Source organism: Leiobunum rupestre, chromosome 10, assembly GCF_980474605.1.
Source record: "Leiobunum rupestre chromosome 10, qqLeiRupe1.1.hap1, whole genome shotgun sequence".
In the NCBI taxonomy this organism is placed as follows: domain Eukaryota; kingdom Metazoa; phylum Arthropoda; class Arachnida; order Opiliones; family Sclerosomatidae; genus Leiobunum; species Leiobunum rupestre.
Window position 1 is genome coordinate 6,895,790 of NC_143393.1, and position 58,829 is coordinate 6,954,618.

Genomic DNA, 58,829 nt, shown 5'->3' on the forward strand with positions numbered 1-58,829 from the left:
TCGACTTCGACAATTTGCATTGATTTATGCTTATTCGAAATCTTTACCGAATACCATTCGTCGAGATCTCGAAGTTCGAAATCTAGTTTTCGATCGAAAATTGGATTTCGAATATTTAAAGAATAGACCCCTAGGTGGCGTAACGGCTCTAGCTTCTCGGAGGTAGCGCCTATGATCGGGTGTCTGCTACATACAAATTAAAAAATCATAAGAACGTTTCTTCTTCTTATCAAAATATAAGCAAACGATTCAAAATTATATTAAAATTCAAGTATCATTATTTATAAAGTCACATTTACGAATAACGATGAGAAAAAAAAAAATAGCGTTTTCCATTTGACTGCTCTCGAGTGCTCTAGATCGCTCTGATCAACATTTTATGTTCCATTTGCGTGCTCGGATCTGCTCCGATCAAGTTTCGCGTGTTCCATTTCCAGCTCTTGTGTGCTCCGAGATCGCCTAAAACCGATCTGCCGATTTCGACAGATCAACGGATCGAGCTCGAGATCGGAGCAAATTTTTGCGTGTTCCTTTTAGATTTTTTGGCAAAATGGCAGACCAAGAAAATTCAAATTACTAGCAGACGAAAAACAACAAAGCGCGGGAATATGATAATGTAATGTTCCATTTGCGGTTTTACTCTAGTCGATTAGGGCGAGATCTATGACATCAGAGACAGATTCGGAGCGAATCTTGAGCAATCAAATGGAAAACGCTATAATAGATCGTCTGCTTTAACCGCTACTTATCTAGCTTTCAATGGCGAACCAAAGAGGGCGTAGCGATAGTTTTCGGTCGCAATTAGACTTATGACTTAACGAGTTAAAGATCAAGTTCTTTCAGCACAAAACTAATTTTTCTAATATTAAGATAGTTTTCCTTTTGCATTCTCGGGGTACTATTAAAAGATATTTCTGATTACGTGTTCTGAGAAAAGCGTTGTCAGGTAGGGACACTCAAATTATAGTACCAAGGCGATAAAATTATCGATTTCAGAAAATAATTATCATACTTTTGAAGATGTACATATGGTAAATTAAAAATGTCTAAATTAAGTTGACCTTTTTTTAAAAACCAAGTAACAAAACACAAAATTAATATTATAAGTTATCGAAACAATTGTACTATGTAGTAAGTCGTTAAATTATAGTACAAACAAAATAGACAAAAAATTATCGATTTCTACGATAATTATCGTGCGTTTGGCAACTCTGTCTGAAAGCAATAAAAATCGACCTAAAATTAGAACTAAACGCCGGGAGTAGTGGCGTACCTAGGAGGATTCCAAGTGTACCTGGAGAAGAATTCGGGGGCCACGGGAGAGGCTACTCAAAGCCTCAAACCTTTGAACATCAATCTACAACGGAGCCATCTAGTGAACTACATGTATGACCACATGTTGAGGTTTTTTTTTTCTATTTCTAGTTTGAATTATAGCGGTTAGTTTTTGCCATTTCTGCCCGGTATAGGAACCGGATAAAAAATTATGTTTTTATGGCACCTAGAATCGCTACGACAGTTGTCGAAGCAACAATATTTCCCCATAATTAAATTTAAAACTCAACATTCTTTCTTTGAAATTATATAGTTTTCTGGCAACTTTCTTCGACTTGGCCTAAACTAAAAACCGTTAAAGTTCGAAATACTGTCTAGCAGACGAATTTTTTGTTAACTCCTAGGTTACTCCGAAGCTTTGTAGGTGGTGCTAAAAACGTTATGTCCAAGTGTTTGACTCCCCCAGCGACAGCCGTAGACGAACCGCGAGGTATTGGTTGGGGGAATACAAATTTCTTCTCCAGGTACACTTGAATCCTTCTAGTTTGTACTCCTGTAATCCCAAGCGTCTGGGAGGCATAGTTTGTGGATGGCCGTGTGAGGACGACCACCAATCCCCCAACGGGTGGTCGGAATCCATCCGCCACGGGTGTCCCCACCCCTGTCCCCACGTATCGGCCCACGAGGGGTCGGAGTGTGCAATAACTGGTGGCTTTACCGGGGACTCGGGGTCCGGCTCTTGTAACCCACCACGGGCGGTGGCGCACTGGGAGATGTTAGCTCCGTCCAAATGGTCCTATCTCCACCTCCTACTTCGGTTCGGTGTGGGCTGGTAACTGGGCTTCGGCCCAGGCTAACGGAGAGGGGCAGGGCAAACTGGCCGTCTCGGCGGATTGAGTTGCCTGCTGTGGGGCTGCGGGCCTCCGTATGAGGGCACGGCGGACCCATCTCCCGGCCTTTTGGGGTTCCAGCTGTGCCGGGTTATGCGGACTACTGTGTGCCCGCCGTTCCCCTTTAGGCGCTCTCTCCAAAGGGCTTGGCTCCCTACCTTTCTAGGTGGGGTGTTGGCTGGCGTTGCCAGAGCATCCGCTCTCATTCCCACTGCTGTGTGCGAAGTGGCGCGTTGGTCGGCCCATTGCTACACCTTCTGCTGGGTTGAGCGGCTTGCGTCGAGGGTGCGACCATCAGTAGTAGGGTTCTGCTACCCATGCTGGTTTTGTCACCTGTCCGGGCGTGTGAACGCTGGCGTAGGGCATTTGATGATGGACCTCCGGTGGTGTGGTTTCAATCTTACTGGTACACCGGGCTATAAATCTGATGGATGTCCCCACGTATACCCCCGTTGGCGTGGCCGTTACACATATCTCGCCCTGATTAATCCGGTGGATGGGCGGACCGAATTTGTCCCCCCCGTCCCACTCACGCCTCAAATTCTTCGCCGAGCTCGCGGTCTTCTCAGACCCAATCAGCCCTTGTTTCTTTTTTCCTTGAAAAAAAAATTAGAACTAAAGAAACACTCCGTTCAAGTCTGTTGACGTTGCGACTATAGGCTTCGAGCTTAGGAAATATAGCGCAATCTGCTTTAATATACGTAACATAAATATGTGAAGAAATAGCAGACACCTTTGGAATTTCTAGGTTTTCCGGTTGAACTTTCAGCTGTTATGCAGAGATAATTTTGAACGAGCAGACAGCTTTCATATATTTAATTTAAAACTCGGTCGGTAGGCGGCGATACTTATGACCATAACTTAAACTACACGCGAAGCCTATAGTACGAATATCGAATAAAATTATGTTTTAATGAATCGCATTCTTTACGCAAAACCCCAACAATTGAGGGATTGCCTCTGCAATCTAAGAAGATGAAGACTACGCATCCTGGAATAGACAATTAGCCTTTTCAGTTTACATAGAGCCACGTAGTGGCAAATGCGAGAAGCTCATGAACTGCTGGATTTTCATCTGCTAAAAAGACGATTTTCAATAAAGCGTCTGCTTAGCAGACGAAAATCCAGCAGTTTATGAGCTTCTCGCATTTGCCACTACGTGGATCTATGTAAACTGAAAAAGCTAATTGTATTCCCCCAATGCGGGCTCCCCTATTTCTCTAAGGCGACTCAAACCTTTGAACACACGATTTTTAGCGCCATCCCATGGCAGCCAGAGCAACTACTTTTTTTTGGAATATCGTCTGCCAGTTGTTCTAAACTTTGGAATATTGAATTTCTCAAAAAGTAAATTATTTTAGTCTCGATATAACTCCGAACGGATTTTAATTAAACTATCCTTACGGTGTTATTATTTACAACTGGGGAGTCCAAATTTCCTTTTTTTAAAAACGCCATATTGAAGTTCGTGATCATTATTTTCAAGATGTATTGTATTTTCGATTTAAACATTTCGAAGATCTAGATAACCATTCTGAAGGTCTAGATCATTTATGGAAGCTTGCTAAATTGAGCCACCTGATTTACAGGTATAATAAATAATAATAAACAGCTAAGCTAATACCTAAGTCACTTTTGAAGGCAATTACGGGTGATCGGGTGAAACTAATTTTTTAGAGCTTAATTTTTGTTCAAACGGGAGGGATATTTATATTTTATCGTTATTATCATTTCGTATTTGCCTTCTAAAGAGTTTCCAGCGGAAAACAAAAAATACTTTTGGGGCGAGGCCTGCACAATGCGCAACAAGAACGAATTTGGAATTAAATTCATACGACACGCAAAAAAGTTTTCGTTTTTATCATTGGATAGGTTTTTAATGATAAAAAGTTGGTACCATGCTCGGTATTGAACTAACAGTGGAATACCACTGGGAATACAATATAAAATGATACTATACTCGCACGCATTTTACAATTACGCAAAAAAATGCGTCTTTCACCATTAAACTAAACCTGAATAAACAGTTTCATCATGATTATATCGAAATCCAAAGACAATTAGCGTCCCACCGATGTATTTAAGCCCGTGGAAAGAACGTCCTTCTTCCCTATTGCCTTTTGGTTGTCGACCCAAACGACAGTTCAGCCATCATGAAGTTCCAGATCATAGCCACGTTGTCCACTTTCCTTATGCTCCTTACGTTCGTCCTTTGCGAGGAAGAGAAAGGCGAGGGACCTGGCAAGGGACCAAGAAAGGGAAGGAAAGGAGGACACGGAGGGAGAGGCGGCATGATGATGATGCACCATTACACCAGGGCAGTCGTTTGCGGTTTGTACTTTTATTCTGAATTTCTGGTAGTTATTTCTCCTAATGAGAGTGTCAATTTTAGGAGACGAAGAAATAACCAAATGCGTTTCATCCATTGCTTCGGTATAGTATTTCTTATTTTCCTTTAAACGGATTTTAATGAAGTCAAGGTGTCTAGAAAGGGCTTAAACTTATTCCGTAGTTCAATGAAATCAAAGAAGCTATGAGCAAAGTTGAGGTGCCAGCCGATGTTAAGGCCAAAATTTGCCCAACGAAAGACGTAGGTTTTTCATCATCCTCAAACCTATATTTTATTGCCGTAATTTATACACAAATTTATATAATTAGCAAATGAAAACCGAATGGGACACTAGGAAGAAACTTGGGGATAGCATTAAGGACATCATGGTAAGCGTTTATGTGATACGCATTTTGGTAATAAAATCGGTAATCACCATTTTTTTTATGGTTCTATAGAAGGAAAATAAAATGAAGGTAAATTGAGGGTTTATTTTGTGATTATTTTTATTGAAAAAAGTTGAATTTTTTATAATTTTATATTCCACATTTATAGCCTGAAGAAATGAAGCCCTTCCATGTAATATTCGCTGATTTCATAAATGTTTCTCGGGATACGGTGAGCGTCATATAATCATAATCTAATATGGTATGATTTTATTACAGGAATGCTTGAAGAAGAACTTTAAGGGTAAGGGAGGTGGCCCACCCCCGGAAGAATAACCCACTTCTGATATTGTAAATATCACGAAATTGAATAAATGTTATATATTTATAAAACAATTGCACTATTTATTATGACAGCGGTTCCCAATTTGTTTTTGCTATGGAACCCTAAATTATCCACCTAATTTTGCCCCAACTCATTTTTTTAACTTATCTTAAAAGACTCTTGACACAAACAAAGATGGCCGCGCTGTGAATTCTCGGAACCCCTGTGACCCTTATACGGAAACCCAGGATACCGCGGAACACCTTTTGGGAATCGCTGTATTATGACATTGTAGTAGACAATGAAAAGATATATTTTATTTTCCATGTAGCATCACCGTCCCCCACGTTCATAATATCGTTTCATTACTATAAAACTTGCTATTCTTCACATGCCCAAAGTTTTCTGAACGCTTTTCATGATACAGTGTGCTTCTTCACTTTTTTTGCGTCCAATCGCTCTCCTGTCTCAAGTAGGCTTCGACAACATCTCACTAGAGGGCGTTTTATTTATCTGATGACGTCTCTCTGTGAATAGCTCTCAGTAAAATATAAAAAGGCTCCGTAATAGATCGGCGAAGGCAGTCTCTCACTGACGTACATTTTTATTTACTCTTGTCTGACACCAAATATGATCCTTTTGTCTGACTTTCTAAGCGTCACGCTCATATCTGTACATTATAAAAAAAACTGCTCTATATCCATAAGGAAAATCCCGTCATTTATTAAATTTCGAAATATAAAAAATAAACAGCTTTTATGCGGACATTGACGTTTCCGTCGTGTCATCCGTGTCTGGTCACCTGAACAAACAACGTCTTGCCTTGTACTTACATACGAATAAACCCTTACCAATTAATATTCAACATTTATACCTCCGGTCGTCTCTCTCAAGGCGATATTTAAAAACATAAAACTTTGTAACATCGAATCTCCAACTTTTAAGTGACTATTAAAAATGTACTCGCTTCTTTTAGCACGCCTTGGAAATTAATTTGAGCAATTCTAATTGGTTTTAGCACTGAAATTGAATAAATTAACATTGTGCACATACATGTTGTCTAGTTAACCATTAATCAGTAGCGTCAAGGTTGGCCCCCTAGATCCTACCGAGGGGCTGGCGGGGTGGTTAGCACTTTCGCCTCGCAGCAAGAGGAGGCGGGTTCGATCCCAGCTTGTGGCACTGGGTGGAAACTGGGAACCACTCCTTCCGCGTTGAGTTTGCAAATTCTCTCCCTACTGGTTTAAGGTGTTTTCCCCCGAGCTCTTCAGTTTCCCCTTCCATAACAACTTGTCGAGGTTAGCGGTAATAGTAAGTGTAGGGAGCTATTGGCTCGCGTGGCATGAAGGGCTTGCCACCACCCTCCTACGCATTGTAACCCAGCCATCTGAATTAATGGCTTTAAAAGTCACTCGATGACTTAGGCCTATAGTGGAGCCTTGGGTATTAGCCTAGCTGATTATTATTAAATTATTTAATTTTAACGAAAATGTTTGGGAGTTAAATTTTAAATTTATTAGAATATACTGAAATTTATTACAGAAATTTAAATTTTCAGGATGAATCGCCATATTTCGCTAATTTATAAACAGCCCAAATTCCTCCAAGGGGGCTCGAAAAAATAGGGGACCTCACTTACTTAACCTACCTGAGCAAAACGTCCTGACGCCGCCACTGTCATAATTTACGTATTTAGATCGCGTAAAAAAGAACTAATATGGTGTAATCTCTTCACTCGAGAAAAGGCTTAAATCTATTAGCTTAAACCTGTTGGAGACTGCCACGAGTGGCAACCATTGTCCTATGCTTATTGACTTAACAAAACCGGATACTCGTTTAGCGCGAAAGTAGGTAAGGATACCTTCGGGTAATGCTTGATTTAAATATTCATGGTTTAAATAAATTCAACGTCGTTATGTTGTTTCGACTTTAACTATTGAATTTTCTAGAGTTCGTTGCAGCTGGGAGCAACAAACACAAGGAGAACGCAGCTAGCCTTTAAACACGCTGACACAGTGTTGTGTACAAATTTCATTGGACGAGTCTTTACGCTGAACGTTTTACGGGAGGGTGGCGGACAATTTCCGAATTTTCCCCTTCCGACGGCAGCAGGCGCTAAAGCGTCAAACCAATGAAAATTGTACGCAAGAAAATGCACGACTTTTGACGGGTTGCGTTCTCCTTGTGTGGGGTGCTGTGTTTGTTGCTCCTAGGTTGCAGTTACTATTGGCGCAGACACCAAAAGCTCACCCAAGAAAGATGAAAAGACTCGTCCTAACGTCAAGAACACACGTACTCGATATTGAAAGTTCCATCATGTCATCCACGATTGCTCAGCTGAACCAACAATGTTGTATCTTGTACTTATATCGGAATAGACCCTACTAGCCGTGTCTTTCCCCGTAATAAGTTCAGTTTTCACTTTCGTGCCGTATCGTCATGTGGTTTGCACTTTTACCGTTAACATTTCTGGCACTCATTGCAGTCAGTATTGGCGAGGAAACCAAAAGTCCACCTCGTGTCAAGAGTACTAACAGCGGACCCCCCGGAGGTGGTGGTGGACCTTTGTTCCGACAGATGACGTACAGCGCTGCTTTATGCGGTAAATTACAATCTTTTTCACTTTCCATGGTTGTTGCGTTCGGTTCGTTAAGAGTTAATTGAATTTTAGGTGACGAAGCGGTGACCAACTGCGTCCAAAGTAACGAACTGGTAATTTTTCTTAATTACTTTTATTTCTGAAGGCTTTCCATCCAGGAACATCATGTTTTCTTTCCATAGTACCCCGCTATCAAAGAAGCGGTCAGCAAAATTGAAATTTCAGCCGAAGTAAAAATTCAAATGTGTCCGAAAAAAGAGGTCCGATTTGAAATTAACTCTTGACCGTCAAATATGCTAATAATGTTTTTTGAGTACTAGACGAGAAAGCAAATGCACGAGATTAACAAGAAAATCAAAGAAAGTTTGAAAGACGTTATGGTACGTTTGGAAGGTTCCTAGTTGATTGTCCTAGCCACGGCCTCCTGGTCACTATTCTATCATTGCGATGATTATGATTTTGAAAATTTAAGATTGCGAACATAGTGAGCGTGGACAGGGGACCGTTTCCTAGCAACATAAGTGTATAATATTCTTACATAAGTGTGACACTTCATTTTCTTCACATGCAAAAATATTACTAAGAGCTATTCACGAGACAGACTACAATACGGGCTTCTTCGCCGTTTTGCGTCCGCTTGCTTCCGCATCACACGTAGCCTTTGACAGCGGCTCGCTAGGGGGAAATTTTATTCTTGTTATGACGTCACTTCGTTACTATCTCTCAGTAAAATATTCCCCAAAGTGACAAACTTATGGAACAATATTATAGACTTATGCTAGCAATCGTTCTTTATTTATTTTGAATGAATAGACCGGAAGTATATAGTGTAGAAGTATCCATTCATTAGCCTAACAGTGAGATGGATTATTCCCACTTCTTATTGAGCAGACATCTTTCATAGGCGGCGATACTTATGACCAAAATTTAAACTACGCACGATGCCTATTGACATTGTCTAACGGGTTGGTCAGTTAAGTAGGGGCAAGCTTTATCGGAGTTTCGGCGCCCCTAGAAAAATGCCACCCTAGGCACGTGCCTACTCTGCCTAATGGTTAATACGCCCCTGATGTAATATAATATCAAAATTGATTTAATAGATGCTACCATCTAGGAGCAACAAACACAAGGAGAACGCAGCTAGCCTTTAAACACGCTAACGGAGGGTTGTGTACGAATTTCATTGGACGAGCGTCACGAGCCTTTACGCTGAACGTTTTACGGGCGGGTGGGAAGACAATTTCCGAATTTTCCCCTTCCGACGGCAGCAGGCGCTAAAGCGTCTAGCCAATTAAAAACGTATACAAGAAAATCCAGGACTTTTGACGGGTTGCGTTCTCCTTGTGTTTGTTGCTCCTAGCTACCATAAACTCTATTTGTGTCTTATTCAACTTTTTAAAAAGTTCCACGCGCGTCTTGATATTTTGGGGCAAACGGGCTCGTGCAATTTCGCGCGAGCTCCTTAAATTATATGAAATGCACGAGCCTTTTACTCTATAATATTAAGGAGTGCGTGGAAAATTTTAACAAGTTGAACAGGATGCTAGCGCCTTTTATCATAAGTAACATAAGAACAATAAGTATGACAATTAACGAGACTTACAACCAAACTGATTTTCATAGTTATTGCGTAATCAAGATGTTTTCTCAGCACAGAGCCCTCTAGTGTCTAAAATACGCGAGACTTCCGCTAAGCCGAAATACCTGGTTTCCGATAGATAGGCGGAATATTAGGCTAAAATGATAAAAATTAAAAAAGGTTTTCTCGGCGCCACGAGCTCATGTTTTTTATCACGCGTGATTCGCACGCGGGCTTCAAAACAAAGCCAAAGCCCCTCGCGACTCCAGAACGTGCTCTCCGATATTAGGCTTAAATTTTTATCAAAAGTAGTCATCCAAAATGGTAAGTCGCGAGTCCAAGTCACAGCTTGAAGAGAGTATCAGTGCCGAGAAAAGGTTCGGTTAGAAGAATAGCATTTAAGCAATAGGAAGTGTCATCCTTATTATTATTATGTTACTTATGCTATTACCGAAAGGGTGTCAAATGGAAGCGTTTTTAAAATGGATGTTACTCTCGAAGTAAAAGTTTGTAGGGGAGGAGGGAGGATAAACACTGGCGTAAATAATAACCCCACAATGCAGGAGGGCCACAGGGCTTCAGGGGGCCCCTAAATTATTATCAAATAATATACTAGATACCGACTAAAACCCCGAAAAGAGTTTCGCGGGGGGTCAAGGGTGTGTTAGCTACGCCACTGTACACTCGGGAGGGAATGAAGTTCAAAACTAGAAACAGTGTCGCCTGGTGAGAGCTTCGAGAAATAAGGAAGCGCTGGAGAATGTTAGTAGCCTTATTAATTATTTTCCACTTGACGGAAAAGCTACCGCCATCTATCCACGTTCTAATACAAACCAGAAAGTAGGTGCATCGACCATACTAGTCTAGCCTTCTATGCGCTTTATCTCGATAGCAACTTGGATTAAAAATAGTTCTACCTGGATATATCATTCTACCTTCCCACGTGCATTTATTAAATATAATACTTCAAACATAATTACCTTTTTAAATTAAACCAAAATAGAAGATCTATTTTATGCCTATAATTAAAAGTTTGAAAGCACGTGTTTCCCACACCGGAAATTCCGTTTGTTTGTTACGGGAGTTTCCAAAATTCTCCGCAACCTGGCGCGGCAGTCGCAAAAGCCATTTTCAGTCGGAAAAATTTTGGAATGATATATCCAGGTAGAACTATTATTAATCCAAGATAGCAACATCCGCTAAATCTTCAGCATTGGCACACTTATTGTTATTTTTGCTACTTTTGATAACACTTATTTGTTTTTTCCTCACATCTTTGGGAAATACAGGACAAAGAAACAAAGGTAAATATTACGCTTTTTATTCGTTTTATCAGGAGTTTATAATAAATTAGCTATTTATTTTTTATTTTAGGAGGCCGATTTAAAAGCTTTTCAGGTAATACTCTTTAAATTTTGTGTGAACAACAATGGTATGACGGTTAAGATATTGATAAGATAAATTGACCGTTGAAGCAATGCATGCGTAAAGCAGCGAAAGAAAAATCTGGAAAAAGTGGAAGCTAAGAAACCTGTTCAGAAAAAGTCTTAAAATTAATTCACAACGATGCCAACATAAGTTTTTAATACTTTTCCAATACAACGATTGTAATAGACTTTGAGCACATTTAAACAATAAAGAAAACTGCAACTTAAATTTAGTATCTATTGGGAAATACAGTCCAAATTAAGCTGTTGACGGTGGGTTTAATTCGGCGGGTAAGAATAGTTTTAACCAGGAAATTATAAACGTGTACACTTGGAATGTCAAGGCGAAACCAGTGTGCTCCTGATGATTGTTAAAGAAACGGTCGGGCCTTTTTAATCCATTTCAGCTTTAATTAACGTATTAGCATCTGTCTATAACCGGGGTGGCTAACCTTTTCAGCTCAAGGGCCAAATTCGAAAATTCGAAAACAAAAAAAACTGTTCCATTTTTCTTGAAATGTACGATTTTAATATATAATCTTCCTTTTCTGAAAATCCAGCGTTTCTTCAACGAATAATAATACTTTGGCGTACAGTACTATACCGTGGACACTGCCTTCTCTAATACTTATCTTTTAAATATTCAGAGATTAGGGCTTGGAACAATTCAGTCCGCTTGTCCAACTGATTAATCAGTGGTGAGATTGGTGTCAAAGCCACGCCAACGGGGGGATACTTGGGGATAGGGCCGGGACACCCGTGGCCAAAGACTATATATACGCTTCGCTTATTAGACTGGCGTCTTCGTACAAAAAACCTGTTAACACTTTCGAGAAGTCTTTGACCAGCCGTTAGACGCGCCACTAGTAGCACTGCTGAAGCGCGGAGAAAACTTTGACCAGCGTCTGCTTTCGTATGCAAGTTGAGCCAATAAAGACGCCAGTCTATGTAGCGAAGCGTATATATAGTCTTAGCCCGTGGCGGAAGTATTAAAACCATCCGTTGGGGGATTGGTGGTCATCTTCACAAGGCCCAGCTGGATTCTCTGCCTCCCACACACATGGGATTACAGAACTACGCCACAAGCCCCGGCACTTCTCATATATTGGAGAAGGCAGTGCCCCGGATGTAATATAGTAGCATACAGAGAAGCAGATGACGCGAGAAACACGTTTCTCAAACAGGGTGAGAAATAAGGATTTTAGTTTAATTATCAAAAGGAAAAATTCAACGCTACGATGCTGCTGTTTTTCGAAGGGAATGAGTACATTACCAATGCGCGCTATATTTAAAAATCGGAATTCAAAATGTCTTAAAGCTAAGCGCGGGCCACAATACAATTAATTATCGAACAATTTAAAACACAGTGGACTCCAAGCGGCCCACGTCCCGGGTGTTGGCCATCCCTGGTCTATCATTTATGTTCCATAAGTGTGTTAGTTAGTTGAAATAAATACAGGTAGCTATTTGTGATGTCACGTAGAATTGACATCATACCAATCAGCGTCTCTAGCCAGTAAAACGCGTAACTTAAAAACAAATTACACAGAGCACGTATTAGGCCTAGTGACTTAAGCAAGTTTTATGAACTTCAGACTGTTTTTTTAGGAAAAGTTCTCGGTAAAAATATAACACGCCGAAGATACGGAACTAACACACTTATGTGAAACCAAGAATGCATTTATATACACTGTTGGGACGATGTTTAGCTTTGCTCCCAATCCACTTAACGCTCTAGCAGTAAGCTCCTTTGCCTCAAAAAATCTAATCAACTTGATATTTCATTGATTCTCTTAATCAAACGTCTTGCGACGCAATAGTGTGTTGTCGTCTGAAAACCTGCGACGTCACCATTGTAATATGCCTATTGATAAAAAACGTTAACTGTCATGGCGGCCACTATTAACACTACAGCTGTGACGTTACAAGTTTTCAAAATCGTATCAGACGACAACACTCTATTGAAGCTCAAGCCGGTGACGTTTTTACTCCCCCCTCTTGTGGCGGGGGAAAGTTAAGCCACGATGCCCGCGGATCATCTACATAAGTAACATAATACCCCTAAGCATGACACTTGAAGCCTTGTTTATGCATTTTTTCTGACTACGTCCTTTCTTCACCAAAGATAAATCAGAAAAACGACTAGCAACCCGGAAGTTGAACACTCTTTGTGATTTGAATTTTTCTATTGGTCATCCAAAAAGAATCAGAGTTTAAATTCAGCCAATCATATATTATTCCAAAAAAATTCGACTGTTGCGTCAACGTGGTGTTGCCTACGAGCACGCGGCGAAAACGAAATTAGTACTGCTAAATACGCATTCGGCCTAAAATTTGAGGGCCAAATTCTCGGAAGTTGAGTTAGATTAGTTCGTGGCGCCGCTACCGAGTGCAGCTATTTCGAAAAAAATTTTGTCGTCACTGTGAAGAAAAGATGTATTAATTTTTATTCCCAATGTCATACTTAGGGGAATTATGTTTCTTAAGCTACGGTAGTAGCTGCCAAAGGAAACAACAGACTGGATTTTGGTCACATTCAATATCGTTTGTGCTTGTACGCGCATCTCGCTTCGAGGGCGGAGAACTCTAAAGTGGCCTGCAGGAAGTTGAGGGCCAAAAGATCGGCCCACGAAGACAGCGTCCAAGGCCAACTGAAATCGTCGTTCCGCTTGGACTCGTCCGATGGGTCGTGCAAGAACGCGCCGTGTCCGCCGTATTCGGTCACAGCCAACACGAGATTGGGATACACTTGGAAGATTTCGTACGGGATAGAGACGCTGGTGAGGAACGGGTCGTCGCGACTGCTGACGCACAACAAGGGCGTTTCTATGTCGTCCGCGTCACGCAAGGGGGCGTTGCGCTCCCAGAACGATTGCGTCCGTTCCATTCCTTCGTTGGGTGTCGGTAATAATGAGGATGTCGGACACTTCGAATGAAGTATTCTTTCTGCCTCGTCGAATCGGGATACTTTGAGAACCCGTCCTATGTCCACAGTACGGCGCAAGGCCCTTGAGTGAGTCGCAATCAGCTTCCTGGGAAGATACGGACTTAGTTAAGTTAACATTATGACATCCGTTAATCCTATTTATTATTATCAAAATAGAATTAAGTATGACTCTGAACGAACACAGAGCGATTGGCTAATTGGAAGTTTCGGAGGAGGAAACTCGCCACTACTTAACTCTCTTTGTTGGCATAATTACTTCCAAGGTAGTTCGATGGTGCTAAATACGAGTTTAGGTCTCAAACTCGAAAATAACTGCCGACCATAATGAATCAAAGTATGTTTTATTTTACTGTCGAAAGATTTTGAATTTTCAATAAACCGGGACTGTTCCACCAAAAAGACTGGCGGGCATCGTTAACTGACAGGTCCAAAGACTATTAAAAAAGCACGCAAAATAGTCGGTTCTAAGCCACGTAATGATTTACTTGATCATTTTCGAAACAGACTATCATTAAAAAATTACGTTTTGAAGAATACTTATGACTATTACGTTACTTAAAATTATATAATTTCTAAGCATTTAATTTAGTAGTTCAGAAGACCAGACTTACTTATAAGATATATTTGTAGCTAGTGAATAAGGTTGTCTTAGACCTTGTCCACACAATAGCTCTGGGTCGTATATGGGAGAAATGGCGACGCACGCTGACATGAATGACGACGAGCCAAATTCTCCCAAATACGCCATCAGCAAATCCGCACCGACTCCGTACCCCAGCGCGGTCAGCTTCGAGGTCGGCGAGCACGAATTGATATACTTGACGGTTTGCCTCAAGTCGGAGGGGTCTCCGTAGGCTTGCAGCTTAGGCGTTGTCAGCGGACATCCGCCGTGTCCCCGTCTGTGGAACACGACTGGTCGGAAACCCCTTGAAAGGGCTTCGGAGCACACTGTCCCTGCGATAAAGGTATCGAAAACAGTTACGTTTCCTCCTTTGGAAATGTCGTTACGGACGAGGGAAATGGCGGATATATGTAGATGTACTACACCGAAACACTGACCAGAAATCTAACCTAAAGACAAGGCACTCTTGTTGAAGTCCGGCAGAATCAGCAACAGGGTTTTGCTCTTCTTCAAATTACTCCAGACGCAGTAGTTGACGTTGCAGATGGAGGTAGCCGGGATGACCCAGTCCAACGCTACCAAACCGCGGTCTTTCAATTGATAAAACTGACGGTTGAACCTTATTTTATCGGTTTTGGGGTCGCTGAAGAACATCGTGGTTAAGTACTGAATGTCGGGGTTCAAACACCAACGCGGCGATCGGTAACTTTCGGTAAATCTCGGAACCTTGCTCAGTAGAAATCTCGAGAAAGCCGATTCCTTGTAGTAGAGCGATGGCGTCGACGGTTCGCTTCTTACTAAAGCGGACACAACCGCGTTGAACGAGGCTTTAAGCGTCGCCAGGCCAATGACGAAAACACTGAGGTACAAAATAGGTTTGAAGAGAAACCGTTCTAGCACGATCGTCGGGTCTAAGACAACTTCCCCGGTGGTTGTGATGAAAGAAACGCTGCCCTGTTCAACCGTCGCCATGTTGACTTTATATAGCATCACAAATTTCGTACTAGCAGAGCGATTCGATCAATTCGTCCATCCTGTAATTACGTAAAATAAACTTCAATTAATGTCATACCCTTAAAGGACCAGCGTCCTTAAAAATCGTCTTTCCAACTATTCACGAGAGACGCGGAAATTCGACCCGAATTTTTAAAACCATTCTGTGAACCTTTAACATTAGGATAGAAGGCGATGAAACAGACCTATGACGTAGGTAGGGGAAACTAAAATTTCATCCACAGACTTTCGGAATTACCCATTACAAAGTAAATAACTTGAGCAACCTCCACTATAGAGTAGAATTGCTATGTAGCTTTGGGCTATGGTCGCCATTTGAGGGCAGTTTTTTTATCTCTAGGAAAAAGCATGGCTGACGTCGACATACGTCACGCTGATATTACTCTATTGGCGACCCCGCTTTAACCTGAGCGCCAGAGATGGATAGCGGACAGCTCTAGAGTTACAATACGAAAAAAGAGGTAGCACGTGCTTGGAGACTGAGAGGTGAGGTATTGGTTTTTTAGTAAGTAGCGGTAGGTGGCGCAACTGCGTTAGAGCGCCGGGAAAATGCTAATTTTTAAAATTTATTAAAAATTAAAACCCTTTTTAATCGGTTATTCAGGCAAGTAATTTCATATTTTTTTAATAAATTAAATTCTAATGAAGCTGGTCCTTTTAGCGTTTCACAATATCCACACGTCAGCCAACCACCAAATTCATGAAATATAATGAAACTCTCTTTCATTAGACGTTTGAAGCCAGGGGCGTGTCAACTACGGGGGCAGCGAGGGAGACTTTGCCCTGCTTCTACTTATTCGCGGGGGTGCTGCCACCTTCATTTTTTTCCAGGGCAGACCTTGCGCAGAGTGGTTATTTACTCAGGATACTTATTGTGGTCGCCTAGGAGCAACAAACACAAGAAGAACGCAGCTAGCCTTTGATATATATTGTAATTTAGTTTATGTCGGTAGCACGAGATGGCGTTGTAGTCTTGGACTCGAAACTAAAAGAGAACCTTCTGGAAGAAGTTACGTCATCACTACCGCACCGGAGACAGTTTATTTGTATAAAATATGTAATAACGTCACAGCATATTAAAGCTTATATTTTGTTACGTTAACTAACGTCTAGATTAGTTATTCTTACATAACCGACTAAATAGAGGTTCTAGTTTAATATTCTACTAAATAAAGGAATATTACAGCCTTTACACACGCTAACGTAGTGTTGTGTACAAATTTCATTGGACGAACCTTTTCGCTGAACGTTTTACGGAAAGGGGGAAGACAATTTCCGAATTTTCCCCTAAAGCGTCTAACCAATGAAAAATGTACGCAAGAAAATGCACGACTTTTGACGAGTTGCGCTCTCCTTGTGTGGGGTGTTGTGTTTGTTGCTCTTAGGGTGTTGCATGTGACAGGTTGACTAAACAGTACACGCGACATCCTATCTCTCGGCATTTTTACGGACGCATCCTATTTAACAAGGTATGTGCTTATATTTTTGTTTTCGCCCCCGCTCTCGTAAAAACAATACCGGGATTGTATCTATTTTCGTGGCTAAATGTCTAACGGAAGCACACGGTGGCAGCCCTTACAAGTAGTTTCGCGAAAGATTTGGTCCAGAGGGAGGCAATCGCTCAAAGAAAGGACATGATCCGGGGATAGTAGAGCCGATTACGTCGCTCGAAAGATATATTCCATCATCGTAATTGGGTACCTCATCACCCCGCAAAGATGCGCGTAGGCGTAGAGACTGAGACGATAGCGCTTAACCAGTGACCTCCAACCCGGGGGATAAGACGTCACAAGTGCAAACTGACCCTCTGGGGATAGAGAAAAGACACACTTTGATATAATATTAAGGGTTGATACAACGCCTTATTTGAGGGTCACTCGTTATTCTACCATCTCCCCATTGAGATAAACGCGCGCTGTAGCCTGTAACGCGTTAATGGATCGAGCCTGTCAAACCGAAACTCTCTCGCATAATTCCAAAGCAAAGTGGGACAAGTTGCGGTGGGTGGGTGGAACTTTTAGAAAATTGAACGAGACTAGATGGTGGGCTACTGAAAGTATCTCTTTTGACGCCGTGTGTAAACAGATACGGAGGTGTCGCGTCAACCGGAGATAACGCCGTGGATTTTATTACTTCCGCGCAAACTTTACCACCTCTCCCCGCTTTCAACCGCGCAATCAGCTAAGCGATGATCTATAGGAATTGTATGACTTTCAAAAACCCTCGTCCGCGTTTGAATGCTTAAGAAAGAGCCGATGGGTATCGCGGCTGTTCGTAATTGAAAAATCGAGGCCACGTCCATTTTCTTGAAAAAGGAAATCACGGATATTTTTAGAACCTTTCAAATCGAAGTTAGCCGAAGTTTTTATTCAATTTAAATTTTGAAATGTCAAAAATGAGAGCAAATACGGTTCGTTTTAGTCCGCTCTTCAATTTTAACTAGCCGCGTTTGAAACTAATCTTCTGACGCCTGCAAAAAACCACTAGGATTGGACCTAATATAATTTCCCTATACTTTTATATATATTCACACGTAAATCACTAGAAGTATTACATTGGGTTTTAACCCTTTTTAAACCAGAAGTTGAAGGACATTAAACAATTTCAATGTAGCTTGGTTTTGGGAAAATTTGTAAAATTAGGACCCAAATAGAAAGCTCGTGCGTAAAAACCTTAAATAAAAGATATTTAAGAAAATGTTCGTTTATTACATTGCACGCGTGTTTTTATTTGAATGGAAATCTTTCCAATATTGGACACCGTGGCACTACATGCGTCGTTGCTTTAAAAGAACCACAGTAGTGGTGCTAGGATTTTAATAATTTTTATAATCTTATTTGTCTTTCCATACTTTCTTGGTGTGCACCTATTTTATAACATCTGTAACCTCAGCCTACCCTAGCGCCGCTACTGCGCGCTTGCTAGATTCGGGTCCCGCAGTTTATTTGTCCTACTGCTTCCAACAGCCAACTGTTCAGGTTATTCAGGTCGTATTTCCCAGATATCTGAAGGTTATCAGTTAGTTAAATCAGGTTTATCTAATATATTGCCGCCTTCGCCCAAAAATCGTATCTCAAATTGTATTCGATTCATTACGGTTCACACTTACCCCTAAAGTCGCTTCGTTTTAGATAACTAGTTTTAAAAACCAGAGTGAGAAATCGCTTCGTGTTGGTTCGGGAAGCAACTCGTCCAAGTCGGTTCGCTTTCAAAACGACAAGGCGGGGAAGTAAAATTGCTCGTATTTATTATAATGGGAATAAAATTCTAAACAATGTCCAATAATACTACTGTATGTAGAGTAAACATGATTAACTAATTGTTTTCGGATAAATTATGGTATTTTAAAAGTTCTGGTCATAATTTGAAATGACGTTAAGCTATACGCGAACCGGGCCCAAGAATTATCGTTGGCGGTAAAAACTGACATTCAAACCGACCTAAAAGGCTGGTTTTCATTAGGGCAAAAACGATGAACGTCGACGCTAAAAATTCCCGTTAGGCCTAAAGCAATATTTTTGCGTCGACTCTCACCGTTGTGGCGTTTTTGTCCTAGTGAAAACCAGGCTAAACAGGGTTTTAAGCTCTAGTGTGACCGTGGCTTAAGAAACCGATCTGAACCGATCAAATATAATTATTCTCATCACAGGGCTCCCACCAAAATCTCAAAAAAAATAGGGAAATAGGGGATTTTTCTGGCTAGAAATAGGGTGAAATAGGAACCAAATATTTTAAAGTAGGAACCAAATAGGAACCATTTTAATAAACAAAAATTAGATCTTTATTTAAATTTTTAAAAGCAGCAAATTTTTAAAACTGACTTAGTTTTAATTTAAAAAAATGCTTTATCACAAAAATTAAGTACTAGAAATAGGGTGATTTAGTGACCAAATCCCGATTTTATGGTGGTTTAGGGACCTCGAAAAAAGTAGGGGCTTTTAGGCATTTTAGGGACCTGGTGGGAGCCCTGTCATCAGTTGTAGTTTGTCGAACTGTTTAGTATAATATAATCTTGTGAAAAGCAATTTAAAATTAACAGTAATTGAAATTTCGAAAGAAAATTAATCGATGGATGTATAAATTAGATAACTGTGAGGCATCTGAAAAGCGCTCACAATCTGTCTGTCGGCTTAAAATTAATTCGGATTCTGATTGGCATTTTAACCCTTATCTGGTAAAATATGAGTGTAATCTGATTGGTCACAATTATTTTCTCGGTTCAGATAACTCAACGGGTAACTAATTTGCACGTATGTATTTTTGAAAATATGCCAAAGAAGCTAAAAATATGACCCCAAAATTTTTATATATTTCAAATAGAATGTCAAACCCATTAAAACCTCTGTAACACAGAAATATGTTACATGTATATATATATATATCAAGAATGTATTGAAGTTACTAAGAATATTTCAGCATAGCATTAACCCTTGGTACCATCCTCACAGCTTTTGTGTAGAAAGTTCGTCTGCATTTAAGGGGCATTCAAAGCAGGCTTGGTTAAATCGCCATCCACGTCTGTTCGCAATTTAACCACATGATATATTTGATATTTCTTTGTCGATCTCACTTTTGAAAATACATTATTATTTTATTTTTATTCAAGGCGAAAATGACGCCACCTATGAATATTTTATCACGTAAAAACGTCCTACCATTAATTCTGTGTATGTAGTCGTAGCATGTACTGCTTTCGAAAAAGTTTAATTGCTAAAATTTGAAAGTATTCGACGTGACTGTAATATTAAGTTTGAATTTGATAGCTATTACGTCCATTTGCTTCATAAAGGCGACAAGGTTTTTGCGAGCGCATCGAGTGTTATACTAATGGACTCTCGGCGCTCGAGAAAGAATCGAGATACCGGTTCCGTAAATCTTCAATTGAGAAGCCCTATGAAACTGAATAATGAATCCAGGTTTCTCTCTCTTCATCAAATAACAAAAACGAGAAAATTATCCCCAAAGGCTTCACGAAATATTTTAAATTTCACGCTTTTGAAATATGACAGAATAAGAACTCAAGGACAATATTGATTCACCCAGTCTTACCAAGAGGGTCTTACTAACCATACAGACCCAAATGTGTTATTGGAATTTCAATTCGGACGCCAAAATAAAGTCACACGATCAAAATTCTTAATGGAAATATAACCTCTAGTATTTCTGTCACCCTGCAAAAAGGGTTCCAATATTAACCGTTCCCCCCTATGGCTGTAGACATTATCTGCTTAGTGGTTTGTTGCGGAGGTTATATTCCCTTTAAGCCCAGAAGCACTTTACCAACCGAACATTTTTTTAAATAATAATCAGCTAGGCTAATACCATAGGCACCACCCTATGCCCAAGTCCTCTAGCGACTTTTATTGCCAGGTGGCCGGGTTACGATGGGTTGGAGGGTGGTGGAAAGAGCTTCATGCCACGCGAGCAAACAGCTCCCTACACTCACTATTACCATTAACCTGTACAACTTTTTAAAGGAAGGGGAAACCGAAGAACGCGGAGAAAAACCCCTGTAACCAGTGGGGAGTGTACTTGCAAACTCAACGCAGAAGGAGTTGTTCTGGACTGAACATAAGGTGGTACTTTTAACGTGTTCTGAGATTTAGGAATAGGGTAAGAAGAGTAAACTTATAACGCCATTTTACTTCTGTGGTCGTTAATAGTTTGAGTCGGGGTAAAAATGTTTCCCAAAATGGCTGCCTGTGGCCATTTTAATTACCAGATAAATTGTGGTGGGGTGGCGGAATTATGGAATAGTTAGCACTTTCACCTCGCAGCAAGAGGAGCTGGATTCGATCCCAGCTCAGACCACCAAATAATTTGTGCTTGTGGCACTGAAAACTCGAAACCACTCCTTCCGCGTGGAGCTTGCAAGTTCTCTCCCCACTGGTTAAAAGCGTTTTTCCCCTCCATAAAACTTGTATTGGTGAACGGTAATAACAAGTTTAGGGAGCTGTTGGTTCGCGCAGCACTAAGGGTTTTCCACCACCCTCCTACGCATTGTAACCCGACCACCTGTTTAAAGGCATAAAAAATTGCTAGATGACTTGGGCCTAGGGTGGTGCCTTGGGTATTAGCTTAACTGATTATTATTATTACTAGTTAAATTCTGGATAAGCAGACGATTTTATTAGTTTATTCTATTTACACCTCCTTTTCAGGAGGAGAAAAAAGTGTAGCATTAATTCTCTAACCTCGACGAATAGTTACCGGTGTAGAGTAATCATCTGCAAAGGAACAAGCGAATAATTCGATTTATCGTAAAAAGGCCAGAAAAGTTTCCACCTAATATTTTAACAGTGCTAACTACCTAAAGACATCTTTAGACGTTTAAAGAAGTACGGTTACCTCGCTACTAACTGAGTACAAAAGGTGGTAATAAGTAAAATCATAAGCCTATCAACCCTAAGTTTGAATCGAACGGCAATGTTGGTTCAAGCTAACGACCGTCGAAAGTACAGCGCTAAATCCACCCGGTGGCGGAAAAGAGAAACGTAACGCGTCTCGCAATGCATGATGCCAGCTGCTTCAGTAAGAGAGAGGTGCGTAGAGAGAGAAAGGGGGAAGGAAGAAGCTTCAATTTATCTCTTCCAGGTGCCGATACTATCGCCTGATTTCTTCTTTTTCGCCCGTCCAGTGGTGGTACAAAGGGCGCTATGCGCGTTTCAAACTTAGGGTTGATAGGCTTATGGTAAAATACACATGGACAAGGTTACAATTAAGTGTCATACTTATAAATCGTTATGAGACTTATGGTATACCAGCAGGGACGTCATTTGGGTGGGGTAATGAATTCTTACGAGCTAGAAAAGTTCACGAATAAATTTGCATTTAATTACATAAGAAACGTCTTGTTTCATTTCATCTATTCATTGTTTTGGATTGTATGTTATTATTTATTTCGTTCTTAAGTTGTCCAAAAAGAAACGTACCTTTTCCCTTTATAACTTTTCTGCCATAAAATATTCAATTTGACGCCTTTTAGCCTTTTAAAATATCCTGTTTTCTGGAGCTCAAGTTCTGCCCGCTGCTGAAAAATCCTGAAATGACGTTCCTGTATACTACTCATTGGGTTTATGCCCACTAGCGCAGGTCCCATTTGCGCGGTTTCCCAAAAGCGCAGTTCTCAAAAGCGCAGTGTCCCAAAAGCGCGGTTCCCATTTGTGCAGTTCTCAAAAGCGCAGGGTCCCCAAAGCGCGGTTCCCATTTGTGCAGTTCCCAATAGCGCGGTTTCGATTATTACCTAACCTACAGTGCCTACGCGCCTGCGGCGCGCCCGGTTAACCTGACCTAACCTAACCTAACCTTTTGGGAAACCGCGCTATGGGAACTGCGCTAATAGGCATATACCTCTCATTGTCAGTCAGATTTTACATTTAATCTTGAATTTAACAAAATAGCCTAAGTAACATAATAACCATGACGCAGCATAATTTTCTGTCCGAAACTTTTTCGATTATCAGCCGAACCGAGTAGTATATTATCTACCTTGATAGTACCGTAGTAGAATATTTCGCATTGACAATAATTTGACACTAGGGTGGCTTGGTGCTGAGAACTTAACCTTGATTGCGCTAAGCTCTGAAAATACGTTCGGTAACTTCGGTGATAATTGTGGCTAATTTTACATACTTAGTGTTATTATGTTATCCCTTCACACTCAACAACGACATCATTGTCCATTGTCACATTCCCACTCTGTACAAAAACTAAAATATAATCATTGAGGAAAGAAACAATTTTATCTCGAAATCTGTCCTGCATGAGGAATTACGCTAAAAACTAAGAAGAAACAAACGACGATTATTTGACCTATTAATGATTAAAATGTCACGAAAGGAGCGTAAGCTACCGCGGAAAGAAAGAAATAACGTTGCGCTCAAGCAAAAACATCATATCAAGACTGCATTCAGTTAACTACAGCGTTGTCAGATGTAAAACAGGCAATTATTGTATACAAACTCATAAATTATTGAATTGTTTTGTGAAATTTAACTAGCATTATGTAGGTTTGTTTCAAGAATTTGGCCAGCTTTGAAAAATTAAAAGTTAATTTTAAAGATCAAACCACCAAAAATTGCCGTTATCGACGGCAAGATTTAATTAAACAAAAGCGACTAGTAACCTTTTTGGGCTGAAGATGAGTGAAAAGTGTTAGTGGGTTCGAAAATTATTGGCAATATGGTAAGTCCTATTAGAATTATTGGAAATAAGGTACGGTCTGTTAAATATTTTGCAAAAAGGCGTACTATATGGCACACTGTTTAAATTATGGTACGTTCCTAGCTAGAATTATTGAACTGTACCATAATTATGCGGTGGCGGAGTGGTTCGCCTCGCAGCAAGAGGAGCCGGGTTCGATCCCAGCTTGTGGCACTGGGGGAAAACTCCTTCTGGGTTGAGTTTGCAAGCTCTCTCCCCACTGGTTTAAGGGGTTTTCCATGGAGTTCGTCGGTTTCCCCTTCCCCTAAAAAGTTGTAGAGGTCAACGGTAATAGTAAGTGTAGGGAGCTGTTGGCTCGCGTGGCATGGAGGGCTTTCCACCCCCCTCCTTCGCATTGTAACCCGATCACCTGAATTAATGGCTTTAAAAGTAGCTCGATGACTTAGGCCTAAGGTGGTGCCTTGGGTATTAGCCTAGCTGATTATTGTTATTGTTATTGTTAATGCTGGTTACCTAAGAATATGAGAGTATAGGCCGCTGGTACCAACTCGGCGCCCCCGTGTGAGAGGAGTATGTAGAAACGATATAAATATGGCAGACAACCAAAAGGTTAAAGGGAGTATGATATGAACTTCCATATTTATGGTGGGTCAACGAATTTCACATTTCTGCCACCAGGTTTAACGGAAGCTTTAAATGATTGGCGCTAGTTACGTTTAAAGCAAGCCGTAGCGCGTTTTAGCAGACGATTTTCGATTTAGTTCATATTCCCTTTAATATTTAAGGGTTATCCAAATGCCACCTGTAGTGGCATCTGTAATATATAAAACAAATTCACGCATTATTTTATTTAATTTACATTAAATTAATTTTCAATGCTATATCATTCACTTTTAGATCTTTAAAGATTTATAACATTTTAACTATAATAATGTAGTACTTTGTACCGCCAATAGATGACGCCACAAACGGCTATTTACTCTGGCGGGAGAAGGCCGAAATTATATTATGGTGGTGTCTAACTTAAAGGGTTATACTACTTTTCTCATAATAATATTAAATATTTTAAATTCACTATAAATTCGATAATTTATAACGTAATTTTAACGGCAAAGACTAAAGAAATCACTTCACGATAACGTACTGATCAATGCGTACATAATAATAATTGAAAATGTCATCTGCTAGATAATAGCAAAATCTGAAACAGTGATTTTAAATCTATTTTCTGTCACTTGATTATAGTAAAAATATAAAATGTTTTTTGGTCGTTTGCGGACTTTTCAAATGTGGTCATCCTATGATCAAATGGATGCAACAAAGAAAACGTGTGGTTAGAAACTTTATCCGTATGGGGTTTATTAACTTATGATAGTCCTCTTTCGCTCAATAAAGACGGCTGAATAAACAGCGTTGATAACTTTTGTGGTTCCAAGTATAATATGGTTTAAAAATAGCGTAAATACTGTTATAGGATTTTTCCTAAGGTCCAGAATTCAGTTAATCTTTTTTATTTTTGTTCCGTGCGTGTTTTTATTATTATATTTTTTACATTTTTACATTATTTTTTTGTGTTTTTGTTCCTTAACATTCTCAAGGCTGCGTTAAAGCAAGAATATAATTAAATTTACCTGGCTGATTTGATTTTTTTTATGCACGAGGGGGATTGAAAGCAACGCAAAATATTAACCCAGCCACCTGTTTAAGGCATTAAAAGTCGCTAGATGACTTGGGCCTAAGGTGGTGCCTTGGGTATTAGCCTAGTTGATTATTATTATTATTATTGCCATACTCCCGAATTATAAATAAACACATTATGGTTATAAAATTGTTTGTAATGAATTAGAGCACAGACCACCTACCCCAATGAAGGACTCGCATAACCTCGAAAAAAGGTGCTTCAAAGTGGTGGGGCTTTTTTTACAGCAAACAGAAAATTATTTATTTTACGAACTTAAAAAAGTCTTGCACGAGCCAGCTTTTACAATACATTTTTTTTAACTATAGCAAGTGCTCGTCTTTGAACCTTTAAAACTGCCTCTACTTGCCGTGAGATGGCGCACTCGTAAAAAAGCTGCATCACATTCGAGACTTTAATTTTTTTTAAATTACTACCAGCGATACATGTCCCTCTTGGGATAGGTGGTCTGTGATTAGAGTAAGTAAATAACAACAATTTTTTTTCCAAACAGCCTAGGGAGCTCGCAAAGGGTGATCAATTAGTCATATTCAAAATAATAGAAAATAGTAGATTTTGAATCTTTCCTACTAAAAAATCGTTCTTTGAATTTCGAAAGTAGAATAATTACTCCTATCATATGCAACGTAATCTCCCATAAGTTTTCCATAAAGTCATTCTTTTATATGAAACCTTGTTCACGGGATTTTGAGGTAAATTACGTCACTTCCAACTCCGTGACGAAAAATGCGTCATCAACTTTACAGGTGGGAAACGGATGTTAGTGAAGTGGTTTTTGAAAACGCGCAGAATTCCTCGCGTGTTCCTGGCTTTGACCTAGGAGCAAGAAACACAGCACCCAGGGCAGGATTAACCCCAATATCTGCCCTAAGCAATTTAAGAATTTTGGTCCCCCCCCCCCTCATTAGTTAGTAGACGCCGGACTCAGGAAAACAAAATTCTTATTTGGAATCTTGGATAATACTAATACAGATGCATTTATATTTTATTTATATTTTACTCCGTAACTTAATTTTTTAACGTGTATGAGATACATTTTGTAGGATAAATTTTTATATTTTTTAAATTAAATTTTATGGTAAATCCGCCACTGAAATAAGGCGAAGCGTCTACAGCTGACATCGGCAATTCGCCAAAACGACTACCTCAGTACCTCTATTATTATATTGGGTACCGCAAAACTGGTGGCGATAACAAAATGGTAACACGGAAATGTTTTGACTATACTAAAGTATAATAGATGATGCCAGACTACCATTATTGCAAAACGTTTTCCGAGTTATATGTATTTACTGAACTGTGAGTTTTAATAAATAAAAATTTAACCAAAATACGTGACTTTAGTATATTTAGTGTAGTCAAAACATTTCATGTAACCTTTTTGTTCCCGCCACCAGATCGGCGGTATTCAATATATTTATGGAGGTAATCGTTTTGGCGAATTGCCGATGTCAGTAGACGCTTCAAAGGAGTATATTATTATAAATATTATATAATTATACTGATATAGTTATTTTTTATTTAGTTTTAGTTCCATTGTATCATTATCAAATTTTTTAGTTTTTCCTAATGAATAGAATTTTGATGGTGCCCCTAATTTCTATATTTCTTGATGCCCCAAGCAATTGGTTTTTTTTTGCCTAATGGTTAATCCAGGGCTGACAGCACCTCACACAAGGAGAACGCAACCCGTCAAAAGTCGTGAATTTTCTTGTGTACAGTTTTCATTGATTAGGCGCTTTAGCGCCTGCTACCGTCGGAAGGGGAAAATTCGGAAATTGTCTTCCCCCTTTCCGTACACAACACTGCGTTAGCGTGTTTAAAAGCTAGCTGCGTTCTCCTTGTGTTTGTTGCTCCTAGCTTTGACAATCCATAGCTTAGTGACTCATGATCACGAGATTTTGTTCCCTTGGTAACCACTTCAAGGATTATAAGAATTGTCCGTTTTTGGGTCTCATTGAAAATGTTACATATGCTCCTACACCTGGGATTAATTTGTCATATTCAAAATAATAGAAAACTGTAGATTTTGAATCTTTTCTACCAAAAAAATAACATTTTGAATTTCGAAAGTAGAATAATTACCCCTTAAGTTGTTCTTATCCAGTAACAGTTTAATTGGAAGGAGATATAAACCAAGAAAAAAATGTTTTATTATCTTTTGGGAAAGGTGTTGCTCTGGAAAATAACGACCTTGACTTTCCGGATCGGATTCGGGTGCACGGTAGGATCCGAACTACATCTTTTTGTATGATTACATTTTAAACCATTATATAATTTAACCAAAAGTATCCATCTCCATATACTGCTAATTTATCATTAGAGAGGTTAAACAAAGTGCACTAGAAGCTATAACAGCAACGTCGGGAGTACATCGACGTTCGAGGATAAACATTCGTTAAAATTTGTTAAGTACGCTTTCAGTTCACCAGCTAACGCGATCAATTACCTTTGAAATCGAGTCAAAAAGTAGTTTCAACACGAACTACTATTTGACACAAATCCTAAGTGGACACGGTAAGTTCCCACTTTACCTGTTCAACTTGGGGCATATTGCATCGCCCAAACGCATATGCGGTGCTCTGGAAGCAGACTCAGAGCACTATGTTCGTAATTGTCCCAAAACGAACCATTTGATAAGAAGACCACTCCAAATGGATGGGCTTCGGAATTGAGATAACGAAACGATCAACGATCTTGAACGCGTAATGCGTTATATCGTTGTGAATTTTGACGAACTCACGAGTGAGTCGTGAGTAGGTGGTACAAGTATACGGGTGTATATTTGTTTGTGTACGTCTTTTAGTAAGCGATTCCTAAATTTGTATACAGGCCGGGACAAATGATGAAAAACCCCTGTAATGCTTAGGGGTATATAAATACAATAGTCTGATGTACCCCTGTACCCCCCCCCCCCCCGTTCCTACGCCACTGATACCTCTACTTGGAATGCTTATCGCGGCAGATTTTCGTCTCGATGTGGCGGACGTTTTTTTTTGACGTCACTATGTTAACTTAACAAACAACAACGCGAGAGGGAAGCGCGCGCAGAGGGGATTTTTTCTCTCGTAGGCGGGGCCAAAGTCATCAGAGTGATCTTACCATACGCGATACGCCAGTATACGCATTCCAAGTAGAGGTATGGATTCCTGATGAGTGTTATCATAAGTAACATAATAACAATAAGTATGACACTTCCTATTGCTTTAATACTAAATTTCTAACCGAACCTTTTTTCGGCACTGATACTCTCTTTAAGCTGTGACTTGGACTCGCGACTTACCGTTTTGGATGACTACTTTTTGATAAAAATTTTAGCCTAATATCGGAGAGCACGTTCTGGAGTCGCGAGGGGCTTTGGCTATGTTTTGAAGCTCGCGTGCGAATCATGCGTGATAAAAAAAACAGATATTTCGGCTTAGCGGAAGTCTCGCATAATTTAGACACTAGAGGGCTCTGGGCTGAGAAAACATCTTGTTTACGCAATAACTATGAAAATCAGTTAGGCTGTAAATCTCGTTAATTATCATACTTGTTATTATGTTACTTATGGCGTTATAGATATGCAATTATTAGTTTCTTCGTGTGCTCGGGTGTACCGCAGATATCTCTCTATGTATACTCGTACTTATTTTGCCTAATTCGTCTTAATTGTACAAGGCCTAGGTGTATTTCAATTGAAATACGAATTTACGCTTTTTAACAATTATGTTGCTAGATATTTATAAGTGGTCATTACTCTGTCTCGATTTGTTGAGTTGGTAAATAATAGTTATCAGTATTTTTATTTAAACACTATAAATATATTACGACAGAAATATGGCGTCGTCTTGACGTTGTTAAATATTCGACTTCGAAGTACAAACGGGAATAATAAAACGTCTAAAATGTTCACGTGACTCCCAACGTCGTTGTTCAAACTTTTAGAGTGCTCTGCTTAACCTCTCTAATTTCAGAAACATGTCGGTGAAAAAAGTTTTTATTTTATGAAGTAGAAGCACACTTCTGTTATTTTCTTCTGAATTAATGTTAATACCTAAAATTTATGAGATAGAATGGATAACAAAAATTTCTCACGCATTTGTTTGCAAGTCTTGTTTTTTCGCAATTTCACTTAAGTCTTTTACAACTGATAGGAACCAATATCTAAAAAACCGAAAACTTTTGACGCAATTGAGGTCGTTCTAATAAATTATCTTTTATCGAGAAAAAAATAGAAATATCTGTTTGCCACTCGGTGGCTGACTACAAATCTCCGCCTAGCACAAATAAAATTGGACAATAGAGTTGAGTTCACATCGTTTCCCGTATAGCGTTTTTTGTATAATCTGGTTTTCAAGAAATTATACGTCTTCAATCTTACGACATAAATTTAAGAGGAAGAAAACTTTCGATTTCGTAACATCCTCGCAAATATCAATCGTAAGATATACAGTATAGGGAGCCCGCGGTAGTGGAAGGCCGCGAAATTGTAAGATTTGAATTCCTTGAAATTGTAAGAGGAAGTACGTAATCATGTACACGAATGTTTCAACTACCAAACACTTGATTAAATATAGAACTACAAAACCATGAAATAAAACTCGAGTGTTCTGTAAAGTACACTGTATATTTTTGGGGATCAAATCCATTATCAAATATTTGTTTTCTAGGCAAGTCAAATATCAAATCGAATATTTAAAATGTTAAATAGTTTGGTCGAATATTGTTCAATGAAAAAACAGTGCCAGTAAACTCAAAAATTGGTAAAAAAAACCACGTCGGTTATTCTACCAGTTTTGCAAACTATTTGAAACACCAAATATTTTCTAACGAATATTCAATTATTCGATCAGGAAAAACGATTATTCGCGAATATTTTCAAGGCCTATTCGATTTTCCATAGTGATGTAACCAAATATACTGCACACCCCTAGTATTCTGGTGCATTTCAACAGATATATTAAGAGCTTGTTTGTTAAAGTTAATCGGAGACTGTTTTGAGGGTTTGACGAGACGGTAGCGGTACAAATTGTAGTAACCGGATGTTCTTACAAGGAGGAAACGCGTACGATTTGCCTTTAACCGTAATACTCCCTGATGATTTCAGTAGAGTAAATTGCTCTACGCCCACCAGTAATTAGGGAGACGGATTATAGGGTGTCAAATTTTGCGCGTAAGAGTTCCCCGAATTGCGATTGCTTTTTTAAAGTCTTCGGGAAAATGTTTTAAAGAAAACCGCTAAACTGTTTTCCAATCATTAGCTTAGTTTTCAAACTGGGGCATTAGTTCCTTTTTTTTTCAAAATCTTTGTTTCAAAGCGCGAAAAATTGGCAAGCCATATAATGATTCGTAACGAATTTGGTTTACAAATTGATCCTGATATTCACGGCCCAGTCGGCGCGTGATTTGATTGCCAAATAGATCCAATTTGCATACAAATCTAATTCGTAAACCTTTTACGTGTTTTCGAGGATTATTTGACTTTAAATAATTTCAACACGATTTTGCGTATCACGAAGTTTGTTTCGGACCGTAACGGCACCAGGGCTACACAGGTTATAACCTACTTTTCACTTTACTTGGGGGCCCATAAAACAATTTCAAAGATCCCCAGGAAAACATCAAGGTAATTTTTGGGGCCCAAAGAAAAATTAAAAAATTAATTAAAGGAAAAGTCCAGGTTGGGTAAAACTTGGGTCTATTTGAAAGATCATGTTTAAATAAACTCAAAAATATCAGTCGTAAAATTGTATCTTTTTTTAATGACGAGAAATTAATTTTTAAACGAGCCAAATTTACCGCCAAGCGATCTGCCATTTTTTGTTTCGGGGTGACGTTTTAGGACTTTAATCACGCGCTGTTCGCGCTATAACAGGCTTTACCAGCGCTCTGTTGCCCGCGCGCGCTTGCTCCGCGTGCGGTCTGCGGAGGGAAGGCGAAAGAAAATGGCAGCTCGCTTGGCGGTAAATTTCGCTCGTTTAAAAATTAATTTCTCGTCATTAAAAAAAGATACAATTTTACGACTGATATTTTTGAGTATATTTAAACATGATCTTTCAAATAGACCCAAGTTTTACCCAACCTGGACTTTTCCTTTAAATTATTAAAGAATAGTATAATAGTCAATTTACTAGATTTTGGAACTTAGGCCGTTATTACACTTAAATTTGCCTAATGAGGGTCCCTTTTGAAAAAATATTAGCCTACACCTCCTAAAATTCTTTGGTCTCGGATTAAGGATATTACTTTTGGCAAATATATTTTAAAGAATAAATAAATTTTATAACAATAAACAGTGTAATGCTTTGATACCAATTAGATGACGACAAAGTTTTGCAAACGGGAAAAAGGTTATTGTTTTACGATATAATTCTAGGATATTTGTTGAACTTAGAAAACGAAGTAGTTATTAGTCCTGTTATCTATAACGATCTAATCTGTATAAATCTATTTTTAGCCAAGCCGTTTACGACCTATACCGATTTAATAATAAGGACGGTATCAGGTGTCCCACCAAACATTTTAAACTAATTAGGGATAAATTTATTTTTCACGATAAAAATAAGGTAAAATAGGCACGAAATTTATTAAAATAACCAATATTAAACCAAATGAAATCGTTATATGATTTTTATCATCCTAAAAGCTTACTGATTTTTCAATTATCGGGTCGCAAAAATTAATTTAGTTTCTAACCCTCCCAAAGATTAATTTAGTTTATGACTTTCCCAAAAAATTAATTTAGTTTATAACTATCCCAAAAATTCATATCATTTTTAATTATACCAAAAATTAATTTAGTTTCTATCTCAAAAATTAATTTAGTTTCTATCTCAAAAATTAATTTATTTTCTATCTCAAAAATTAATTAAGTTTCTATCTCAAAAATTAATTTAGTTTCTATCACAAAAATTAATTTAGTTTCTATCTCAAAAATTAATTTAGTTTCTATATCAAAAATTAATTTAGTTTATAATTATATCAAAAATTAATTTCATTTTTAACTATACCAAAATTAATTCAGTTTCTAACCATCCCAAAAATTAATTTAGTTTTCAACTATCACAAAAATTAATTTAGTTTTCAACTATCACAAAAATTAATTTAGTTTCTACCCCAAAAAATAATTTAGTTTTTAACTATCCCAAAATTAATTATTTTCTATGTCAAAAATTAATTCAGTTTCTATCTCAAAAATTAATTCAGTTTCTATCTTAAAAATTAATTCAGTTTCTATCTCAAAACAAATTAGTTTTAACTATTTCAAAATTAATTTAGTTTTAACTATCCCAAATTAATTTAGTTTTTAACTATCCCAAAATTAATTCAGTTTCTATCTCGAAAATTAATTCAGTTTCTATCTTAAAAATTAATTCAGTTTCTATCTCAAAAATTAATTCAGTTTCTATCTCAAAAATTAATTCAGTTTCTATCTCAAAAATTAATTCAGATTCTATCTCAAAAATTAATTCAGTTTCTATTTAAAAAAAATAAAAATAAATATTTAGTTTTAACTATCCCAAAATTAATTTAGTTTTTAACTATCCCAAATTAATTTAGTTTTATATATCCCAAAATTAATTTAGTTTTAACTATCCCAAAATTAATTTAGTTTTATCTCAAAAATTGATTTAGTTTTTATCTCAAAAATTAATTTAGTTTTTATCTCAAAAATTAATTCAGGTTTTATCTCAAAAATTAATTCAGTTTCTAACTATCCCAAAAATTAATTTATTTTCTATCTATCCCAAAAATTAATTGACATTATAACTATCCCAAAAATCAATGAAGTTTTTAACTATCCCAAAAATAATTTAGTTTCTAACTATCTCAAAATTAATTTAGTTTCTAACTATCTCAAAATTAATTTAGTTTTTAACTATCCCAAAATTAATTTAGTTTCTATCTAAAAAATTCACTTAGTTTCTAACCATCCCAAAAATTCATTTAGTTTTTAACTATCCCAAAAATTCATTTAGTTTTTAACTATCCCAAAATTAATTTAGTTTATAACTATCTAAAAAATTCACTTAGTTTCTAACCATCCCAAAAATTCATTTAGTTTTAACTATCCCAAAATTAATTTAGTTTTTAACTATCCCAAATTAATTTAGTTTTATATATCCCAAAATTAATTTAGTTTTAACTATCCCAAAATTAATTTAGTTTTATCTCAAAAATTGATTTAGTTTTTATCTCAAAAATTAATTTAGTTTTTATCTCAAAAATTAATTCAGGTTTTATCTAAAAAATTAATTCAGTTTCTAACTATCCCAAAAATTAATTTATTTTCTATCTATCCCAAAAATTAATTGACATTATAACTATCCCAAAAATCAATGAAGTTTTTAACTATCCCAAAAATAATTTAGTTTTTAACTATCCCAAAATTAATTTAATTTCTAACTATCTCAAAATTAATTTAGTTTTTAACTATCCCAAAATTAATTTAGTTTATAACTATCTAAAAAATTCACTTAGTTTCTAACCATCCCAAAAATTCATTTAGTTTTAACTATCCCAAAATTCATTTAGTTTCTAATTATCCCAAAAAATCGTTTAGTTTCTAATTATCCCAAATATTTATTTAGTTTTTAACTATCCCAAAAATAATTTAGTTTTTAACTATCCCAAAATTAATTTAGTTTCTAACTATCTCAAAATTAATTTAGTTTTTAACTATCCCAAAAAAATTTAGTTTTTAACTATTCCAAAATTAATTTAGTTTCTATCTCAAAATTCATTTAGTTATTAACTATCCCAAAATTAATTTAGTTAATAACTATCTAAAAAATTCACTTAGTTTCTAACCATCCCAAAAATTCATTTAGTTTTAACTATCCCAAAATTCATTTAGTTTCTAATTATCCCAAAAATCGTTTAGTTTCTAATTATCCCAAAAATTCCTTTAGTTTCTAATTATCCCAAATATTTATTTAGTTTCTAATTATCCCAAAAATTCATTTAGTTTCTAACCATCCCAAAAATTCGTTTAGTTTCTAATTATCCCAAAAATTCATTTAGTTTCTAATTATCCCAAATATTTATTTAGTTTCTAACCATCCCAAAAATTCATTTAGTTTCTAACCATCCCAAAAGTTCATTTAGTTTCTAATTATCCCAAAAATGCATTTAGTTTCTATACCAAATACTGCCATGTTGCTATTGTGTATCGAAAAGCTCCAGCTTTGAGCATTTTGTAAACAACCCTTAAACAGGGGTATAAAAAATAGGGTTTTGGGTATAGTTTAGAGACATCTATAGGAGATTTTAGGTATTGTGAGGACATTTTTACGCGCAGAAAAACAGTAACACTTACCAGAATTCCAATCAGTTAAATACGATACAAGTGAAAGTTACTATTAAATAAATGGAGCCGTGCGAGGAACACGGTGCATCTAGAGCTTCTCCAAATCGAAACTAACCGGGAACCCCGCGCGACGCCCAGATTTGGAAGTCGACGAACGGAGCCCACCTAGCGGCGATTCAGTCGACTAAAATTGATCAAAGAGCGGGAAGAATATTTTTATCAGCGAGTTCGCGGTAAACTTTGAAGATGTCCAAAGGAGAAGATTAATTTTAAGGGGGATAAATATTTCAAAGTTCTTCTTCATGCCTTTAAGAAATTTTTCCTGAATACGCGAAACTCCCAAGAGACAAAGAGCTTCTTTTAATCTGACCAGCGCGAGGACCTAAGCTGATTAATATCAGTCCATCGGGTAATCCTCTTCTCCGTCTCGACTGGAGAGACTTGTTCGCGTTGAATACAAAATTAACTTTATTCCAAGCAACGGGAATTATTTACTTAAGGCGGAAGAGTACCTTGGCTAGTTTCAATTCTTTATTACTAGATGGCGTTAGGATAGACGACACACAGAGTCACGCTCACGTTCCTCGGAAGGCTTTTAGGAGTTATTGGGGGGAATTCCACTAATATGCCACACTCGAAATTTTTCAAGATGGGTTACTTACAATATGTCATCTCGTATTATAATCAAAGGCGATATCTTCCCCAGGAGAGAAAATACGAAACCTTCTATTCTACTAAATCGTATACTTAACAAAAAAGGCATACCCAACGCCATCTCTTGGATATATTTAATATATCAAAATTTTTCCAAAAATTAAGTGTAACAGCTAAATTAATTTCTTGATCTCCATCAAAAATATTTTAAGCACTAAAAGTATCGAAGCCCTATCATATGCGTCAAAAATGGGCTCCGTAGCTCAATTTGTTCGCGAGTTTTACTCGAACTACGCAGACTACACTAAATTAATTATATTTAATTAACTATAACATCAAAAATCACCAAAAATATTTTAAGCACTAGAGGATATTTTTATCTATACGGAAAAATTTATTTTGTACATGTACATATAAATGCAAAGACGTTTGACTCGAATTAGAAAGCATAACTTTTTAAGCCTCCATAGTACTATTCCCCCTTAATGGGAACATGAACTTAATCGAAAAATCATTTGCTACGACTTACTAGCTTCCCTTTTAAGCCTCGTGGCTGAAATGTGGAATTTGTTGATACATCCTAAATATGAAAGTTCATACTCTCTTTAATACCATAAGTAACAAAAAAAGGACAACAATAATCAAATATTTTTACCGAATTCGCTCGTAGTGTCTAAATATTCCCCAGACGCGTTCACACTAGACACTTTGGAAACGGTTTTAAACGGTCGAGAAAGTTCAAATTGCAAAATTTTGGTGTAGAATGTAATTATCGTATGCCTATTAATACAGTTGACACCGAAACCGTTTTGAAATGTTTCCAAAGTGTCTAGTGTGAACGCGTTTTTGTACCAAGAACGATAATATACTACTCAGCTCAGTTGCCAGTCCAAGTCAGGGCTGGGTCAGTGTTGAAAATATGTTCGGCTAGAAAATTAGAATTAAAACAAGATGCAGTCTCATACTTATAATTATGGTAATTGTGTTAATACTATTACGTAATCACTGTATAGTTAGTCAACTAATAATGGTAAACGAGTCAGTAATATTTATATAGCGGATTAAATAGTCAGCGTCTAATGAAGTTGATATTTTGACCTTTGGATGGAGGCTACCTTAGAGACACAAATATTAGTTCATCCAAGATACTTATTACAAAAGCATATAAGATTTGTCTTATAAAATAAGTCTACACCTTTATATTCTGCTAATGATTTCGGTTGAAACATTTCCATTCGCGGGTGGCGAAATATATATTATAGTGAAGTTCTAAAACTATTACTTCGAGAAAATGTGATTTATTGATATACATCGAGAAATTGTGATTTATTAATATACATCGAGAAAATGTGATTTATTGATATACATCGAGAAATTGTGATTTATTAATATACATCGAGAAAATGTGATTTATTGATATACATCGAGAAATTGTGATTTATTCATATACATCGAGGAAATGTGATTTATTGATATACATGGAGAAAATTTGATTTATTGATATACATCAAGAAAATGTGATTTATTGATATACATGGAGAAAATGTGATTTATTGATATACATGGATAAAATGTAATTTATTGATATACACGGAGAAAATGTGATTTATTGATATACATGGAGAAAATGTGATTTATTGATATACATCAAGAAAATGTGATTTATTGATATACATGGAGAAAATGTGATTTATTGATATACATCAAGAAAATGTGATTTATTGATATACATGGTGAAAATGTGATTTATTGATATACATGGAGAAAATGTGATTTATTGATAAGTAAAATCATTTAGGCAATGTAATTTTTACATATTATCCTTAGGCGGAAGAATACAAGCGTACAATTTTCAGCCCTGATGCGGTTTGGAGGGAAATTAGCTCCCATTGAAAACTGTTTTGAACCTGCAAATGTGCATGTTTCATTCTTTCGTCGTAGACGGATACTGTTATGGTAAGGGATACATTGTAAACTTATCTCCCTTAGAAAATAAGATTAGTCTACAAGAATTTGATTCAAAATTAATATACGGAGACCAAAATCAATCAATTAGTTTCAAATCTCTAAGGGTATATATATCCTAGCTTGTATAATTAACTAATTAATGCGAGACGCAATTATTTGGTGGCATTTGCTCTTAACATTTGTCGAATTTGGTGGCGTTCCTTGGCTACGGCGATGAAAATAGCTCTTTCGAATCAATAATTCTGTTCTGAAATTAGGAGTTATCTTCCGTTGCCCGGTAACAAGAGAGCCTCAAAACGGCGTTTAATTACCGCTCAAATTCCCTTTAGTACCATGTGCCCCATAAATTGATCTTCGCTTTATAACCTTGTCTTTGACACAGCGACCATAAAGGTCAATCTCCAGGTTACTGTGTCCAGTGCCGTATTTCCGTCTAGGCCAACCTAGGCCGTGGCCTAGAGGCCCATCCTTTTAAGGGGCCTTCCAGTGACCGTAATTACTGTATTCGAAGTCATAAATCTATAATATCAATCGAAATTTATATTGGATAAATTCCTAGGTAGAAGATTTTGTTTTAAAATTACCAAAATTTCTGCCTGGCAGTTTACGGACGCAGCCTTAAATCGAAATGTTGCATAATTATCGCGTATTTAGTCGACGATTGTTAAGAGCTTTTATTTAGTAATATAACCGTAGAGCTCAGACTTCTACGCTGAATTAGGGAAATTCAGGCACAGCCTAGTTCCAGGGATAAGAGTAAATGCAGAGCGTGAAAAGGGGGCCCAGACTCTTTATCTGCCTATGGGCCGAGGATCTCTAAGTCCGGCCCTGACTGTGTCTACTACTGAGTTTGGAATGTGAACTTTGCTATAGACTGTTTGAGGCTAAATCAGTGCCGTCTTTCCCATTGGGCAAATAGGGCACTGCCCTAGGGCCCCAAGATTCTGGAGGGCCCCATTTTCAACTTTTGTAAGGTGAAAAAGATGAATCTTACAAATATTGTTTTCCACATTTTTTAAATATTAGTATTGTCTATTTACATTTTACAAATTTTTAAACTATCTAAAACATGTCTTTTCGTGATATAGACGGTGTAGACCGTCGCATTTTTTTATTTGAACCAATATTTGAAGATTAGGGCGACGATGGACTTTGCATTGGAGGTTCAAAGCCTAGTTTTTCTTCTGCCTGCCCCCCTTTAAATTAGGCCAACATGTTCAGCGGTTGGCCTACCACCGGGGTATTTGTGCTCCAATAAGTTAATTTAAAGGGGGACAGGCAGAAAAAAACCTAGGCCTTTAAGAAATTGTCTGGAATTATTAGGGGCCCCGCGTATCGCTTTGCCCAGGGGCCCCCAATCACGTAAAGACGGCCCTGGGCTAAATGTTAGTATTGTGAGAGTAATAGGTGATTGAAGGCAACTAATTAGGTTATTCAGGTCCTAATTTTCAGATATCTGAAGATAATCAGTTAGTTAGATCAGGTTAATCTTTTATATTCCCGCCACCCAACAATCTGGTCTTCAATTGAATCTGATTCATTATCCCAAGTTACCGATCTGAACTAATCTGCTGTAATTCGTCTCAGCAGATTCAGATGGCTAAACAGTTACCTAACTTATACGTTTAGTATACAGGGTGCTCACTAAAAAACAAAAAATTATAAATAACTGAAAAACGTTATTTTTTTATTTAAAATTTCTATGGAACATTCGTCGTGCAGAGTACATTTACTAGTGTAAAATTTAATGACCTTGAACCATGTATTCAAGGTCATTCAAAAACCATCTCGAGAACCGTAGGGTTTATGGATTTGGTTCCAATTAGAAAGTTGTTGCTCGCCATATTATTAGTTCAAATAACGTTGATTTTACCAAATTAGAGCAATCAGAAGCCGATAAATTGAAGGTTATTTATCATTTTTCGTTTTTCTGTGGACACCCTGTATATATAATCTCGAGGAGAGCCAATTAAAATAAACGTTAATTTTTAAAGGTATTTATTCGATAACTGCATGTGAGGCATCTGAAAATTGCTCACCTTTCCTCTGTCGTTTTAAGATGAATTCCGATTAGTTTTAGATTGAAACTATCTGGTTTGCATTTTGGCAACTGATTTGATAATATCTGAGTGTAAACGCAGATCATCTGATCAATTGTAACTATTTTCTCGTTTCTGTTATTCGAGTATCGGTTGGAACTAATAGGCGTTTCTTTAAAATACGGGAGGTCACGTGTAAATGTTTTTCTACGTCATTAGCTATAGCATATGTAACATTATCACTCGTTTCGTTAATGAAACCTTGTTCACGGGATATGACGTAAATTACGTCAATTACAACTCCGTGACGACATATGCGTCATAAACTTTACTGATGGGAAACGGAAGTTAGTGAGAATTCCTCGCACGTTTCTGGCTTGGCCCATGTCAAGTTTAGCTCGTGCCTCGCGATCACATGATTTCATTTCCATGGTAACCTTTTCAATAGCGCAAGGATTATAAGCATTTTTCCATTTTTGGGTCCGCTCAATGTATGTTCCGCGTGAAACAAGGTCTCATTGAATTTTTTTCAATGTAAATATTATACAGAGGCATACTTATGAGTAATTATGTTACATATGGCTATAGTTATTGAAGGTGGAGAGCGCTCGAGTCGATAAAGATTTTGGAATTCGAAGTCCACGTGCGAAAGTTCTAAAAAGCTTAAGCTCGTGACGCCGTGAAAAACATTTTATACTTTTTATTGTCTTATTTTATGGATACACCTATTGAAAGTTGTAATTTTCGAATCTGTTTTCCTCCAACATAATCCTATCGGATCTTTCCGGTTCTTAAGAGATTAGGCTGATTTCTAGCAAGGATTAATTAATGCGTATACATTAATTAGTTAATGTTTCTAGTATATAACCTACATGACGGGAGTACCTTCCGAAAACCAATCGATATTTTAAGAGGAATATTTAATAGTTATACTTGGGTTTATTTAAAATTAAAATTCCGATAAAGATTAAGAAATAAGTGCCAAATTAAAAATTACAGTTTATTACAATTACTGAGATGATATTATTTTTCTTGCCGTAACTAGGTGCAAAATAAATTTAGCGCTTTCTAACAATCTAGCATGAAAGAGAGTTTCAAATCTTGTTTAGTTCAAAATGTAGACGCTCACTTTTTGGATCGAAACAAAAGTCTATATAGTTTCATTGGTGTTTCTTTAACAGTCCCATTTCAGTGTGATACTGCAAAAATACCCTATACAAAGAAGCTACAAATCATTGTCTATCTAAATGGCTTAGTTTCCTGCCAACTGTAAGGACCCGCGGAGAAGAAAGTGCGTTGGTAACTTGGTTATCTCCCAAATTAAGTTACCTTTCTTTTTTAGTTTCTCTTGTAGACGCTTTATCTTATCGGTATATTCTTTACGTATTTTTCGCTAGATCGAAACATTGGTTTCTACTATCAAAAGTATATTACATCATTTTAAGAGATAAGTGTCAATTTTTCTGTACTACAAATGTTACGTGTAGCCAGATTCAAAAAATTCTGCTAAACAGACCAAATTACAACAGTCAATTACGTTGCCGCGTTAGCCGTTAGGTATCTTTATGCTAACTATGTACGGAGGTGATGACAGAATATTGATTCGATATAATCTTTTTTCGGTAGGCCTGTAGTGTCTCACAGATCATATATACAGGGCTATCTTGTTACCGAGTTATTTCTGTGGCTCTAACTTGAATGGATGGTTCAAATTCAATAAAAGAGGGTATTCGATCAGTGAAAGTCTTGTTGATAAAATGTTGCAGATAGTAGGACCAAGAATGAATTTATTTCAACTGAAGGATAATAACTTGAAACGATCAGAGCATGGACAAATTAATAGCTTTGCTTAGGACAATTATCTTCCACTGAAAAGAAATATACCTGTTCCCCTCACCAGTCACCACCTAGCGGCCCATCGCGGCAATTGGAAATGATAATACAAACAAACCCTCGCGGTGTACGGCACGTGTTTCGTTACGGATTTTGAAAGTACGAATTCCGAACAAGAATTCTCCCCTTTTTATAATATGAAAAAGGCAATAATTAGAATAAAAGTTATAATACGGTAATTTATGATGCCGTCTTTTTCAAATTAAATATAAGTAAAAAGGTTGTAGCATTACTGTTTGTGGACGCTGGCGTAGAGCATTCTGATGAGACCACCGGGAAGAAGCTTGCTTTTCGAGCATGAGCAGGATGGTGAGCCAGGTCTATCAGGGCAGGCGGGAAAGCTTGTTGAAAATACAGTATGGCTGTGCGAGTACTCGAACATCATCGAGTACTCGGCCTTTTTTGAATAAGTAGTTGTAGAATACTCGTCGACTACCGAGTACCAAAAAATTGCAAATTCGGGTACACAATTTCTCGAATAAGCTGCTCTCTAAACTTTTTGGGGGGCAATAAACGGTTCCTACATAGTTGTGGAAACTGTGGTTCATTTAAACTAAAGGAATATTTTTCAGCATTGAAAGTTACTTTATACTCCTTTTAAATTTAATTTCCTAATTACTTGAATAAAACCAGTTCCAAATCAAGTACTCGATAACCCGAGTCATTAAAAATATTACTCGGGGTTTTTTTTAGTTACTCGACTCGAATAAGAGAAAGTTTCCCCTTAATCAAATACTCGATTACTCGACTCGACTTCAATATTACTCGATAATCGACTCGATTGCCTAAAACCACTAATCGCACAGCCCTCTTTATTGTAAATGTTTTGTCAATTTCGCTTGTCATTCCAACTCCGTGTACAGCTGGTTTTTTTCTCAAGAAATCAAACGTTATTACTTATCAAACCCGGTACCCTGTTTTTTTTTATCTTTTTAACTTTTCGCGAAGATTTGCTTTAATTAATAACAATGAGGATTACTAAAGAGATCTGTTGGATTATTTGGCCGCTCCTAATTTCAAGTTATTACAGAGTTTGTTACGTATTTTCAAGTTGAATTTATCTGTCTTGTTTTGGATGATCGCACTGTGGTTTTTAAAAATTTTATTTCGGAAAAATGTTTCGACCTAATATTTCTACTATAGGTTTCCAAAAACTCTTAAAACATTAAAACAGCTCAGTTTCTGCCGATGAGGGTCTGTTGTTTGTTGAAAATTCCATCTGGCGAACCTTTCTCGAGCAACTTATGGAAATCTAACTTAAAGGGTGAAGTATTTAAATTGAAAAGTCGTCTACCAACACGCACTATTAACTAAATTTATTTTCTTGAAAATAAATTTAAATAATTAATTAAAATTTAAGTACAAATTACGATTGAAAAGCAACTTTTGGAATTTGTCGGGTAGGCGTGGTTGAAGTGACGTAAAGAGTTGACAGCGTTTCTGATTCGACAGCTATAGAGATCGTTGCGGTTAATGAACGGCGCCTTTTTGGGTTTGTGGTAAATGTTTCCTCCACTATTTTTAGCTGATTTTCTAGTTTTTCAGCACTGTCATTGCGGTGTTTGTGTTTTTAGAGTGTCTAAACATTCCGTCTACTAAGTACTGTAGTTGTTTCTATTAATTTCGTGCGTTTAAATTATTAATTCACGTTTTTTGCGTTTTCGAATTATCGCGCCGCGAACGGGCCTTGGTACCATTTTCGCGTCCTGTTACTGTCTAGTAGGAGTTAATTTAGTTAGGGTGTATAACCTTTTTCGAAATTAGCGCCTAAAACCCGATCGAACTAACTCCTTGCCGGCCCTCGCTAGGAAGGCTTGTGGAAGCTACATGGTATAGTCTAAGCACACCCTACCAAACCAGAGGGGTTATACTCCCTTTAAAGCTAGCAAAATAGGATAATTGATCCTTAAATCTTTTATTTCTACGCTCGCAGTAAGAAATGTAACTCGAAAGTTTTCGCTAATTTTATTTTTGTGGAATCCCTTGGTGGGATTTGGGCCCCTTTAAAATATCTGGCATGCCCCTAACGCCAGCACAGTGTATCGAAGGCAAAATTTACCTAATATATCTTAAATTAGTTACATCCCAAATATTTGCGGCCGCAGAGGGGCAAACGCCCCCTTTCATGCCCTACGAATGTACTAATAAAGGCAGGGCCGTGCTTAGGGGGTGGAGAGCCGGGCGGTCGCCCAGGGCCGCTAAAATTTTACCAAAAGGATGTATTTACCGGAGGGCCGCTACACTGTCAGTTTCGCCCATGCATTTCGCCCGGGGCCGCGAGACCTCTAAGCACGGCCCTGAATAAAGGTGTAAATGTTGCGTCCAAACTCCAGAACAGGATGGATAATTAGTAAAGATACGCTACTTCAAATTGTATTTTTCGCGTTTCAGCTTGGACGTCTTCCTCTCCCGTGACGGACTATGAATGCGCCGTGACTCAAGTGATAAATGGAACGCGTGGCGTACTGAGGAGCTCTTCGCTCCGTCTGCTGGATGCAAATGGAGCGGAAGTCGCCGGAAGTCAGATCGGAAGTTACCCGAGCAACGCGTTCTGCGTTTGGGAATCCGACGTTCCTCCGGACAAAGTAATAACCACTACGAATCGAGTTGTCTTTCCCACACTCTCTTATCTCGTTGCGTAAGTAACATAATAGACAGAAGTACGAGACTTGCTATTCTAACAACGCTAATATTTTTACTTATACTCCGTTTCGACAATGAAGATGTAAATCATTGCGTGGCTAAGGACTAAAAACACCCCGTTAGTTTTTGGAACTGCCAGATAACCTTGCTTGACGAATCAGCCAAGCTTTCAATTGAAAATTGAAAGGCTTTCCAAATTAAAAATAACTCTTATTTTGCTAAAATAATAATGAATTAATGAATCGGAACATAAAATTATTATATTTAATATTATTAAATTATTATTATTATTATTATTATTATTATTATTATTATTATTATTATTATTATTATTATTATTATTATTATTATTATTATTATTATTATTTTCAAATTGGAGGCGCTTTGATTAGTATTTGCAACAGTAGCATAAGACCCAAAAGTGTGTCAGCTGTACCTTCGCGCCTATTAAAATTTCTAGTGAGACTTAGTCACACTATAGACTATAGAACCTACTAGTTGGAATAGTACTAGCAACTTTATATTTAGTCTTCAGTCTGGTGCGATTTTCTCTTCGCTGAAGTACCTCGATTTCGATGACGTATTTTCCGACCCCCCCCCCCCCTTTCGTTTCCCTGTTTTACTTTGTGACAAACTCTCATTAACTACTGTACCGTTCTGACACACTTTTGGGTCTTATGCTACTTTTGGTATTTGTCCAACCAAGAGATAAGTAGGGAGCTACAAGTTTAATCTTCGACATTTCCGATTACGCCATAGCTCCGCGACAAACTGTATTTATCCTAAACCGTTCAGTGTCATACTTAAGTCTAGTATGTTACTTACGCTCGTACAAAATTGTCGTTGGCGTCGCGAATCCCACAGCACCCTTAGTGGTCGTTTCTCATTTGAATTTCTAGAGCCGAGAAAGCTTTTAAAGGGATATGTTTTTATACATATCTGGTAGACTACCGACACGGTTTGCGTTTTATTTTTGGGTGGAGTTAAAGCACTATTCCATCCCATATTTTTAGGTATTAATATATTTATTTCAACTTATGGATAATCACTATATTGAGACGCCCCAATCATCCTCATGATCTAACAGCATAAGTAACATAATACCCCTAAGTATCACATTGGGAAAATCCTTTCTCCACCGTGACGCTAAAGTTTTTTCGAAATAGCGTCACTCGGTAGCCGCGCCACGAACTAATCTAACCCAACTTAAGGTTACGTGATATTCCGAGATTTTGGCGCGTGATTTTGAATTCCACCATTTTTAGGCTTAAGGCGTATTTAGCCGCGCTAATTTCGTTTTCGCCGCGTGCTCTTTGGCAACACTATGGTGGCGCGATAGACGAAATTTTTTAGAGTACTATACGATTGGCTGAATTTGAACTCTGACTCCCTTTCGATGACCAATAGAAAAATTCAAATAACAAAGAGTGTTAAACTTCCGGGTTACAGAGTTGCTAGTCGTTTTACTGATTTATCTTTGGCGAAGAAAGGATGTAGTAAGATAAAATGTATGAGTAAGGCTTCAAGTGTCATACTTAGGGGTATTAAACCATATTATGTAACTTATGCTAACAGTAATATTCTTTCCCCCTAAACAAAAGTCCAATCAGCGATAGGAAGCAGCCATAATGTCCAAGAATTGTCTTAGCGTAATCATTATCTTTATGAATAAATAAATACATTCTTGATTGGGATTTCTAAAGTATTATTTCCTCACGAATTTTTTAACTATTTCAGTTCGTAACTTTCAAATTTCTGCGTTTGGAAATGGAATTGAGCAATAACTGCGATAAAGATAGGATTGAAATTTACGACGTGGCTGACACCTACGAGCGATTTTGTGGGTTTGGAGATCCCCTTCCACGGCCGATCACCTTGTCGACGTCTTTGCCATTTTGGGTCAATCTCTTGACGGATGACTTCTTGGAGTACGACGGTTTTGAAATAGAATATCAAATTACCAGCAAACGTACGTCCTTACTTCTCAGACTAATTGTTGATGTCTATGGTAATAAGTAGCCATTTTGAAAGCCGAGATCGCCATTTTCGATTTCGAAATCGGCAAATTTAAAGCAGTGTTTTTTTGAAGTATAAGACTATTATATTTTCGAATTAAATCTTTTTAAGCTAGAGATAGCAACCCTGGGTCAAGATGGCACATTGGGGCAACCTTGGTCTGTAGATTACGAGTATGCCAATACGAAACGCCATCGTTAAAAATTGGAAATATTAAAATAAGCGGACGGTGAATTTAAATGGAGTTAGACTTACGGCTAGCTCTTACTTTGTAATCCCTAAAATCGATTCGTTTTAGATAACTAGTATTCGTTAAAAAATCGTTTCGTGTTGGTTCGGGAAGCAACTCGTCCAAGTCGGTTCGCTCAAAATCGCTTTCAAGTTTCAAAACGACAAGGCGGGGAAGTAAAATTGCTCATATTTTCCAAAATAATGGGAACAAAATTCTAAATAGTGTCAAATAATATTACTGTATGCATAGTAAACATGATTAACTAATTGTTTTGGGATACATTTTAGTATTTTCAAAATTCTGGTCATAATTTGTAATGAAGTTAAGCCTTGGCTATAAGCGAACCGGGGTGAAGCGATTTCGCAAGTGTGAACCAGGAATTATCGTCAGCGGTCAAAACTGGCCTTCAAACCGATCTAAACTGGGTTTTAAGCTCAAGCGTGACCGTGGCTTTAGTTTCATCCTTGCAGGTTAGGTAGCGCAACGGTAAAATAAATATTTATTTTTATTAAAAATTAGCTTCATAGCCTAGAATTGTAACAGAACGTTGCAATCTACGACGAACCGGCAGTTGAATATTCCTATATTGATGAACTGTTGGTTAAAGGGAGAATAACCCTAACAGGTAAGATCTACTACGTTCTAGACTGTCGCGCCACGAGTAAATAAATACGGAAGCTTGACCTTCCCTGCTTGTGTTATACTCCCTTTAAGAAAACGCTGGAGAACGTGAAGGAATAACGTGTGGGGATTTTAGACGCAGCTTTAACGCGCGCAGACTGTTTTCCGTACCCGTTTGATCGAGATTAACCTGTTTATAACAAAAACTGCCTCTCTCTTCAGATCCTTGCGATCCGGAAGCGGGGCAATTCATGTGCCGGAACCGGGTTTGTCTCACTTCCGATCGGAAATGTGACCGAGTAGACGATTGCGGAGATGGTTCCGACGAAGAAGGTTGCTCCGGTGGTAAGCCTGTACTCGACTTCATTCAACGCGACCGCCATTTTCCAACCAACACAAACGTTTTTTTGAAGACCTCATTACTGGCAAGTGCGGCTCTGCTCCAATCGCTCCCGACGAGGGCAACGACAACGATAGGATTGTGGGCGGTAAAATCGCCATACCTGGTAGCTGGCCGTGGCAAGTTAGCTTGCAGAATTCCTTCAGCTATCCAAGTGGACACTTTTGCGGTGGCGTGCTGATCAACAGTCAATGGGTTGTGACGGCAGCGCATTGCTTAGAGTTCGTAATACCGGAAGTTTATAATATATCTTAAATGAGAAGTATCCATCTTCTAATGTTATTCTATTGAAATGTGTTCCTTCGAAGGCTTCCACCTAGGAGCAACAAACACAACACCCCACACAAGGATAACGCAACCCGTCAAAAGTAGTGCATTTTCTTGCGTACAATTTTCATTGGCTAGACGCTTTAGCGCCTGCTGCCGTCGGAAGGGGAAAATTAGGAAATTGTCTTCCCCCCGCCCGTAAAACGTTCAGCGTAAAGGCTCGTGACGCTCGTCCAATGAAATTCGTACACAACCCTTCGTTAGCGTGTTAAAAGGCTAACTGCGTTCTCCTTGTGTTTGTTGCTCCTAGCTTCCACCGACTTTTCAATATAGAGTAGTTTCAGTTCGTAGCTTTGGCTATGGCCGCCATTCTGTGCGGGATTTTTTCTCTATGGGAAAAAACATAGGTGACGTCGTGTCACGTGATACTGAAATCACTGTATACTTGTTTTTTTACTCAGTCGGATAAATGAGCCGTAGACATACGTTCTAAAACACCTCACTCGGTGGCGCTGGAGTACCTCAATTTTGATGACGTATTTTCCGACCCCATTTCGTTTCCCTTTTTTACTTTGCGACAAACTCTCATTAACTACTATACCTTTCTGACACACTTTTGGGTCTTATGCTACTTTTGGTGTTAGGTTGACTTATAGAACGGGCAGTGAATTCTAAGTATTGGCGCCTGACGGCGTCCCACCAGCCCCGTTCTTTATAACCAAGCTGGGCCTTCTAAAACGCGACCTAGAGGACAGTACCTAGCCAAACGCACCTAGTATCGTCCAACCGCCAAATGAGCAGTTCATTTGGCCAACTTCTCAGTCGGCCAAATGGACAGTCGGCGTAACGTGTATTTTGTGGTCGGCCAATTGAGAAGTCAGCCAAACGAAACTCTCCCTATTGAACGTACCCATAATTAAATATCCCACTCCCATTGAAAAGTCCTTCAAGCCTTCAATGGCGCATATTTCGCTTTCACGTCCTAGATCAATACTTTTCTAGTAAGATATACTTCATTTAATAAACTATTATTCGCAGCGACGCAGTTAGTTAGTGTTTTATATTTGCATTTTGATAATTTTATGAATTCAGAACAGTGTCACTCGGCCAATTAAAAATAGTGTTGGGCAGCTATCACCGCTACCGGGAAGACGACGGTGAAGTTGTCCGCTACGCCGCTATTAAATGTTCGCATCAGAACTACACCAGCTCTTTGATGAAGGTACGGCGATTAAGTTAATAAATTTAATTTATTTTAGAATAATTTCCATTACGTAAAATACTTGCAGAATGATATTGGGTTGATAAAATTGAATGCCCCCGTTAGTTTCACCTCTATCATCCAACCAGTATGTCTACCGCGGACGGGAGAAGAAGTACAACCAGGGACCCTGGTACACGTTACCGGCTGGGGTCGCACTTATGGTAAGATAATATCGTTTAAACGCATTAAATGAACGGGTCTATTTAGCTTTGTAACTTGAGTAGGTACTGGTGGACATGAATCACTGAAACAAGTTCAAGTAACGGTTCTGAACAGAACTTTTTGCGTCTCGATGCCTACGCCGATCCCTGTTGACGAACAGACTATTTGCTTGGGGGCTTCTAAGGGACATTCTTCGCCATGCTTCGTAATTATTAAACTATTTGACCTAAAGTTAAATAGTTGTAACAACAAATTAAGTATACACGTGGAATGTCTAAGTATAAGATTGGGGGGGCTGCGATTATTTCCATAGAAACGGCCGTAGTTTACACCTAAGAGCATCACTCGCGCCGTGGCAAGTTGTAATTGCTAGAAAATCGACGTTAAGCCTTTACTGCAATAGAAGTTCACTTGTCTCTTTTGGTCTTTTTAACCATCTAAATACATGAATTTATGAGGAACTAGAACAATTCCGTGAATAATATTTTGAATTATCCAAGAACTTCAGTGTAAGGGCGAATCGATTGTTCTTAAATGCATTTTCTGGTAAGTCTACTTTCCGATTGAGTGTATTCTACTTTTCCGCGGCCCCAGATTATTAGCGGCCGCTGTCAGCCAACCAATTTTAAAAATTATCCCCTTGCATTGGCAGCGCGGTAGCAATCGGTCCTGGACATTCCAAGTGTAGAAGTATATAATTTCCTGGTTGTAAGTTTATTTTCATTAGGGAGACAGCGGTGGACCCGCTGTGAATAAATACCAGGACGCCTGGGTTCTGCGGGGATTGGTGTCTTGGGGACCGGAAACCTGTGGTGTCAATGACCATCCGTATATCGTCACTAAAGTTGCGGCGCATTTAAAATGGATTCAAGAGCAACAAATCGCGGAAGAATTAGATATGAAATGTTTATAAGTTTATTAGTTATTAATGTAACAAGTTGATGGACAGCCCCTAGCTTTTGGAGAACACTAATACAACATCAAAATATAAATTCTACCTTTAATAAAATTATATAATCGTTTTCGTAGTTTTCGCTATTTTCCGATGCACTGCAAAAGTTACATTTATGTTATTGACGGTTCGTTTGTAACACAATTCTCGTGGAATTTACCGTATTCCACATAACTCTCCAAGAATTAGGCTTAGAAGGGCCAGGGATATCTTAATCGAAAGGGAATATCATGCCCTCGGTAGCCTGAAAAGAATTTTGGAGTTCGGGGACCACAAGGGGGCCATTTTCCCATTTTAATGATTTTAGGTGATATTCGACTTTAAATATACATAATTTTTTAATTAAGACCGCCTTTATTGGAAATTATATTGTTATTTAGTGCTAATCACCCATCCTTTTTCCTATTCATAAAAAATTCGCGCCCACAATGGCGGCCATGGCCAAAGCTACGAAGTGCTACTACTCTATTGTGATATATTAATTTCGTACCAATTGATACAGGTGCCATCTAACTCCAAAAACATTGAGTGAGTTCAACGCGTTCGTACCTTATTTCGAAAACCAGTCAACTCGAAAAATTCAGTTTGCCTAAAAAATAATTTAAATTAAGCTGTTTGCGGTTCGCTACCTTATTTCCAAAACCAGGTAACTCGAAAAATTATTTTTTTTCGATAAATTTCCTCTTGGCTTTATTAAGTTAATAAATAAATAAATAAATAATAATAATCAGCTAGGCTAATACCCAAGGCACCACTTTAGGCATAAGTCATCAAGCGACTTTTGAAGCCATTAATTCAGGCAAGATAATTGAAAATTTAAATTAAATTTAATATTTTAAATATATTTAATAAATCGGGGGGATTGTGTGTACTTAAATGCCCGTGACATCTAGTTTTAATACTAACTGGATAATTAGTATGCCTTCTAATTCGTAACATTCTGTTTTACAGAAATGCCTCAAGGAAAAGTTCGCTAAAGCCGCTCAAAATCCTAAGAGACGTTCGATTGTACGAGCAAGAATAAAATACTGTGCTTTTTAAATACACACGAATAGTATGAATAAAATACTTCGAAAGACATGTGATGAGTCTCTTTTTACATAGCTTATACACTACATTTTAAGACCAGTGCAGTATTTCCCCATCAAAAAAGATTATTCGCTACGCCCATGGAAATTGCATTAATAATAGTCCAAGTCATCTAGCGGCTTATAATGCCTTAAAAAGGCGGCCGGCCTACAATGCGTACTAGAGTGGTGGCAAGCCCTTCATGCCACCTAGGAGCAACAAAAACAAGGAGAACGCAGCTAGCCTTTAAACACGCTAACGAAGGGTTGTGTACGAATTTCATTGGACGAGCGTCACGAGCCTTTACGCTGAACGTTTTACGGGCGGGGGTGGGGAGACAATTTCCGAATTATCCCCTTCCGACGGCAGCTGGCAGCCAATGAAAAACGTACACAAGAAAATCCACGACTTTGACGGGTTGCGTTCTCCTTGTGTGGGCATGCTCCCCGCCAGCAATAGGCACAAGTAGGCACGTGCCTACGTTGAAAAACTGTAGGCCTACTTTGGGGGCCTCTAAATTTTTGAAACGGTGCCTATTATAACCCTCAATATTTTTAGTTACTAGTTTGTAAAATAGGATTTGATATTTCCATTTTTAGCCTACTGAGAGTAATATAACAGATTGGAAACGAAGAAAATCGAAAGTTAATTTTATCGAAATGTACTATAATTAGAGTACGGTTGGCAACGCTGTCCGTGATTATAGATTTTCCCCTTGAAAAAACTTTTTCTTTTGAATTGACTGATAAAAGATGGTGACGCCGGGAGGGGGAAATACGTCATGCTAGGCCGCAAAGTGCAGGGACACCTGCCTTTTTCCCTCTTTTGCGAAGTCACGTGATTTCAGTGACCAAACAAGGCCTCTGGATCTGATAATTTATCCCCAGCCCTAATACATAACCTTGCTCCAATCCTTTCTCGAATACTAGCAAATATTATCAACACCTCCCTCCAAACTGGAGTTTTTCCAACCCTTTGGAAAAAAGCAAAAGTAACCCCAGCGTTCAAGGATGGTAACCCTACAGACCCAAACAATTATAGACCCTTAACTGTCTTACAGGCTCTATCATTGATGTGTGAAAAAGCTGTGACGCACAAACTTATCATTACCTAAACTCTAATGGATCACCTATATCAGCTCCAATCGGGTTTTCGCCCAGGTTATTCTACTATAACCTGCATCTTTAATCTTTACGAGACAATTCTCAAAAAACTGGATGAGGGCCTATATGTTATAGTTACATTTATCGACTTGTCAAAAGCATTCGATAAGGTGAACCATGACCACCTCTTTATGACCATGGAAAACACAGGAGTTAGTGGTATCGCATTAAAGAGGTTCAAATCATACCTCACCGATAGAGAACAACAAGTGGTCATCAAAGGACGGTACTCTCACACGCAGTTGACCAGGTACGGTGTCCCTCAAGGAAGCGTGCTAGGCCCCCTATTGTTTAATCTGTACACTAGTGACGTTCATAAAGTCCTACAGTACTCCACAGCTAACGAATATGCAGATGATAACGCTCTCGTGACTGCAGGTAGTGACCTGATACAGGCTATTCAAGAGGCGGATATGATATTTAGTCCTAATAGAAGTGCTCGCAACAAGGCAAGCGCAATTGAAAGGTTCCCTTCGGGCACCATTGGTAGAGTTTACTCGTTTAAATGGAACACCCAGTCAAATGAAGTTCAAAAAAAGGCTAAGTCACGCTTATGGCTAATCAGATCCCTGCAGCCATCACTGGACTTCGAAACATTAAAACTTCTCTATATTTCCATAGTGAAGCCTGTTTTTGACTACGGGAACATCTTTTATAATAAAGCAGCAAAAGGCAATCTCGACAAACTGGAAATTATACATAACTATGGTGCGAAATTAATCACTGGACAAAAGAAACGCTCTTCATCAACGGCTGCTAGGAAAGCAGTAAATTTCCATACCCTAAACTACACATATTGCATGAATTTACTCATTTTTATGTATAAAGTAAAAAATAAGATTCTCCCAGAATACATCTTAAAGTGGTTCCAAGTTCCCCCTGTACAATCTTCAACTAGGAGTAAGAAAAACGACTTCACAGTGGAAACCTGTAATTCTAGGTATCGGGATCTCAGTACCAAATTCAACGGAATTAGCCTCTGGAATAATCTCAGAACTGATATCAAAGAAACTAGGACGTTAACTTCTTTCAAAAAGCTCATAACGCAACACTTAACCGAACTCGGCCTATGACTTTCTACACTTATTATTTGACATGATGTATCTTCTGTATCTCTAAGTATTTTAATTTAATTATTTAATTTGTGGACCCTCTTGTAAATAAGTCTTTTGACTTAATAGGTTATCCCTAATAAAGCATTTATTTATTTATTTATTTATTTATTATCGAACGGGGCCGTCAGTGATTAGGGCCTCGCGTTTCGTCAATCGTCATTTCGTTTTCGTCTCCTGAGCAAGATAGTTCTCAATTTCGAGTCTCTTTTGGCCAGAATTTAACTAGATTTAATAGTTGATTTTTCAACAGCCTTTTTCAAGGCTAATAAGCTATTGTAGCTTAATTTTCCAAACAACCTTTTTCAAGGCTAATAAGCTATTGGTAGCTTAATTTTCCAAACAGCCTTTTTCAAGGCTAATAAGCTATTTGTAGCTTAATTTTCCAAACAGCCTTTTTCAAGGCTAATAAGCTATTGTAGCTTAATTTTCCAAACAGCCTTTTTCAAGGCTAATAAGCTATTTGTAGCTTAATTTTCCAAACAGCCTTTTTCAAGGCTAATAAGCTATTGTAGCTTAATTTTCCAAACAGCCTTTTTCAAGGCTAATAAGCTATTTGTAGCTTAATTTTCCAAACAGCCTTTTTCAAGGCTAATAAGCTATTGTAGCTTAATTTTCCAAACAGCCTTTTTCAAGGCTAATAAGCTATTGTAGCTTAATTTTCCAAACAGAATTTTAAAGCCTAATAAGCTATTGTAGCTTAATTTTCCAAACAGCCTTTTTCAAGGCTAATTTGCTATTTATAGCTGATTTTACCACTGCCTTTTTGAACCCTAATTAGCTATTATATTTACATATACTATATAGCTCTGCTTTATCCAAACAGTTTTTTCGAGACTACTAAGCTATTACAAGCTTCGTTTAGAATAGGTTTTAAATTAAGTTTTAAAATATGAGCACCCGAAAGTTTTTATCTGGGGCCCAGAAGCGCAAGAGAAAAGATGGTGTTGTTAGTAGTCAGAAAGGCGCAATGGAACATTTTTTGAAATAGTCAGGCAAGAGTCATAATGATAGTCCCGGGGAAAGCTTGGGAAATAAAGAGGGTTTAGAATTCGAAGGTGGTAATATTTCTGAGGTTCTTCCAAACGTCAGTTCTGCTTTAGACATTGCACTAACAAGTAAGTAATGAAGCCGAAATTATTAGAAACCCTACTATATCTGCCGATGTGCAAGATTTAACTAATTTAACAGAAGTGCGCTTACACGAATTGGATATTAGTTTAGATAAAGATTGCCTTCCAGTTCAGCCTAAACTCAATCCTTTTCCTAAAACTTTAATGGGTGGTAAAAATCGTGGTTTCATTTCTTCTTGGTACGACAAATATCGAATGCTTGAGTATTCAGTTGCAAAAAATGCAGTTTACTGCTTTTGTTGCCGTCATTTTCTAGGCAGTAGAAATAGTGGATTTGTGAACGGATTTTCGGATTGGAAAAATATGGCGAAAAAATTCGAAGAACATTTCACTTCGAATAAATCTTCCCACCAACTAGACTATAGAATGTATTTAGACTACACTGAATTAAAATCTCGTGGATCAATAGCGTGTCAGGTTAATGGCCACCATAGACTTGACGTAATTAGAAATAGAGAGGTATTATCTGCACACGTGGAAGTCATAATTTTATGTTCTCAACAAGATTTAGCACTTCAGGGGAATACATCTGCCGATAAAATTGGAAACAGAGGAAATTTTATTGAAATTTTAGAACTTCTGAAAAGAAAATGTCCTGATTTGAAAGCCAAATGCGAGAGTATGCCCAATAATGCAAAATATATTCACAGCACTGTACAAAATGAAATAATTGACATTTGTGCAAATTTAGTAAGGAAAATGATTGTCGAAGTGGTCATCGAATCCGGTGGGTTTTACTCTGTAATTGCCGATGAAACCCGAGACAATGCAGGGGTGGAGCAGCTAAGCGTTTGTATTCGATATACTAGAATAGAAATAGGTGTCGTGGAAAGATTTCTAGGTTTCACTGATTTACATAAGTTCTATTCTGAGAATATCAGCTTGGCAATTATAAAAATCTTTTGACAAAGGGTGGTTTAAAACTGGAGAATTGCGTTGGACAAACATATGACGGGGCAAGTGTAATGAGCGGACACGTAAAAGGAGTGAGGGTGAAAGTAGAAGAGGCAGTAGGCGGACATTGTCCGTACGTGCATTGCTACGCGCACCGCTTAAATTTAGTTTTAGTTGACTGTTGCTCCAAAATATTGGCAGTTAGGGAACTACTTGGTTTGGTTCAGGCCATATACAATTTTCAAAGCAATTCGGTTATTAGAAGCGAATATTTTGAAAACTCCCAAAAAGATCTGGGCTATGAGATACTTAAAATGCCACAAAGCTGCGACACTCGGTGGTGGAGTAAAAAAAAGGTGTTAGTTATTTTAGAAATAGACTCGATTCCGTAGTTTTAACGTTAGAGAATCTAATGGAAAACGGAAAACCAGAGGAAGCTGCTGAGTGTCGTGGGTATATATCCCAATTACATAACTTTAACAACTTAGTATTAGGCGTAACGAATTCCCTGTCGGAATACTTGCAAAGTTCGAAAGTTATTTTAACGGAAGCCGTTGCCATTTGCCAAGCTACCGTTAAGACCTTAGAAGAATGTAGGAACTCGGAACGTTTTGATTTAATTTGGGTAGAAGCTACTAAAATCGCAGAATCTGCTTTTATTGCAATACCTGATCGTAACAGCGAACCGATAGCTTTACGGAAACGTAAAATAATCCCTAACAAGAGATTAAAACATAGTGTGGTAACGAGTACAACGGGTAGCAGGGAAACGGAAGCAAAAACCCTGATTGACCAGTTGAGGTCCACCTATTTCGAATTAGTTGATAAATTTATTTCAGAAATGAAAATTCGACTATTGGAAAACTCTGGCTTATTCAAAGGTATAATGGCGTCTGACCCTAACTCAGAAAACTTTCTTAACGAAAACGATATCGTAACGCATTGTAAGTAGAAGGAAAGTGAGGGTGTGGCATCGATCCCGGGTTCGGGTTTGGGTTCGGGATCGAAATCCGGGATTTAAGGGATGAAATGGGGGTAAAATCGTCGAAAAGTCAATGTATTTAGGGTATTTCTCGCGACGATTTGTTTTCCCGTATATCAACATATTGTGTCCAGGCCAACTTGTTCATTTATCTACGCTTATCTCGAAAGATACTTGAACGTATATCTTATCAAGTTTTATCGTACGGAATAAGTTGAAATGATGTAAAAATTGATAACCTAGGCGACGCGTGCGCAGATTACCCCGGGGGACGCGGTTAATTTGAATTGAAGTGTTTTGACGTCATGGAATATTCGTTGTTAAAGTAGAATGGAAATATTTTTAAAACTTCATTTTAATATCACTGTAGTACGCTTGACACTTGAACCAAACTCACGAGTATTTCTTAAAACGAATATCTCGATCGCGTTTTATCGTACGAAATAAGTGGAAATTATGTAAGTTGTATGATTAATAACCTAGGCAGGAAGATAGCGCGCGCGTGCGCGGATAACCTGGGAGGAGCGGATTGCCCGGGCGCGCGGTTAATTTGAATTTAAAACATGGATTCCCTCTCCGAAATAATTCATGTACCCAAAATTGGACCGCAAGTTTTTTTCTTTTAGGGGAATCTCTATAGGAGTTTAACATTACAATAAAGCTAATAGGTCCAGTTTGGGGTACTTTTGGTCCGAAATGGGGTACATAGGGCCGAAAATGGAGACTTTGGTCGTTTTAAGGGTACTTTTGGTCTATTTTGGTCCATTTTTGGGTACATCAGAAAAGCAGTTGGAAAAACGAAGAGCCTTATTTTTTTTTTCCACCCATCTCCAAACTCCAAAAATTTATTGCTATAATTTATTTATCCCTTCCGTAGGTATAAAATAAGATAAAAACCACTTACCTATATTTTAATTACGGTAAATTAAAAATACTTAATTAGTGTACTAAGTTACGTTTAAAAGAACCTTTTGTAACAATTCCAATATGTAAATATAGGTATAAGGATTGAAAAAATACTTAAAGTGGTTTTACTGATAAACTCTAAAGGAATTTAACTTTAAAGGTATCTTAGATTATTGTTTTTAATTTTATTCAAGTTGAAAACGTATTAAGAGTCCTTCAAAGTACTATAAAAGGATTTTATTTACGAACTTAATTCATATTTTCTTCAAACTTTCAATTCACTTTTATTACTATTTAAATACGGTAACATATAATTCTTATACACAAATATAGTCAGAAAGATACTATAAAACACTAAAATTAAAATTAAATTAAATTTGTGTGGATAAGATTTGTAAATATCATTTTGAAACTAATAACTTTCACGCTTTATTTAAGTCAAGCCAATAAAAACAATTACCTATATTTTAAATACGGTAAAATATAAATACATTTCCGATATGTAAATAGGTAGAATAACACTATGAAAAGTTCCTTTTTCTTCTTTTAATACGACAACACACAACTCTGATACGCAAATATATAAAGAAAATATAAAAAAATTTACTCTACGTTCGATACGTTAAAATACATTTCCGATACACAAATATAGATAAAGAAATACTATAAAATGTAAAAAGGTAGAAAAATACTACACATTAACCATTATGAATTTAAACTTACAACATCCTTCACGTATATAGCATAACATATATGTTCAGAGTTAATTTGTTTCCTCGTTATCTTTATCGCATGTGTTTTAAATAGCGTATGGAATAAGTTAAGAATGTACTGAAATGGTGTATGTTTAAACCTCGTAGAATAAAGAGTAAAACATATGTTCAGAGTCGGCTTGATTACTAAAGCGAATAACACAGAGACGTTTCCGGTGTAGTCACGTAGGAAGAAGAATACTAGAACACTCTCTATACTCTACATTCAACACGTTAAAATATACTTCCGAAATGCCAATATAGGTAGTAAAATACTACAAAATCTCTATACTTTACCTTCAATACGTTAAATTACATTCCAATATGTAAATATAGGAGGAAAAATACTACAAAGGCCTCTTTTCTTGGCGTTCAATATGTTAAAAAAGATTTCTGAAATGCAAATGTAGGTAGTAAATACTACAAAATCTCTATACTCTACCTTCAATACGTTAAATTACATTCCAATATGTAAATATAGGTAGTAAATACTACAAAAGCCTCTTTTCTTGGCGTTCAATATGTTAAAATAGATTTCTGAAATGCAAATATAGGTAGTAAGTACTACAAAAGCCTCTTTTCTTGGCGTTCAATATGTTAAAATAGATTTCTGAAATGCAAATATAGGTAGTAATTACTACAAAAGCCTCTTACTCTACGTTCAATACGTTAAATTAATGATATGCCTCCGATCGAATCGTTCATTTTTTCCTATTTAAATATACGCATTTAAATTAGAATTGCTTCTAGTGTTCGGCAGTCGATTAATTTTTATCCACAAATTTTCCGATTTATTTAAAAAACGTTGGTAAAAAGAATATCATTTTAACTTATTTAATTGTGTTTTTTACCCAACCAAGCATTTATTTGAATAAAAGTGGTATTTATTTAAATAACCAATAGTTAAATAAAAATTGTTAAATGTTTAAATAATCGAAAGTGAACAAGCCTATTTTTTAAATAAAACAAACAGACTTTAGAGTTGATAAGATTTGTAAATATCATTTGAAACTAATAATTTTCACGCTTTATTTAAGTCAAGCAATTACATTTTTAAAAATGAAAGAAGTTAAACAATATAAAAATTTGTAAATATTGTAAATATTTTTAGGTAATAAAGAAATTAAGAAATGTTTTAATTAAAATATATTTCATTTTCTA

At 37.5% G+C, this 58,829-nt stretch overlaps 4 protein-coding genes and 1 long non-coding RNA gene across 6 annotated transcripts; 4 read left to right on the forward strand and 1 right to left on the reverse strand.

Annotated features, from left to right (window-relative positions):
• The first annotated feature begins 4,296 nt into the window (after positions 1 to 4,296).
• Positions 4,297 to 5,216, forward strand: LOC149923472 (uncharacterized). Its single transcript, XM_090161625.1, has 7 exons — positions 4,297 to 4,496; positions 4,558 to 4,598; positions 4,678 to 4,755; positions 4,824 to 4,883; positions 4,953 to 4,970; positions 5,050 to 5,073; positions 5,160 to 5,216. Exons 1-7 carry the CDS (start codon positions 4,319 to 4,321, stop codon positions 5,214 to 5,216), a joined length of 456 nt encoding a protein of 151 aa, XP_090017751.1. The 5' UTR covers positions 4,297 to 4,318.
• A 2,401-nt stretch (positions 5,217 to 7,617) lies between these two features.
• Positions 7,618 to 8,205, forward strand: LOC149923473 (uncharacterized). Its single transcript, XM_090161626.1, has 4 exons — positions 7,618 to 7,807; positions 7,877 to 7,917; positions 7,987 to 8,064; positions 8,125 to 8,205. The coding sequence occupies exons 1-4, from the start codon at positions 7,645 to 7,647 to the stop codon at positions 8,203 to 8,205; spliced, it is 363 nt and encodes a 120-aa protein (XP_090017752.1). The 5' UTR covers positions 7,618 to 7,644.
• Positions 8,206 to 10,595: 2,390 nt separating this feature from the next.
• On the forward strand, positions 10,596 to 11,016 carry LOC149923474 (uncharacterized). The gene is made up of 3 exons (XR_016476903.1): positions 10,596 to 10,687; positions 10,758 to 10,781; positions 10,859 to 11,016. It is a non-coding gene; the product is annotated as an uncharacterized LOC149923474 (long non-coding RNA).
• A 1,637-nt stretch (positions 11,017 to 12,653) lies between these two features.
• LOC149923475 (protein ABHD15-like) lies at positions 12,654 to 34,640 on the reverse strand. The gene is made up of 4 exons (XM_090161627.1): positions 34,557 to 34,640; positions 14,829 to 15,413; positions 14,369 to 14,711; positions 12,654 to 13,842 (listed from the first exon to the last, which is right to left on the reverse strand). Exons 2-4 carry the CDS (start codon positions 15,367 to 15,369, stop codon positions 13,347 to 13,349), a joined length of 1,380 nt encoding a protein of 459 aa, XP_090017753.1. The 5' UTR covers positions 15,370 to 15,413; positions 34,557 to 34,640; the 3' UTR covers positions 12,654 to 13,346.
• Positions 34,641 to 42,049: 7,409 nt separating this feature from the next.
• LOC149923476 (chymotrypsin-like protease CTRL-1) lies at positions 42,050 to 49,728 on the forward strand. 2 transcript variants are annotated; one of them, XM_090160972.1, is made up of 9 exons: positions 42,050 to 42,121; positions 43,493 to 43,686; positions 45,482 to 45,713; positions 46,836 to 46,958; positions 47,027 to 47,234; positions 48,373 to 48,502; positions 48,570 to 48,705; positions 48,769 to 48,911; positions 49,434 to 49,728. In XM_090160972.1, the coding sequence occupies exons 1-9, from the start codon at positions 42,070 to 42,072 to the stop codon at positions 49,617 to 49,619; spliced, it is 1,404 nt and encodes a 467-aa protein (XP_090017098.1). In that variant the 5' UTR covers positions 42,050 to 42,069; the 3' UTR covers positions 49,620 to 49,728. The 2 variants fall into 2 exon arrangements, with proteins under 2 accessions (XP_090017098.1, XP_090017097.1); XM_090160971.1 differs by lacking the exon at positions 42,050 to 42,121 and adding an exon at positions 42,237 to 42,365.
• The last annotated feature ends 9,101 nt before the right edge of the window (positions 49,729 to 58,829 follow it).

Coding starts and splice junctions, on each gene's coding strand:
- LOC149923472 (XM_090161625.1), top strand. CDS start 4,319: ATGAAGTTCCAGATCATAGCCACGTTGTCCACTTTCCTTATGCTCCTT. Junction 4,756..4,823: donor AAATTTGCCCAACGAAAGAC/GTAGGTTTTTCA, acceptor TTATATAATTAG/CAAATGAAAACCGAATGGGA. Junction 5,074..5,159: donor AAGAAATGAAGCCCTTCCAT/GTAATATTCGCT, acceptor ATTTTATTACAG/GAATGCTTGAAGAAGAACTT.
- LOC149923473 (XM_090161626.1), top strand. CDS start 7,645: ATGTGGTTTGCACTTTTACCGTTAACATTTCTGGCACTCATTGCAGTC. Junction 7,808..7,876: donor GTACAGCGCTGCTTTATGCG/GTAAATTACAAT, acceptor ATTGAATTTTAG/GTGACGAAGCGGTGACCAAC. Junction 8,065..8,124: donor AAATGTGTCCGAAAAAAGAG/GTCCGATTTGAA, acceptor TTTGAGTACTAG/ACGAGAAAGCAAATGCACGA.
- LOC149923475 (XM_090161627.1), bottom strand. CDS start 15,369: ATGCTATATAAAGTCAACATGGCGACGGTTGAACAGGGCAGCGTTTCT. Junction 14,712..14,828: donor CAAGAGTGCCTTGTCTTTAG/GTTAGATTTCTG, acceptor CCTTTATCGCAG/GGACAGTGTGCTCCGAAGCC. Junction 13,843..14,368: donor GCTACAAATATATCTTATAA/GTAAGTCTGGTC, acceptor GTATCTTCCCAG/GAAGCTGATTGCGACTCACT.
- LOC149923476 (XM_090160971.1), top strand. CDS start 42,290: ATGAGGGTCTGTTGTTTGTTGAAAATTCCATCTGGCGAACCTTTCTCG. Junction 47,235..48,372: donor ACGGCAGCGCATTGCTTAGA/GTTCGTAATACC, acceptor TTATGAATTCAG/AACAGTGTCACTCGGCCAAT. Junction 48,706..48,768: donor CGGCTGGGGTCGCACTTATG/GTAAGATAATAT, acceptor TAACTTGAGTAG/GTACTGGTGGACATGAATCA.